At 40.3% G+C, this 70654-nt stretch overlaps 3 protein-coding genes and 1 long non-coding RNA gene across 11 annotated transcripts; 2 read left to right on the forward strand and 2 right to left on the reverse strand.

Moving 5' to 3' along the window:
- The first annotated feature begins 1423 nt into the window (after positions 1–1423).
- On the forward strand, positions 1424–17036 carry E2F5 (E2F transcription factor 5). 4 transcript variants are annotated; one of them, XM_062641587.1, is made up of 9 exons: positions 1510–1758; positions 7646–7755; positions 8991–9152; positions 10388–10431; positions 11886–11950; positions 13313–13580; positions 14298–14498; positions 14949–14990; positions 16310–17036. In XM_062641587.1, the coding sequence occupies exons 1-9, from the start codon at positions 1630–1632 to the stop codon at positions 16417–16419; spliced, it is 1131 nt and encodes a 376-aa protein (XP_062497571.1). In that variant the 5' UTR covers positions 1510–1629; the 3' UTR covers positions 16420–17036. The 4 variants fall into 4 exon arrangements, with proteins under 4 accessions (XP_062497572.1, XP_062497573.1, XP_062497571.1 ...); XM_062641590.1 differs by lacking the exon at positions 1510–1758 and adding an exon at positions 6841–6861 and having other exon boundaries at positions 8991–9153; positions 10389–10431; XM_062641588.1 differs by lacking the exon at positions 14298–14498 and having other exon boundaries at positions 1424–1758.
- Positions 16995–21076, reverse strand: RBIS (ribosomal biogenesis factor). Its single transcript, XM_062641591.1, has 3 exons — positions 20906–21076; positions 18506–18622; positions 16995–17161 (listed from the first exon to the last, which is right to left on the reverse strand). The coding sequence occupies exons 1-3, from the start codon at positions 21032–21034 to the stop codon at positions 17093–17095; spliced, it is 315 nt and encodes a 104-aa protein (XP_062497575.1). The 5' UTR covers positions 21035–21076; the 3' UTR covers positions 16995–17092.
- Positions 21077–21839: 763 nt separating this feature from the next.
- LOC134175530 (carbonic anhydrase 13-like) lies at positions 21840–42081 on the forward strand. Of its 3 annotated transcripts, XM_062641582.1 has the most exons (9): positions 22043–22935; positions 27745–27942; positions 28302–29090; positions 29626–29689; positions 31735–31853; positions 35111–35206; positions 36277–36339; positions 37510–37665; positions 39877–42081. In XM_062641582.1, coding segments are annotated over exons 4-9 (549 nt in total). In that variant the 5' UTR covers positions 22043–22935; positions 27745–27942; positions 28302–29090; positions 29626–29688; the 3' UTR covers positions 39991–42081. The 3 variants fall into 3 exon arrangements, with proteins under 3 accessions (XP_062497565.1, XP_062497566.1, XP_062497567.1); XM_062641581.1 differs by lacking the exons at positions 22043–22935; positions 28302–29090; positions 29626–29689 and adding an exon at positions 21840–21996; XM_062641583.1 differs by lacking the exons at positions 22043–22935; positions 27745–27942; positions 28302–29090 and having other exon boundaries at positions 29117–29689.
- A 10868-nt stretch (positions 42082–52949) lies between these two features.
- LOC134175506 (uncharacterized) lies at positions 52950–59535 on the reverse strand. 3 transcript variants are annotated; one of them, XR_009969033.1, is made up of 3 exons: positions 59067–59535; positions 54444–56836; positions 52950–53061 (listed from the first exon to the last, which is right to left on the reverse strand). It is a non-coding gene; the product is annotated as an uncharacterized LOC134175506 (long non-coding RNA). The 3 variants fall into 3 exon arrangements; XR_009969032.1 differs by lacking the exon at positions 52950–53061 and adding an exon at positions 53193–54026 and having other exon boundaries at positions 56721–56836; positions 59067–59523; XR_009969034.1 differs by lacking the exons at positions 52950–53061; positions 59067–59535 and adding exons at positions 53193–54026; positions 57709–57778 and having other exon boundaries at positions 56721–56836.
- Positions 59536–70654: the final 11119 nt, after the last annotated feature.

A 70654-nucleotide genomic window follows, 5' to 3' on the forward strand; every position in this document is an offset into this window, starting at 1 on the left:
CATTTTTGTGCCCAGTAAGAGCACCGTTGCTAGTAGGAGGTCCTGGCCTTTGTCTAACTGTACAAGGCCTGTTGGGCTTGTTATCAACTTGTTATGAAAGCTTGCTGTGTGAACAAGAGCTTAATACCAGCTCTTCTCATTATGAGGTGCAGCTGAAGCATGGGATGTAACAAAGTCCTTGAAAACATCAGCACAAGCTGAAAGTGGAGTACAGGGTTGCAAAAACAACTCACTGATGATCAGTGACTGGACTTTCATAAAGCACAGCCTTGAGAGCTGGGACCAGGCTGCTTTAGCTCTAAGAAAGGAAGAAGCAAAGCAAAATAAACACTCCAAAAACTGAATAAAGCGCCTCCAGTGGCATGGGAAATCAACAGCCCTTGCCCTGCTGTCCTGGGTTCAGCAGTAGCAGTCATTTTTTCTCCTTCTTAATAGCTGGTGCAGCGCCGTGTTTTGACTTTCAGCCTGGGAGCAGCGCTGATAACACCAATGTTTTTAGTTACTGCTCAAATGTTTAGTCTGACCAAGGACTTTGTGAGTCTCATGCTCTGGCAGGGAGGAGGGGAAGCCAGGAGGAAGCAGAGACAGGACACCTGACCCAAACTAGCCAAAGAGGTATTCCATATCACAGCACATCATGCCCGGCATGTAAACTGAGAGTTACCTGGAAGGGTGAGTTGACTGCCGGGGTCCGGCTGAGTATTACCGGATGGCGGGTGGTGGTATTGTATTCTCTTCCCTTGTTATTTCCATTATTATTATTATTGGTGGTAGCAGTAGTGATTTGTGTTATACTTTAGTTACTGGACTGTTCTTATCTCGACCCGTGGGAGTTACATTCTTTTGACTCTCCTCCCGATCCCTCTGGGAGCTGGGGGAGTGAGAGAGCGACTGCATGATTTATGGCTGAGCTTAAACCATGACACCTGCACTGCACAGTACTGTTTGTGGGGGGGAGGGCAGGGAGATGGCATGGGCTTATAAAGGGTAAAATTTCAGATCAGTGATTCACGGTCCAGAAAGGGAGCCCACCTGCTTTCTGCTATATGTACAGATACGGCCCTGACCGTGCTGTTACCTGTGTGAGTACAGCTGCTGTACAACACGGCGCATTCAGTGTAATGTCCCTTCACTCTATGCTCTGCTGCCACCTGCGATTGGGCATCTAAGGGGTCTTTTCCCTCACCAGCCCACCACCACCTGGCCTCTGGAGATGCGAGAACATAGTTTATAAAGAATCTAAATGGGCTTCTATCAAAAGCAAACGGTGGAGTGACGAAGAACTGCCGTGCAGGGCAGAGGCAGGCCTGAGGGGCACCAGGGCCCTGCCCGGCTCTCCCGGTTGGCGGCCGCGGGCAGGACAGCGCCTGTCTCCCGGGGGGACGGGCCCTGAAGCTGACCCTTCCTGCCCCGCGGCCGCCACCCCGAGGGGCGGGCACGGCCCTTTACCCTCCGGCAGCCCCTCGCCGCCTGCGGCCGAAACATGCCGGTGTCCAGGCAACAGCGGCGCCGTCACTTCCTGCGGCACCGCCCCTCCCGCCGCAGCCGTCGGGCCGCGGCTCCGTTCCGGGCTCGGGCCGTTACAGCGGTCCGGACACGTGGCGCTGCGGTGCGGCCCCGCAGGGCGGCATGGCCGCGGCGGCCGAAGCGGCGGGCGGTGGCAGCAGCAGCCGCCACGAGAAGAGCCTGGGGCTGCTGACCACCAAGTTCGTGTCGCTGCTGCAGGAGGCCAAGGACGGCGTGCTGGACCTCAAAGCGGTGCGAGGGCGGGGCTGGACGGCGCGGGGCCTGCCCGCGGCGGGGGAGCGGTGCACGGCCCCGCCGCGCTGCGGGACGGCGGCGCAGTGGCGGGGCGCCCGAGTTGGGCCGGGCCGGGCTAAACCCAAGCCCAGCCGGGCCGGCCCGGCCCCCTGCGCCTGATCTCTCCTTCCTCTCCTCCCTGAGGCGGTGGGGGTGCCCGGTGATGGCTGACAGCTGCCGCCGTAGGCTAAAACAGGCGTTCCGCCTCTTTTAAAGAGGGTGAAATGGTTACCGTGCATAAAATGTAGCTCGCTGGTTTATTGTTTAATTTATTTTGTACTCTCCTGCGTTGCTGTCTGCACTGACTCAGTGTATGGGCCTTTATTTAAGCCTATTTCTTGTCAGTCCCCCTCGATATCCTTTTAGCAAGGAAGAACAGTGTTGAAAACCAGGCCATCCCCTTTTTTAGTACTTTTAAAATCTATATAAAGCAGATATATATAAAAGATGCATAATTGGCGGGGTGTGTGGCAAATCGTCATCACTCACTTCTGCAGGCGGCCGCCTCTGAGGCGTGAAGGGTTGAGCAGCAGGAGGACTTCCCCGGTGAAATCCTGGGACAACCGCAATCCTGTGCCAGTGATGGAGAGGCTGGGGCTTTGCTCAGGCCCCCGGGGCTGTCGGGGCATGCAGCGCGTCGAGGTGAAAGTGTATTTTGGCTGGTTTAGGCCCACATGGAACTGTGAGGGGTAAGCAAGGTGAAATAAGAGGCTGCTTTGGCACTTTGGCTGCTTGAAGTCGTTTGTGGAAAACTGGCCTTATTTGTTGATTGTTCTCAATGGCTCCATGGAGGTGAATGGTGTTCTCTGGGCTTTTCTGTGCATCCCTGTGGAGAGAGCAAGCTGTTCGGTGATGCTGTTGTGGCTAGTGAAACTTCAGGGTGCACTGGGAAGGTCACTGATAAGTTTTATATTCCTCATCTATTTATGCTGTGGTGTGGGCAGGTAGATTAACTTCTTCGTATTTAACTGCCTCTTTCTTTAGTAAAACAGAGCTAAGCTGCCCACATCTCAGGGACTGTTGTGCAGCTTACTTCTGCTTGCTGCGAGCTGTTCCAGGTCAGTTTGAGAAGCAAACTGTACTCAATTTGTAGGACATGAGGTCAAAAAGCTTAGCCTAAAAAGCTAAAAAAATGGATTTGAACAATGGAGTTGGGCTGTGTAGAGACGTGGGATGACATTTCTCATTTCCTTTTGTGAGGAAGGAATACCCCTAGAGGAAATGGGAAGGTTGGTAGAGTGAGCATTTCAACAAGCCATAGGCATTTCTGCTCAAGACCTATTGGAGACTAGTTTCTGATGCACAGGATACTGTTTGTTAGAAGTAAATACTAACTGAAGTGCAGAAATCGCTTGCAGTTTCATAAACTGTGAGTCAGAATGTACATTTCTGTAGCCAGTATTTCTCATGAATAAGCTGCGTATCTAAGGAAAAATAAAAGCCAACATTCAGGGGAACCGAAGAACAGGACGGTCTTGAAATGGGGCAGTGTTCCAAGAAATGCTTTATGCAGTGAATGTCTTCAGATGTCTCTCTACAGACAGGTATTGTGCTGCTGATGCATATTTCTGCAGCAAAACCAGCAGGGCACTATGAAGGAAATACAAGCTGGAAACATTAAGTGTACTTCTAGCGTTGTGATTTAGCAGTTGAGAAGGAAATGCTGTTCTATAGAACATTTCCTGGACAACTTTGGGTACATCTATAATTACAGTTCTGTAAGAGAATACTGTTGGGCACGTGCTGAGTCACTGTGAAGAAGAAGTGATGTATCCTATACATGGGAGCTGTTCCTCGCTCTAGGTGCAGGGAGCCCTGCGAGTTCTGTGTGATGAATTTCTTTTGGAAATGTTTCAGTTCTGGACACTTCTCTGCTCACCTCTGACAAGTTGTGGGAGCGGGAGTGAGGATTTTCTTTACATTAAATTTTAACTCTACAGTGCTTACTTTAAAATGAAACAGCTATTCTCAAATCGTGGCACAACTGCCACTGGTAACCCTGTATAAAGAAATCTAGTTATGGAAATAAGCTTAAAACATTAAGGGATGATATAGAAGGGAAAGTAATCAAAGGTCCTATATGCAGCAACCCACAAATTGCAGGGAAGAGAGGAAAAAGAACAAGATGAGTGAATAAAGAATGTCACCTGAAATGATGCCCAAGACATTAGGTATTTTTTCAGTGGCATACAATTACTTCTGCCTTGATTTTGTGAGCAGACTTGTTTTTTAGCAGAATGCCATCCCTCCTGTCCTGATTGTGTTCCTGATGAACAGTGCAAAACATCAGGTACTCTGAAATCTACTTGTTTGCTAGTAACTTTAGAAATGCATTGATCAGGTGCAGATAACAACTGCCTTAGATTGCCCTATTCCACAGAAGGAGAAAAAGCCCATCTATTACATGATATGTTCCCTTAACCTTTATGCACATAATGATACTCAATACTTTCACGTACAGTTGCCAAGCATGCCTTTCAGTTTAAATCTCCCACCAAACTGTTGACAGTCCTGTTGGGGAGAAGAAGATGTCACCTACTATGGTACAGTCCAGAAAATGCAGGAGCTCCTTCCTTTGATACATGAAGAGCAAGCAGCCATTGCTGGCCCTTCTGCTTTGTTAAGCTTCTCCATAATGACTGCTGCGGTGCTCTAGCAAATTCCTCTGCTCTTCCAAGCAAATGCATTGAATGTGCAGCCAATGCTTCCCGCTGCCTTTTGTCAGCTCCCAGGGAGCAAAGAAATTGTTGTGTGAGAGTGCAACCAAACTCTCAGTTACCCTTTTTCTGGTTGGGTGTTTTATTTCTGGGCAGGGTTTTGTGTGTGTGCAGGCTTGCAGCTGAAACTGCTGACCAGTGTGTTTTCTGTATTCCAGAAGTTGCATGATGTACGTGCACACAGAACTGAAGCCCTGCACTTAGATGTTTTTCTTCCAGTTCTGAATCTGTCTGTGAGGTGCTTATAGTACTTGTCTTTCTTAGATATGTACTTAATCAAAGGAATGACTAGGGTGGAGCAGCTTTAGGTGGAAAAGATTTTATGAAGGAACTCCAAATACAAATGATTCAGAGGAAGGACTGTGGAAGCTACATCTAATCATATTAGCAGAGCCACTGTGGTAGATGTCCCTTTCTTATGCTGCTGGATCTGCTTCAACCATTTGACATAGGCTGAGAAACTGAGTTTTCAGAAGTGTTTCTGACAACAGATTTGCCTCTGGAGGCTGTTCTAATTGAAGTCATTAGTGTGTGGTTTGTGTGAAGGAACTGAATGCCTGAACTTAATTTCTAGCCATGTACCTACCAGGACGTGTTACACTGGACAGTTTCAAGAAGGAACTTTATTTTTTAAAATATCTGTGAAGCTCCCTATAAAATTTTGGGAAGGTAATTAATTAGGTTAAATGACCAACACCAAAAAGCTAGTGAATGTCTCAATTCAACTTCCCAGCTGGCCCCAGTTTGACTTCTTAGTTGGATTTCTTGTTTTAAGTAGTTGGATTATGCAGCTGTGATTGAATTATATACAAGGTTAGTCAAGCCAAATACATATGTAACTGTGGTGTTCATTTTCTCAGTCAGTAACCTGAGGTTCTGGAGCCTAGTTTGCAGCAATGGTGTATCTCCAGTGCTGCTGTTAGTGGGAGCTGTGCTTTGGGGGTATGAAATGCAGCAGCATTTAGAGTATTGAGATTACTCCAGTGTTGAACTATCTGAAGTTGAGCACTCAAAATTATTGACTTTTTTTTTAAGAAGTCTTTAACTTTTGTATCATAGCTACAAATTTATATACAGTGGTATCTTTTACTGCCAGCACAGTTTGAAAATACATTAAGGGTAGTAAAGCATTTACATATTGTACAGATGGGCCTTTTGTAATATCTCAAGAGGTAATGCAGTCTATCTCCAGAGCAGTTTCTTCATTGTTCAGAATAAGCCCTAGGTCCGTATGTAAAGCAGTGAGAAAAAAGCAGAAAGTTGAGTAGCAGCTGATTAATTGCATGCTGTCTATTCCTTGTACTGAATAATGCAGACAGTTTGTAGGAATCATGCCTCTGAAGACTGTGAGAGATAAGGGACGTTGATTAAACATTGCATAGGTAGCGTCAGTTTTGTCAATTCCTAGAATCTTGAAGGCTTCTCTTGCAGTTATCATAAGCATTATGTATGTATATGCATGCAGCAGAAATAGCAGGTTAGGATAGCAGGCACATACCTGCTGATGCAAGTGACTGAAGAGCCCATTTCCTGGGAGAGAAGTAAAGTGTGTGCCTTATATGAATTTGTATTTGTTTTGTTCTGTTAGATAGGAAAAGATTTTAACGGGCTGCTACAGAAGACTGTACGAAAGCTAACTGTTGATAATGGTATCAGTAGAAACACAGTTTAGTAGGTACATCACTATCAAGGTGAAAAAGCAGAGTTTATACTTCACAGTTATGAGTTGGTTATTGGTTTTTTTTAAAATATTCTTTCTTCTTTAATTTTTGCATTTTAATTTTACTTCACTAGCAAAAATGAAAAATAAGTACTACCAAGTTCTAGTAATTAACTTTCTCACAGGAAAATGTTACTTCTTTGGGAGATTAGCGAGTTTGTTTATAGTTCAGAAAATACTGTAAAAGGAGTTATGTAGACTTTGCTATAAAATGGATTTGGTTTTCCTTCCTAGTTGTGATTGTCTAAGGTTGTACTCTTCATATAATTTACTTTATTAAAAGTATTAATTCAATAGATTGTTAAGACAAACTGAAATAAATCATTATGTGCCTATAGTGGAAATTAGTTGGCTTTACTCACTAGTTCACATTTGGGATGCAGAAGTCTTTGCCAGCTGTCCTTCTCTTCTTGTTGTTATTTTAATCTGTTTAATACATATAATCCCTTGTAATCACTGAATCTGAGTTTCTTGAGTAGGTACAGAATCAGACTCCTCTTTGCTTTTTTCTCTTTTTAGCTAATATTCTCTGAACTTGAGCTGCTTCACAGCGTCAAAGAGCTGAGGGTGTGGAAGGCACAACTAGCTCAAATTTGCTTATTTTATCTTAGGTCTTTGCTTCAGGTACATAAAAGTCACCCTGGAGAGAATTACAGCATGAAACAGACTGTTTCCTCTGCTTAACACTCTGCTTTGCTTTCAGTGAAGAGCTCTGGCAGCATGCAGACACACAGCATAGTTAGCTGTAATGTAAAAGTGAGAGTGTGACATTGGCAAGCATCCCTGTGATCTGTACCAAGGTCCTGGTGGCTGTGAAACAGCTCTTGGCACTCAGTGTGACAGATAAGAGTAAGCCCATGTATGCTGTGAGGTGAATTTGTGCAGTGAAATGTTAGAGGATGATGCTGGCTTGAAGGATTGCAGCCCTCCTTCAGCTGCCATGTGAAACTACAGCCCTGTGGTTTCATATCCCAGAACAGTTTAATTGAAACAAAGGCTGCAGTACCTCCAGTGTCAGCAGAAGGGATGATAAACTCAATACGTTGGCTTCAGAGGTTTGCTTAACTGCAGGGTGCTGCTGTCAGCCTTCCCTACTCTATCCTAGCTTCCAAAAAGAGCAGTGCAGGCTCCTACGTGCCGTTGAATAACATGTGCTCTAAATGCCAGATACGGGTTTTGCAACACATATAAACTCTTCTCAGTGTCGAGGGTAGGCCGTCCAGCCTTCAAAGAGGTGACTCCTCTAGCGTGCTTTGTAACACTACACACAGAACTTCTGAATTCAAGATTGAGCTCTTGAACTGCACCTTCTCCTATCAGAATGACATTAGTGGGCATTTTTCCAAGGGAATGGCTTAACTGTTTTTTTGCCCTCAGCATGCAAGTTGCTGATATTTGTTCTTGACAGGCTGCTGATACCCTTGCTGTGAGGCAGAAGAGAAGGATCTATGATATCACCAACGTTTTGGAGGGGATTGATCTCATTGAGAAGAAGTCAAAAAACAGCATTCAGTGGAAGTAAGCCATGACAATCTTGCAAATTTTCACATGCTCAAGAGCCACAAAAATTGCTTTTTCTTCACTTACCCTAACTAGATATGACACTGTAAAATTAATGTTATGCTCGTCAATCAGCAGTACATTTTAGGATTACAGCAAAGTTGCAAATGAAAGTCTTCCCTTTAACTTGCATCTTCGATACATAAAATCAAGCTTAAAGCATACAGAAGAGAAACTTTCAGAAAAACTTGCAGTGCTGCTTTATAACTGGCACTTGTAATTGAGTAAATTTACTCTAGGTGAATCTGGGAGGGGTATTGGGACACACTGTCTCCACATACCCACCTTCCTGTAGCCCATGCCTATTTTTCTTTGGGTCATGGAATGTGAAAGCTTAAGCTAAGAGTTAAAGGGGAAGGAGAAACGGCCTGCAAGCCAGCTCCAGTGCAGAGAAAGCCTACATTCCATGAGAAAATAAATTTCAGTTAAGGGAAATTCTAAATTTGACCCGATTTTTTTTTTCTGTTAAAGCACTGCTGCAAGGGTAAACACACATTTCCTTCTGTCCTGGGTTCAGCGGTAACAGTCATTTTTCTCCATCTTAGTACCTGGTGCAGTGCTGTGTTTTTGACTTTCAGTCTGGGAGCAACACTGATAACACCAATGTTTTTAGTTGTTGCCAGTAATGTTTACTCCAACCAAGGACTTTCTTGGTCTCATGTTCTACCAGGGAGGAGGGGCACAGGAAGTGGGAGAAAGCAAAGACAGGACACCTGACCCAAACCAGCCAAAGGGGTATTCCATACCACAGCACATCATGCCTAGTCTATAAACTGGGGGGGAGTTACCTGGAAGGCCCAGATTGCTGGTCGGGTCGGGCTGGGTGTCAGTCGGTGGGTGGTGAGCGGTTGTATTCTCTTCCCTTTTTATTTCCCTTATCATTATTATCATTGGTGGCAGCAGTAGTGGTTTGTGTTATACCTTAGTTACTGGATTGTTCTTATCTTAACCCGTGGGAGTTACATTCTTTTGATTCTCCTCCCAGTCCCTCTGGGAGCAGGGGGAGGAAGAAGGGGAGGGAGTGAGCGAGCGGCTGTGTGGTTCTGAGTTACCAGTTGAGCTTAAACCACGACACCTTCATATTGAATATTAGTGGATTTTCAAAATGTTGAAAGTAGTCTGAAAGAATTGCCTTTGCCTGTTTGGTTTAGATTTTTGACTTGTGGTTTCATGAACCCTTATACCTTTTTAAGAGGAGTAGGTGCTGGCTGCAACACAAAAGAAGTCATAGACAGGCTGAGGTATCTGGAAGCTGAAATTGAAGATCTAGAGCTAAAAGAAAAAGAATTGGATCAGCAGAAACTGTGGCTTCAGCAAAGTATCAAGAATGTCATGGATGATTCTACAAACAACCAATATCCTTTTAAATTAATTCTCTGCATTGTGGAGCCTAGAGTTAAAGCAATAGTTAAAGTGTAGGTAATTGATAAGGTATCATGTAGTCCATTTTATCTAGAAGCCAGGAAAGGTAAATACATTTTTCAGGGTGTTATTCAAAAAGAAAGAAAAATCCAAATCTTATTTACATGACCTTTTATCTTCTGTGACTGTATGATTGGTAACCTGAATAAAATTTAGCACATACATACGTGTGTGTGTATATATATGTATATGGCAGTATTTTTTAAGTCCATAGCATAATCCCAGTGTTTTATTTAAAATTAATTGTATTGGGTTTTGGCACGTGAATTTATACTTTCATACCAGTGCTTTACATAACTTTTATTTGTGTTGCTTTCTTCTTGTGAAAAGATTACTCTATCAACCAAAGATAAAGTGAGTTGAAAAAGGCCTGAAGCTTGCTGGGTTTCAAACAAGAAAAAATCCTGCATGTCAGTACCCCATGAGCAGGGAGTTCCAGCTTCATTGCTTGTAACCATGTGTTTAGCTATCTTGCAAGATACTGAATAAAATAGGCACCTGAGATTGGAAGCAGGAAAGTGCCCTTCTTAACTATAGCATAGTGAAGAGTGCTTAAAAATTATTTGAGTTGCTCTACAGAAACTGTTCCTGTAAAATGGATCTTGTAGCAGAAGAGGTGGAAGTTAGATGTTAGGAGAAACTTTCATTTGGGAGAGCTAGCACTGGAATTGACCCCCCAGGGAGGTGGTGGAATATCCACCTCTGGAGGTTTTCCATAAGAGGGGAGGCAAATATCTGTTTGGAATGTCTTTAACAGTTGATCCTACCTTGAGGCAGGGAAATGAGATGGCAAATTCTCTCTCAAGTCCTTCTGGCAGTATTTTTGTGTAATTCTGGGAAGTCCTGTTATGTACTCGAATTCTGTAGTGTCAGAATTCACTGAGGTAAATGGTATTTTTCCAAACAAGATTTTACATGTTCTCCTTCTTATTTTTTTCTTTTTGTATTTTCTTCACAGATACTGATTTTTTTTTTTTTTTCCCTTAAAAGGGAGAACTCTGTCATTTTTAACTAGCCATTCTGAAAGCAAAATATCATGTCTTGATTGCACCTCTGAGTAACAGCAGTAAGTTTATAGGTTAGGCTCAGCTTGGACAAATGTCTTTTAAGTGGCAACAAATACTAGTTTTATGTAGCTTTAAAAAAAATGTTCCTTGACATAAATTACGTTCTCATATGTCACCCATGAAGATATCTGCAACTGCTTCAATGGTAAGTTGCTGCTGTTTCTTAAAATGAGGGCCTAACTTTCCTCCTGAAAACTTGCTAATTAGCCTGCTTTTTCCCTTCAAGTACTGTGAATTTAGAAGTACTTAATAGTGATAAGTACTAAGCAGATGTCTCTCATGATGTTCATGACTAGCAAGTTCTAGCATTTTCTAGTTGTAGTCACAGACTGTATGGAATGCAAGTTCATCTGGTTTTGGAGTACTGGTTTCAGAAGAATTTTCTGTATTCATGCTTCTCAGCAGCTTGTCTCAGGCCATTAATGGAGCCAGGGACAGGACATGCTGGTCCAGCACACCAGAAAGACGAGGCAGGTCCAAATGTCATAACATTTTCTGATGGCTGTTGTGGACAAAGGGAGCTCCTGGTGATGCTATAGATGAATGCTATAAATGGAGCCACATGAAGTTCAGTGATGGGGCATTGCTACTAAATGAAAAGGATTCCTTCTGAACAGGAAGTTTGAAGAAGTTGCCAAGAATTTCTAACAGAAGTTACTTGAAATCCTCTCTGGATCCTGGGCCACCCAGGGGAAGATTGCTGTTCAGCCTCCAGCTAGGCTCAGAACATCTCTTCTTTGTCACAGGGAAGAAGGGTTTGGTTTTGAATAGAAATGCAATATCAGACAACTACTGCAGAGTTTAGCAAAAATGAGCTGTTACTAAAACGAGTTAGTCATTGCAAAATGTGGAGGCACTTAGTACACCAGTCACATAGTACTTCGTGTCTTAGGAAGCAGAGAAAGAAAAGTGTTATCCCAAGTTCTGGACAAAGGGGAAATGATGTGCAAGTAGGCGAGTGACCTGCAGTGTAAGGCAGGTTGTGCCAGTGTTGTTGATGTAATTGTGATCTACTGACTTTAACCACCATGTTTCAGTGTACATAGTAAGCCACAGATGAGTTTGGTAGCCAGCTGATACATTCCAGTTGTATGTGCTGCAGAAACATTCCAGTTGTATGTGCTGCAGAAGCTGTGAGATTAGACACTTGGAAGTGCTGGCATTGAAGACAATCATTAATAACTTTTCTTCCTCCTATTCAATTTCTCTGTACTACCACTACTCTTCAAAGCCATGAAGTGAGCTGGACCAGAGAGTTGGTTTAGCTGAAAAAGGAGCTCATTAAATATTTTCACCTCACTTTGTATATACAACTAGGAGATCTGGGGACAGTAACAAACAGATAAAGGAAGCGGTAAATATTGTACTGCTATGAGAAAAGATTCTTGCAACTATGGTTTAAGTACTAGAACTTTATGATTTATACTGTGCAAAGTACTTACATCTAACAGGGACTATGCAGCCCCCACCACAAGTTTATTTATGCTGTAATTATGCAGTATTACAAGTGGCCTTGTAATATCATTTGAGTGGATAGCATGCCAGACTTAAGGAAAATATGCACACTTAACCCTTTGTTAAACATTGCTATTTAACCAGGAGACACACTTCTAGCAATTCAAGCACCTTGTGGTACACAGTTAGAAGTACCTATACCCGAAATGGTATGTACTGGTTTCTTGTTTACCTAAGCGTTCCACAGGGACAGTGGAAAAGAAGAGCTACATGAGGCATAATTATCATGAATTGCCTTGAGAACTTTTTTAGCAGTGACTTTACGTGTCAAATTTCTCTGCTATATTGTACTCTTAGGAAAAAGCCATTTAGATTTAGCAGCAGGTTTAGTTCGATTTGTTTAGTCTCATGGTACTAGACTGGATAAACTACAGTCTCACTTTAGCTTAAAGGCTTAAATGGGTGAGGTTGGGAGGTCAGATTACTTACCTCTGTCCATCTTTACTTTTTTTTGTTGTATAACTGGGAGACAGCATTGTATGAGGCATGATAGCCACTATGCTTGTAGAGGGCTAAAATTCACCTGAGAAGTTTGACAAGCATTTTTAGTGAGGCTAAGTACAGTCTAGTGTGGTAAAATCGTCCAAAGCTAGAACAATTACACTAATCAGTGCTACTGTCTTGGTCTGTCTCTGCTGAAATCAGTTCAGGCAATGGTAAGGTTCTCTGTGGGACCAAAGTTATCAGCTGTGATGTTTTATCTTCAGGGGTTTTTTGGCTTTTTCTTGAGGACTAAACCAGCTGATCTTAGTCTCTGTCATCATATTCATGCTGGATGTTTTTTGCTTTGGTTCTTTTCCAAGGCTCCCGTCCCACTTTTCTCATGCTCATTTTTCCTAGAATGTATGTGCAGAAAAAGAGTTTGCTGAATGAGCCACTGTGTAGTCGGTGGTCTCACTGAGGCTGTGCTAGAGGAAGCTAGTCCTAGCTGTGTTGCTTCAGTAACTTGCCCAAAAGAAAGCCTGGCAAATCAGTTAAGAAATTGTTTCTACTGACTTAGGATCCTGTGTTCTCTCAGTCTGGGTGAGATAACCAGCTGTTTTAGCATGCTTGGTACTAACCAGCATCATTCTGAAGCTCCATTTAAAAGGAAGAAACATAAATGCACAGAAATCATTGTTCATCATTGCTGTTACTAGCAAGATGTAGCCTTGCTGTAAGTCTCATGTAAATACAATTCAGTATTTCATTAAGCACTTAGTAGAATTTTATGTTTGTGTTCTCTGCAGCTGTGTTTTGTCAGGTAAATACATTACAGGACAGATAACATGTATTAGTTTTAAATACTTTTTTTTTTTTCCTGAGCATGACTTGATATGTCTGTGCCAATTCTGAGCTCTTCCTGGTGATGTAACTAAAAGAATATGTGTTTATGTTCTGTATCACTTTGAGAATTCTGTTCAAACATCTTCATGATTTTCTGTGGGAAGTAACTATGCAGTTACTGTTATATTTTGTAAAGTTAAGAGTTCTCAAGGAATGGTAACTTTTGCAATATACCACCATTACAGGGACAGAATGGACAGAAGAAATACCAGATCAATCTTAAAAGTAGTTCAGGACCTATCCATGTGCTGCTTATAAATAAAGAATCAAGCTTCTCCAAGCCCATGGTGTTTCCAGTTCCTCCACCTGATGACCTTGCACAGCCCTCATCACCACCTGCAGCAACAGCAACTCCGCTTAAACCTGCTGCAGCTCCTGAGAATCCACCAGAACAACATGACCTGAGCCAAGCACAAGAGTTACCAGAAACATCAGTTGTGGACACGCCATCAGGTGGGTCCACGGTTTTTCCTGCCTCACATAGGTGGTGGGAGGGGAGGGAACTGGAGGGGAAGAAGGAAAAGGTGCTAAATGAAAGAAAGATCAAGAATTTGCATAGCTTAGCAGCTGTCTGTTAAGAAACTACCCCAAGGGCTTACTAAGAGCTCTGAAGAGGTTACAGAGAAACCTCTTCCTCTTCTGTCTGGTGAAATAGATTCTTCCCTCGTAGCTTATCATCTTGTACCAAACAGGTTTTGAATGTGATCCAGTTAATTATTCTGAGGTGCTTCTCCAGAATGCAGTATGGAAGGAAATTGCCAGCCTCTGATGGAGAATATGATTTGAACATGTACCTTTTAATGAGGCAGATAATACAGGCACCAGTTCCAGCTTTTGTGCCACAAGGTCACTTCACTTCTTCCACATAGCCACAGTGAGAGACTGTCTGAATATCAGGTATATTTTTCATAATAATAGGAGGGTAATAGGAAAAGATTTAAGAAAATGCTGTCAGTGTCACAGCCTGCATTTCTGATAGGTCCTGATTAACCTTTATTTATTAACCTTCAATTAATAGTTAGTTAAACTATGCCTTTGATTTTGGAAGGGCGAGACTCCTCCTGCCTCATCCCAGACATTAGCCATGTTTGCCTCAAAAGACAAAGCCATGTGCAGGCGGTCTGTGTTCCCTTTTACCATAACAGATTCATAATGTGCCTGTCTTTGCAGACGGCAGCACAGAGCAGAACAGTGCAACCCCAGCAGCTGCTTACTCCAGCCTTCCAGAATCGGTGTTGTACTCCAGCCTTTCAGGCGATGTTGCCCAAGCTACAGCTAGTTCAAACGACTACCAGGGCTTGCTGCCCCTGGATGTTAACTGTATTCTCAAGGCAAACTCATTCGACTTGGCAAAGATGGAGGAGCCCACAGGTAGGAAGCAGTAGTTCCTGTTCAAATATTTTTGTTAGTTTCCTAAGCCCTTCTTTGTGACCAAGTTACCAACCAGTTACACAGTGGAAATAACAGGCCCATTTATCTCCTAGTGAAGCCACTGAGCCAGCTCTGAGTATCAGACTCATTTTGAGCAAAATACCTTGCTCTGCTACCAAATAAGCTTCATGTTGTACACAGCTCTAGGGCTGTAAGCCATTTGTTTAAAGTGGCTACTATTGAAATGCAGCCTTCAAGGCAGGGTTTGTGAATACTGCCTAAGACATTCAGAAAATTGGGGAAAAAATGAGGGATACAAAGGTGAATACATTTTACATATTGCCACGGCTCCTACACAGCACATGAGCCATACTTGTACTTTGCAGTTCAGTGTTTTAATGCAGGGAATATGTATTGACTTCCATAAACACACACTTCTGTCCTTCACAGGGATTGGTGGGGATCTTATTGATGAACTCATGTCTTCTGACGGTAAGTATTTAGCATCTTCTCTAATAATCACAAGTAGCAGCATGGGTTTTGTGTGAAGAGCACTCTTAGCTGTTAAATCTGATGCCGAGTCAGTATGATACTACTTCTCTCCCCTATAAAGCCTCCTCTGTCTTTTGTCATTCTTGTCTTTGCTCCCCTTTCCTTTCCCTGCAACAGTGTTTTTTTTAACAAGCAAAATAGTTGGGTTTTAACAATCAAAATATGAAAGTCTTAATCCAGCAAGCACTTACATGCATGAGTAACCCACCAGGCATTAATTCAGGAACAAGGAAAAAACAAGCTGATGACTAGAGTGCTGCCATAAAAAAAAATAGATCTGGTTTAATTCTCTTCTGCTTCAGGCTTCCTGCATGTGCTTTGAGTAAACATTTTGGAACATACTGACATGCATGCATGCAGACTGGTAGATGGCACCTTGGTGGCCATACGAGTGCAGAACTGAGCCACAGCTAGTGAGTTCATGTGTTCTCTGCCTCTCTGCTCTATCTCACTGAGGTGCCAGGCAAAGAGGTGAACTCGGCTGGTATTGTTCCTCTTGTCCTCTGCTCTGTAAGCAGCCTCTGCTTACCTGCCTTTCAAGCAGACAACCTCAGGGCTTATCCAGAAAGAACCATGTAATTATAAGATCTGAGGGGCAAAATGGGATTATGTGAATGTGCCAATATATGGCTGAAATGGAAATAGTCTTTGCTTTTAAAGCAGGTACAGCATGCCCAGCTCCTCTGCACTAGGTTAGTGCTCCCTGAGGTACAGCATGAGGGCTGGGCCTTCTCTTCTTGCATTCCCTCCCCAAAGATGTATTGAAGTCCATGCTTGAAATGCAGTGCATGGAAAAACTGCTAGTCTCCATTTATTTTTTTGATTCCTGTAAAACAGGGATAATTGCAACTTCCTTACTTAAAATGATAAATACTTGAAGGCTGATATAGGCAATACTGTAAGAAGGTGAAGAAGTATAGATATGAATGATGGCTTTCAGGTGGAAGTTTCAAAACCTACTCAGGAACTCCTTTGCTGCAGAAGGAGAAATTAAGTCCTCATTCCACAGGTATCACTCCATTCCAGGAAATTCACTTAAAATACTAAGCAAAACGTGTAGACATGTCACTGACCTAGTCTGAATGAAGGCAGTAGAGGTATTCACGGTATGTGTCTTAGCATGCTTGTCAGATTATCAAGACTATTTTAATTATTAAGACTAACCCTGATACTGGTGATGACAAACATACTGAATTATGAGATAGGGCTGATTTTCCAAAGGTGTTTTTAACTTAAACTAAACTATTCCTGCTTTACAGTTTTTCCTCTCTTACGACTCTCTCCTACTCCCGGAGATGACTACAACTTTAACCTGGATGATAATGAAGGAGTCTGTGATCTCTTTGATGTGCAGATACTAAATTATTAGATATTGTGTCAACCAGACTACTTATCTACCTCTAACTATAACATTCTAGACTTCTTCATAACCTAAGTATTTGAATAATGAATGTATAACTTCTTAGTTCACTGACTCTGGGAGTTTATTTCCTTTTGCTTCCTTTAACTACTTCACAAAACAAATTTAACAATGAGGAAAAAGGGGCTTTTATCAAAAATTCTGGCACATTTTTTCACCCGTGTGTCCTCTGTGTAATCCAGTTATTTGGAGTTTTCTTTAGTAAGAAAAGTGAACATATTCTATAGTCTTCTGAGCATTTTTCAAAAATGATTAGGCTTCTTGCTCACAGTTGACAGCATTTTCTTTGAAGCTTTACTGCCTAGAAGCTTTCTGTATTTTAACCTTTCAAACAATTTTGAAGCTTTCACTGCCAAGCTGAAAAGGACATCACCTCAAGTTATGCTAAATTGTTTCAGTGAACCAATTTTGTGAAGTGCCTTCTGTTTTAGCACTTTAAGTTTCTCACACTGACTTCTGACATTCCTCTTTCCTAGATGATAGGAAAGGTCTGTTTGTAGTTTGTATTAAAAGTGTGCCAATACTTGTATATTAACAAGATTTTTTAATAAAATTGTACAAACAAAGCCTGTTGGTATTTCTTATCTTCATTTCTTGCAATCTCTTCTTTGTTCATTATGCATCACAACTGAGATAATAAGCTTGTGGCAGCATCCACGTTTACTGGTTCCTTTTCCACAATTGCAGAAACCTGAAAAAAAAAAAAAGTTTGGGTTTAAAGTACAAAGCAGTTTACACCATTTGGGGAAAAAATGCCACTAATACCTGTTGTCTAGAAGATTAGTCTGTCTTTATGGGTTTAATTTAGGCTAGTATTGCAGTCATAATTCAATAATTTGGAGGAAACCAGGATTCACTACACTTGACAGAGCAGCAGCCAGTACTTTATGCTGCAGGAGAAAGACAAAGCATTATGCCAGTAAGGGCCAAATGGAAATAGGCTCAGCTTATAGTTCTGAAGTGCTCTTGACAACACTCTTGCAACTTTGGAAGAAATACTATTACAGCCCAAGCGATCAAATTGAGTGTTAGGTCACGGTCAGCCCTACAGGCGCAGGAGCAATGGTGTAGTCTGAATTCCTGCCTGCATGCAGCAACAAGTGAGCAGGGACAGGGCTGGTGGCACCAACTGCCTTGAAACACTTGCTTGGCCTCATCTGTGCTGGCAGCACTGTTACCTATATTTACTTTTACTCAGCCTCTCCTTAAGGTATCTGACACTAGTTTTGTCGCTCCCAGCCATATAGAAACTTGATCACCCCAGGCACAGTAATACTCAACTCATGTCTACTTCTCACAACAGCTGGGGTGGATTCATCTGTACCTCATCCTGGTCCACTGCTTCCTCTCTCCCCCAACCCGGACCATCAGACTCACATACAGAGGAGTTTGTCAGCAGAACTTAAGTTCTGTGAATTACTTCTTGCACAAGACTGCACATAGCCCTGTTTAAGGGACTAGATGAAGACAAGTGAAACACTGTCTTGAACCCTAAGTGCCGCAGGCAAGAGCTTGTCAGGGTTTAAGCCCAGCCGGTAACTCAGAACCACACAGAAATGCCTCTTTCAGGTGTTGCTACTTCTGATGACAGAATATGAAGGCTTAGGAATTGGGAACAGAGAGAGGCAGAGCTGGTTCAGAGCACTGTCAGGTGCTTCAGGTAGGGAATGACAAGGTTTATCCTTACTTTCTCTGTCTAGTCATGTTGCAAAGTAAGTCTCAGAACAAGGAGCTGGAGCTGAAGTTAACTTAAAAAAAAAAAAAAATCAAAAAAAACATAATTTAAAAATATGGTTTTGGAGCCATGCTCCAGCTTGGCTACCCATCCTTTTCTCTCTTTACTTTGGTATTTATAAAGCACTTGAAAATGCTAATGAGATTTCAAAATTACCACACCACTGAAATTAATAAAACTGAGTTTATAGTTTTAAAGCAACTGCATGAATTGCCTACAGTCTTAAGAGCCAGGATATAGTGCTTTGAATATATACATTCCTTTCATTTCCTTCCTCAGATTTTTACAAAGGGAAATTACCTGATGACTCTTCTCAGGTTCTGCTGCTGTGCCTTTTGGTATCTGCTGTATTTCTTTCTGGACTTCCGCAAATGCTTTATTTATTGTGTTAACTTTCTCAGCATTCTTAATGTTTATCTGGGAAGAAAAAAAAACCCTCACATTGGTATTTTTAACAAGAATTCCATTGACATGTGAAACTGCATCATTTTTGTACAACTATTACACAGCAAGTCTTATATGTGTATCTTCCAAATTTACTTTTTAGTAGGCTTTTCTGTTATGCAATTATATCATCCAGTCATGTACTACTAACATTCTAATAAGCTGAAAATTATGAAAGCAGTCAAACTTGTTCTATTGGAAATGGAGCCCACAGTGATCCAGAAACAGAACATAGAGAAAACAAAGGCCACAGTGTAGACAGGCCCTGTGACACCATCCTTGGCTCCTCTTAGCTGGACTGGAGTTCCAGGAAAGGTTCCTTCCTTCATTCGTGTGGTGCACTGACCCTGGCTGGATGCCAGATGCCCACCAAAGCCACGCTATCACTCCCCTCCTCAGCTGGACATGAGAGAACATATAATGAAAGGCTCTTGGGTCAAGATAAGGATAGGGAGAGATCACTCACCAGTTACCTTCACAGGCAAAACAGACTCGATTTGGGGAAAAAGTAATTCTATTTATTAAATTTATTACATTTCAAATGTTCTAGAAGCATACTCATACATCTTCAGGCAACCCCATATTTCGGGATACTACTGCTGTTCCATAGGCTATGCCTGTAATTCACCTCTCAGCAATTTACACAGAAGCAAACTGTGAATGGTGACACATATTCATTTTGCTTTCAAAGCTTTTGTAATTTCAGAGCACCTATTCCATTCCACTAATTCCATTTATTCTGAGTCATCAAGAGAACCAGTGGTAAGAAAGCAGTGGCAAGAGGCTGATAAAAAAAGCCTGCTCAGGTTAGCACTTCAATTCATAATAAACTGGAGTCTGACCCCAGAAATACAGACTCAGTTCCTAGCTCAGACCAGTGGATGGGACTGTGGGCAACATGATTTACAAAGATCTCAGCTTGCCCATCAGGGCTTGCTACCGTTTTCCTGCTTCACAGAGGTGTTGGAACAATCCAGTCAGTTTTAGTACCTGATAGTGGCAGGACCCCTTCACAGAAAGAGGCCCTATAGCTAGCATGTGTGTATCAAAAGTTGTCTGAGCTTTTATCTATTAAAGAAGAAACCTATTATAACAAATTTTTCTGAACATCTTCCTATACCGGTTAATGGCAAGTAAATCCCCAAAGGCTTAATGAATTAAAGAATACAGCTTCAAACATACAGAATAAAATTTTACTCCTAATAAGCTGAGTTTTCATGCATATGTTTTTTAAACCTGTTTCTCCCTTTATTATACAGAACCCTCTAGACTAAGTGGGGATGTGATGCCATCAACATGAAATTGTTTACTTCTGAAGTTTGTTACGTTCCAGTCCATCTACCACATGAATTTGTCAAGAGGCTTTAGCTTGCAGGAGAAAATCTGAAAGGGTGTTTCTTTAGAGTTCCTGTTTAACTTGGTTTGCCCAACACACTGCCACTAAATCTAATGGGAACAATAAGCCACTAAGTTTCCACTTATATTATCACATGCCTTTCCAGAAACACCAGCTGAACTCTCAGCAGATTACACAGCCCTGGCTGGAGGCATTTTCTGAGAAGCAGATGCTGTATAATGACTTACTGGCTACCAAGAGGAAAATTCTTGCTTAGATCATCCCCCATCCCTTTTCCCCTGCATTGCTCCCAGCCACACGGCCCACTCATTCCTCTTTATTCCTCTCCATAATAAAAAATTACAAAGTATTATTTTTGCATGCTTTCGCTTCAGAAAGGAGCAGGAAGGCCTTGCCTTAGCTGTATCTGTGCCTGGTGGTTTGGGTCAAGCCATTTTGGTGATGTGTGCCCTGAATTACACCATCAGTGACGGTGCAAGTAAACATAACCTCACTGAACTACTGACGTTGTCTTTAGCATCCCACTCCCTCAGGCACACCGAGGTGCTAACGGGTACTTTATAAATGACACCCCCCCCAAGGAGAACAGCTTTAAGTCTCCTATGGCAGAAGCTCGCAGGACATGAGTCAAATGAACTGCGCTTCTCTGAAGACTAGATGATCTTAAAGGTGCTTTCCAAAGCTAACCATTCCATGATTCTATGACAGCATCCACAAATAAACCCCACTTTCGGGTGGAAACGGTGTACTCCGCCACTCTGTGGCCCAGAGGAGCTCTGTCCATGAACCACCTCAGTCAGCCACGAGAGCTCCGCAGGACAGGCCCCAGAGGAGGAAGGCCCTCACCCGCCCGGCCCGACCCGGCGGGAGCCCCGCGGCAAACCCCCTGCGCGGCTCACCTGCTTCAGCCCGGAGGTGACGGGCCGCGCCCTGCCCTTGCCTTTGCCCTTGGCCTTGGCGGCGGCGGCGCTACGAGCGATGCGGAACACGTTTGCCGCCTTGGCCGCCCGCGACCGGCTCTTCCCCATAGCGGAGGCACCGCGAGGGCGGACGGACGGTGACGTCACTCCCGCGCGCCAGGGAAGCCGCGAATCCCTCACCCCCACCTCCGCAGCGCCGTCATTGCGCGGCAATCCCGCGCGGAGCCGCCAGGTGACGCTGCGCCACCCCGCTCCCAACCTGCTGTGCCTCTGACCCACGGCTGCGACGCGTCCCCGTCCCTGTTCCCTCCCTGGTCCGTCCCGTGCGCTCCCCGCTCTCCGCGTGTGTTCCCCCGTTGCCCCGCAGGTCCTCGCCCCTGTGACTGCTGCCCGCCGAGCTACACCCGCGATCCCAAAGTAGTGCCTTAAGGTCCCCCAGCGCGAGGTTTAAAAAGAAATAGTAAAAAATTCGGGTGGGTTGTGGGAAACCTTCTGTCTTACGGGTCCCGTCTGCAAAACGTGAACCTTCCTACGGTTAATTCCAAATTGAACTGGCTTCGCTGCTCTCGGGGTAAGGCGGGAGGTGAGCTCAGGGGCTGCCTGGCAGCTGTGCGCGCTTTGCTATACTCTTGGGTCTGGGGGGTGACCCCAGAAACAGGCACTGATGTCCCCGTCACTCTCCGACGCACAACTCGAGGCAGTGACGGAGGAGCAGCACTTCTCTATTGAAGCGGTCCCCCCCTGCCCGCTTAGACGGCACAGCGCTACGCTGAGGGGCGGCGAAGTGCCTGAGGCGAGAGCCGGCGCGGTGGAGCCAGGGGGCCCGGGGCTGGGGCTGGGGCTGGGGCCGGGGCCGGGGCCGGGGCCGGGGCCGGGGCCGGGCTAGGCGGGCGCGAAGCGCTGCAGGCTTCTTATCGGCTCCCCATCGGGGCGTCGCCGCCCGTCGCCTTCAAAGCGGGCGGCGGTGACGGGGCGGCAGCATCTCGCGTTCCAGCCCGTCCTGGCCCGTCCCAGTCCGCAGCTGCCGGCGAGCAGAGCTATGCTGCACTGGGGATACGATGAGCACAACGGTAAGGCAGCGGAAGGGCGGCGCGGTGGGGACCGGGAGTGGCCGCAGTGCTTTCCCCGGTGCCGTCGGGGCGGCCGGTGCGGCAGGGGGCAGTGGGACCGCCCCAGGGCACCTCCCGAGCCCGTGAGAGTGATGAATGAGCTGAAATGAAATGCTGCTTGGGCTTCCAAGCGTGAGACCGGGCAGGTTTTTGTCTCGGAGTGATGCACGGCAGGCTGCTGCGAGGGGCGTCGGGGCGTGCAGCGTCGCTCACGGGAGTCGGGTCGGGCGCCGGCGCTGCCTCATCCGCTGCACGGATTTCGTTTGCTCCCGTAGTTACCAGTTTCCTGTACATACTGAGTATTTATTGAACAGTCACACTGGTTGGAGGTGCTCTATTATCGGCATTGCCTCTCTGATTCAGGGTACGGTCTGCTTCTGTTACACGGTGGGAAACACTAAGGACTAGGATCGGTCATTTGCGTAACTACGCACCTAAGAGGAGATGCTTTTGGATTTTAGTTGTTTCATGGTTTCCTTAATCTTGTTGGTCTTTGAAGTCCCAAGATGTACTCATCAACAGGTTTAAAGACTTTGCTCTGTTTTGCATTGTAAGTCATGCAAATGTTGCTCTGGTGTGCAGACCAGCTCACAAGCCATGCGAGTAGAAATGAAAGTGCTTTTGTAAATTCGAGACTCAGCTTTGATAAAATGAATAACTTATACTGTCTGTTATAATACACAGACAAATAAACTACCATGGTACTAAGAGGAGAAAGCTATATATTTGCATATACTAATGCCAATAGGAGTATGCTTTCTGTATATTATTACTTAAGAGTTTGGAATACTGTTTGTACTACCTTTCCTGCCTGGCCCCTTTGTTCCATCTTTTCTGGATGGATGCACTTTTCCTGAAAAACTGGGTGGTGGTTGATCACAGCGATGTTGCAATGATTAGGTGTGTTATCTGCTTTTGTGCAGTGTACTCTACCCCTCCCCTGAAGACGTAAATGGGTCTTGTTTTTCAAATTTGTTTGTCCATATGTTTTCCAAGAGTGCTGTAAACTTCACCTGCACTGTCCAGATAAGAAGCCCATTTTCCCTCCCTTTATACTACCCCTGCTCCTTTGCTATTCTCAAATTCTAGGAAGGGGAGGGCACAACAATTTCTATCAGGGTAGCCCTGGACCTTGCTTGAGGCCCCATTTGTTCTATAAAACTCTGTTTACTGGCTGATAACATATTTGGGGTGGAGTTTGGCTTTCTCTCTCCCCTTTTTTGGAGCCCCCAGCAGCTGGGGGGTGGGTAGTTCCTCATCAGTCCATCCCATTCCCACCACCTCTCACAAGGGACTAAAGGAGAGAGGCATGAATAGCCAACACTTAACTGCTCTTCCCCAGGATCAGTTTTATTTCTCATATTTTTCTTTTTTTATGCATTTATTTTATTGCTTTTGCTTGTTTCTTGTTTGGCTGAATAGCAGATGCAGGACATTGCTCTGATTCCTGAAAAATTGTATTGTCCTGCATGGCCCTGAAAAATAGTTTCCCTGAAACAAAGATTACATTTTGAAACTAATGAGTCAGAAACCGAGTGAAATTAATTACATGTGTTGCAGTCAGATATTAAAGTTGACTTCCTGAAGAGTTGGAAAGACGTCTGCATTCACTCTGAGTTGTGCATTTGCAGTGATAAAAGTGCTGCTTTTTTTAAACTGGGGGAAAACTCATTTGACCCTAATAACTGCAACATAAATCATTATGTGCATAAACTGTCAAATATTACACATACATGTCTGCATATATGGTATATCTATGTATAAGGATATGGGCTGACTGTTACACAGAATGAAGTGTTGTGGTGGGCTGAGGATGACTGGACATCAGATGCCCACCAAAGCTGCTCTGTCACTCCCTAGGGACAGATCACTCACCAGTTACCATCATGGGCAAAACAGTCTGAACTTGGGAAAAAAAAGTAATTTAATATATTACCTATCAAATCAGAGTAGGGTAATGAGAAATAAAACCAAATCTTAGAACATCTTCTCCCCACCCCTCCCTTCTTCCTGGGCTCAACTTGAATACCAATTTTCTTTAATATCTCTCTACACTGGGAGCTGTCTGGTGTTACTTCATTGGACATAGGGGAAGTTTCTGGCACCTTCTTACAGCCCCTCCGCTACCAAAACCTTGCCCCATAAACCCAGTATAAATGTTCTCCCTTTCTTTGGGCACATATTTCTGTATTTCCTTGGCCTTTGCTTTCTTGCCACTGTCCTTATGTCACAGTTTTGATGGTGCTTCTGTATGGAGGCTTAATATTGAGGTCTTGAAATACGTCTTTTGTGAGGCATTATGCATGCTTTTCTTTGCTGCCCAAGGTTCCTGTAAAAAGGGGAATGTTATCCCCCCTTCACACAAACAGTCCTTTTAGTTAACTGGAGAATTGGCGTAGTTAAAAGACAAATCACGAATCAATTGCTTTCAGTTTAATATTTGTTTAATAAAACATATGTATGTAAAATACATATATTGTTGTTTACTGCAAAATATCTCTGGATCTAATTACTACTATATCACTGAGACACTTTATAAATAAAAAGGGATATGAATTCATAGAACCATTCAGGTTGGAAAAGACCTTTAAAAGCATTGAGGCCAACTGTAATTCCTTATACTATTTTTTCTCCCTGAGAATAATTACATGGTCCTGATGTCTGCTTTTGAAACAGCACTTAATTATTACCTATTATGAATTGTCAATTGTTTTTATTTGAGCTAATCCTAATATGCATCTAAATTACTTGCAAACGTAACTTTGTAAGTTTAAATATTTTGTATATGACAATGTCAGCAATGCATTCCCTTTAGGAATAAACAAGGATGTGATCCTGCCATGGTCAGACCATGCCAAACTAATGAACTTTGTGCATATAATAGCAAACTAAAAAAAGAATCCACTTTTTCACCTGTAAGTGCTCTATTATGCAAGTATAGAGGCTCACTGCAACTGAACCGTATCCTGTGATGTCTCTGATAGGCTTGTTTCGAGTAAATCTATCCCTTTGGTGAAACTTGTAATCTTTTAACTCCAGATGGATAAAAAAGCACTGCTGTTAAATGCTATAGTGAGTTCAATTTCCTGACAAGTTCATAGCTGCCTTCATTATGAGATCTGTTTCATTAACTGAGTGTGTGCAGTGCTGTTGGGAATCATAAATATGATCATCTGATCTAAAAGTGACCAGGGTGTTCATTGCATTTGGTTAATTCTGTGTCCAAAATAAAGGCATGCAGTCTTCAGTGCAGATGGTTTGGGTTTTTTTTGTCCTAAATGTTGGTCACAATGGCTTTGATTCTTAAGAGCTATGAGGTGATGTCCAGCAACAGAGCACTTTCCATAAATTCAAAAATTGACATTTATTAAGCAGATTCCTTTGGTAAATTAAATAATTAAGGGAGCTGAATTGGTGAGTACTTTCCTAGGTATGTCTTAAAGTACATATCTAGAACATTAAAGTGTACATTATGTTGAGATGGAGGAATGTAACTCATGTCCAAACTCAGAAGACATTTTCACCCTGGATTCCCTATCGGCTTAAACTTGATTGTGTGATATGCAAAATATGATTTTGGTCATCCAAGCTAAGGACAAGTAAAAAAGCAGGTACAATGTCTTTTTAGAACTTTTTTAGAACTTTGTAGAAGTTTGTTGTCAAATAACTAGTTAATGACAGAATCACAGCCTTGGGTCCTCTTTTTGGCACATTCATATTATTTCTGCATGCAAATCATTCATATTATTTAATGTACAATAACTAGTTATTTCTGGGGTGGAGCAATAGAATCATCGAATCATAGAATAGTTAGGGTTGCCTTTCTTCAGTTAAGGAAAACCTGAAACATTAAAATAAGGTAGCAATAAGCTTTTTCTAAGTGTCCCAGATCACAGTAGTTAGGTATAAACAATGGAGTGGTGCTGATTGTAAATGAAATTGTGCATTGCATCTCAAACTACAGGGTACTAGGACATAAACACAATCAAAATTATATCCTATGCTAAACTGTACATAATTAAAACATTGAATAGCTTTGACCATTGTGAAGTGAGAAGAATTAAGTTTAAACAGCTTTATATTATATATATGTATCTTCAAACCAGTAGGATTTATATATTCTGCTATAGAAGCAGCTTCCTTCATGATTTTAGTTAATGAAGGCATTAACAAAAGGACTTTTTAACAACGTTATGACAGAAGACCCTTGCCTTTGTTCTACCTGAGGTTTAAGTCTTAGGCTGGTCTTTACAAGCTTCTTCTTTTTTCCATTTTTCAGTGCTGCTTGGAGGAGAATCAGTCTCTCTCTGCCCAGGTGGCTGCTGCCGTGGGGCACTTCCCTTCATGATTTACTGCCGGGGTGCTTGTGTTATTTTAGCACCTGTGAATTTCTGAGCTATATTCTCTTCTATTGAAGTCAAAGAGAGAAAGCTATCTATCAACTTTTGATGTTAGGATATTAATCACCGTGTGACACATTTTAATCCCTTTTTTTATCATGTTTATTTAAGCGCTGAGCCATCCAGAAAGACCCAAGCCAGAGATCAGTCACCTTCAATGTAGGGAGTTATGAGGATTTCCAGTGAGGCAGATTTTACAAGATCAGCTTCTGATGCTCATAATTAAGTGTTTATTATATCCAGTCTTTCTTAGTTGATTTATTATGCTTCTTACCCATGACAAGCCTGGAGGAAAAAAAAGTGCTATGCTCTTTATAATACTGAAAGATCATCAGCCATGCAGACTTTCCACTTTTCCCTTACCTTACCCTCTTTCCTCTTTCCTTGTCTGATGTCTTTAGTTTATAGAATATGTTTCACAAGCAACTCATTGTTCCCGTTTTTCTTCTATGGCCCCTTTCCCCACTGTTTATTATTCAAATATGATTCAACAGCGGCACATATATTTTTATTGAGAACTCTCTGATGTTTAGTAGATAAGGACACCTCACACATCTCATCAATGAAGCTTTTGTTACTGTTTTAGAATGCCATTTGCCATTTTTCTTATCTACATGTTGCTTATCTACAGAGACAAAGCTTTTCAGCTGACTTGTGGCTTAGCTTGCATGGAGGGAGGACAGGTAACTCAGAGCTAATGGGTTGGGAGGTCTGTGCAGCAATGCTTAGGGTACAGGCACAACTATCAGGCTTCAGGATGCCATGCACCACTTGGCCTTTTTATCAACATCTCCCGATCCCGGTCTGCATAGTCAGTGGAAGATGTGTTCTCAGGTCTTTTGCATCCAATGACTAACGTATTAAAAAAAAACCCTTAATGCAGAGATTTTGGATAGGTAAGAGGTAAATCCTTGAAGACATCATGAGCCATGATACTAGGCAAAAATAGCATGTCAGAAATTTATTGGGGCGCAGTGCCTGTTGGATACAGGATGCTTGATTTGAATAAGAATTTGTTGGATATGTCTTGTGAGTCTTAATTGTGAATAATTAAGTATCTACCTACTGCATCTGGCCTTGTTCAAAGGCCAAATGTAGTTAGATACACCATGTAAGGTAGATAAAGGGATCCTGAGAGCTGCTGCTGTGGTGTGGTGCAGCAAAAATAGCTGAATATTTTGATCCGTGTTTTTCTGGTGTGCCCTTTTTGCATGTAAGAGATGCAAACAAGAACAATTCAAACTGAGTTTTCTTTCACATGAAGAAGGGCACTGCCATCAATTTAGACTTCTCCTCCAATGCATTGCAGGGCCTGCCCACTGGAAGGAGGTTTTTCCTGTTGCCAATGGAGACCGTCAGTCACCCATCGACATCAAAACTGAGGAAACCAAGTATGATCCCTCACTCCGTTCTCTAAATCCCAATTACGATCCGGCTTCTGCTAAAATCATCCTTAACAATGGGCACTCCACCAGTGTCGAGTTTGATGACAGCGTCAACAAATCAGGTTAGTTCTTTTCCTGTTGCACTGTGTCTTCTTCCACTGTTTCCTGAATAGAGTACATACAGCCTGGGCATGTCTCACAGCTGAATATAAACTCCTCATTAACAGTAAATCATTGCTCCTCCAGATGATAGTTTCCCTTTTTTTCCCTGGCTTTCAGCATGATGCAATGTAGGAACATATTTGGACATGAGTTTGAAGTTGTATTTCTCAGAAAGTGCTAGGTTTCCCTTTTCACAGGGCTGGTTTGATCCACCTCAACCAACTAGATAGTGCCAGCCCCCTGTTTGAACAGTGTTATGTGAAATTTTTCAAATGCTGCTCTCTCTCACTGCAGATGAATCCTTTGTGTCTCATTACAGGTTCATTCCAACCGAATCGCTCATATCTCTTATCTGACTTTAGCTGAAAGTTTGGTTATATATTTTTTTCATTTTTGCAATCCACACCTCGACTTTTTGTGTCAGGAAAGAGCTAATACAGAACAAATTAAATATATTCCAAGTGATCCCCTTTCTTCTCTGTAAAGTTTTATTGCACCAGTCTTTTCTAGGAGTATGTAGCTTCCCTTTCTGAAAGCAATAATTCTTATTTAGAAGTTCTATGATTTAACATAGTCTTTTAAATCAGTTAGTGCCTTCATCTTTAAAGCCTTCTCCTCAATGGTAGGCAAGCTAGCACACCTCCCCTAGAAACTGTAGGAGTGCAGATTCTTCAAGCAATAAAATCCTCTTATGGTTGTGTGAGGCTTAGCTGAGGACCCAAGCTCATGTGATGCTTTCACAAGGGTCAATGCCAGAAGACGACTTATTTGTGATCACCCTGTCCATTAGTCTGAGAACCTATTAACTTGTAGCGGCAACAGGGAGAGACCTAGATTGAGACACCATCATACTTTGCTTTCATGGACAGTCTAAGGCTAATTCTTGAATTTTCTGTTGATACAAGCAACATTGGATGTTGCCTGAAAGCCATCAGCTGACCATCAGTGATCTGGTCTGACCTCCTGTGTGTCAGATGCCACAGTACTTCCCAGAATTAATCTCTGCTTCAAGCCTAGTAGGCATGGGTGAACTAAAGCACATCTGTTAGAAAAACATACAATCTTGATTTCAAAATTGACAGCGATGAAGAACCTACCACAGCCTTTGGTAAGTTGTTCTATTTGTTAATTACCCTCACAATGGAAATCACACTTTATTTTAGTGTAAGTTGGACCAACTCAGCCTTTAAGCTACTTTTCTTTTGTTGGTTTTTGTTTGTTTATTTAATAAAAAGTAACAAATATGAATATGAATACACCAAGAACCTCTTCCACCTTCTAACTCCATCTTTGAAGTGATAGGGCCTTAACACAGTATTTCTCTAGGCTTACACAGGTAATGTGATCCTCTTCTTACTGGTTTCCTCAGGCCTTAGCTCCATGGATATAGTTGGTGTCATGGCAAAGCACTGACAGATGTTGATCAGATAATTAGTAAATGTAATCCCCAGTCTCCTGTCTGTTTCTTCTGTGTAGGGACTAGATTGTTCAGTCCACACAAATGCCTATACCTTTTGGCCGTTGTCATGCTTTACTTATCAAAGACTTCAAATTCTTCTGTATTCATAAACTGAGTTATTCACTATTTTCCCTAATATTTGTCACTGACAAACTTTATCAGTAATGTTTTTGTTTTCTTTCAGGTCATTGATCAAAAATACTGAATTTTCTAGGGCCAAAATTTGGCCTCTGGGGCACTCCTGTGAAGTAAGAACACCTAACATATGTTGGTTTAATTAAAAAAAAAAAAAAGAAATCAAATTAATTGGTAATATTTTTCATGTTAAATGCATTGGCATCTTTTAATGCATCATTAACTGGGCTCCATATGAACTATTTCTTCATTTTGGCCAGCACTGAAACTAGGCTGTCAAGTCTGTGACTGTATAATTCTTTTTATCCTCTTTGGTGCCACATGCTCTGAAATTGGTCTATTGGTATTTCAAAGACTCTTCTTCCAGCCCTTTTCAAACTTTGAAATCTTGGTATTTGCCTTAAATAGCTTCTGACTAACCTCTTCCTTAATTACTGTTGTAATGGAAGGGCTTTACCATTGATAGTGATGTGGCACAAATACATCATCAGGCCATTTTCCATCTTTTTCAGCAGTAATTCATTGAATGCTGATTAATTGCTATGTAATTGTTTTCCCTCAACCAATTAGAACACCAGTCTTTACACATTTCTAGGATCATTTGTCTGCAAGTTTTCAGTCCTAGAAAGAAGGAATTTGTTTTAGGACTGCCACTTCCCCATCCCCTTTGTTCACTGGGTTTATAGGCTCTGTAAAAGCATGGTTCTGAGTTGAAGTTTTAAGGAGGTCATATACTTTTCTCCACAGATAAACAGTTCCAGTTCCTTTTAATTAGCCAGGCTACTTGTGTTAGCAGAGAGGCAACAAAGTTTAGGCTTTTAGAAGAGAGGAAAACTGTTGTCCCTCCCATCGCTCTTAATTTAAAATCTATCTAGTTAAAGCTCCCCTCCTTTTCCCTTAAGTTCTCTATAATGAGCCAGTAAACCCACCCAGAATAATTCCCAAACCCTCAGAGGAAATGTGGAGCCAGGAGAGTGGGGTGCTTTGATTTGCAGTGAATAAGGAATCTTTCTGAATGTGATTCACATTCGAGTCTCTGTGCAGAGATGGTTTGGTTCCAACTGTGATTAGCAAAAGACAAATACTTCCAAAAGCAAAACAATGAAAAGCCCACCCATATGCCTGTTAGGTAGAACAGAAGGGAACAGAATAGAATTAATATTTCAGTTGGAAGGGACCTATAACAGTCATCTAGTCCAACTGCCTGACCAATTCAGGGCTGACCATGTTAAAGCATGTTGTTAAGGGCATTGTCCAAATGCCTCTTAAACATTGACAGGCTAGGGACATCAACCACCTCTACAGGCCTGTTCTAGTGTTTGACCGCCCTCTTAGCAAAGAAATGCCCCATCTAAATCTCCCCTGGCACAGCTTTGAACCATTCCCATGTGTCCCATCACTGGATGTCAGGGAGAAGAGATCAGCACGTCCCTCTCCACTTCTACTCCTCAGGGAGGTGTAGAGATCAGTGAGGTTGCTCCTCAGCCTCCTTTTCTCAAAACTAGACAAGCCCAAAGTCCTTAGCTGCTACTTGTAGGCCATTCCTTCCAGCCATGGCTAATTAAATGTTTGTAATATTAAAGTTGTACAATGCTACAATGCATATGTAGTGTTGGCTTCATGTTATGTATGCTAATAAATGCTCCTTTTCCTCGGACTTAAATCTGACATAACTGGATCTATTTGCAAATGAAGGAAAGAGCCTTGAAATTCTTTTGCTTTCCTCCAAAATTTCAAAGAGGAGAAGAAATTATGTTCACACTGTATTTTTCTGATCCTCCCCTTTATTCATAAAACCTATATTTTAAGCGTAGTTTCTTCGTGATTCTTTTAAGTACTTTCAAGAGAGGAAACCACTTGAAAAATAGACATATTGTCCCATCTTCGGAGAAGTATCCAACCCTGGATAAGTAAGATAAACCTGGTGACAACAGTATTCCCTTTAGTGGGCAATAACCCACTAATCTTCTACACATAAGTGCACTTTTGAAAGTCATATCCTGGACAAATAAGAGTTTCTGTAGTACTTCAAAGAAATGGGAAGCCATTGAGAAGGAGTAGGGAGTTGTCCAAAGACTGAAGTCTGTGTCAGGCTAGAGGATGTGGGTAGCAGCTTCCGTTCCTGCAATGAAGCCTCTTCATCTGCTTGGGTTTCCAGTGCTGACTGGGGGACCACTCAGCGGGACCTACAGGCTGCGCCAGATTCACTTCCACTGGGGATCCAATGATGAAGCCGGCTCTGAGCACACAGTGGATGGGATGAAGTATGCGGCAGAGGTAAGGCTTTAAATGGCATCATCTGTACCTCTAAGCTAGTGACTAGTTTTCCATTGTAAATAGAATGTTGCCCCTCCTCGTCCTGCTTTTTATTCTCCCCCCATTTTATTGAAAGACAAGTGGTCTTCCTGAAGTGTTGCATGTTTGGTCCTTTCTCAAAGGAGAACCCATTTGAAAGCTTTGGAGAGCATTAAAAAAGGAGTACAGAAGACAAGAGCTTGATAAAAGCAAGATTTAATGTTCAAGAGTTAGTTTAAACATTGTCTTTCACTGTGTCTTCCTTGAAGAATCTTTTCAAAGTCAGCTTCCATTACAAACCACAGAATTATTTGATTTGGGGTCTGTGCCATGTAAAGTTTATGCAAGACTTAGGAGTGTTGCATTTTCTGATGCATATAGCAATGTCATGGTTATGACTTTGAGAACCACGCGTTAGTATCTGTGGGGTGCTGCCTGTGTAGGTACCGCATTTCAGTGGCGGCAGTGTGTCACAGGGAGAAATGACATGGAGAGTTTGCTCCTGCTCTGTCTCTTTTGGTGCCCTTGAATAGAATACAGTAGGAAGTATTCTGTATCCCATTCCTCTTTGCAAATGGAAGTAACATGGAGTGTTTTCAATGAGACTGAGATCTTTAACACAGTGGAAGAGCTTTCTGGGGTTAAAAGGAAGTAAAATGTGTAAAAGTAAATGTTAATGGAAAAATAAATAACATAATATTAAAGAAGAAAAAATGAAATGTATGCACAGTGGTGTGATCAGATTTTACTGGAAATGCTATAAGAGACAGTGGTCAGAAAAAAAAATCAGTTTCTAATGGGGAAAAGTGACGTTTGCAGTGTTTAAAGACTTATGTTTTCCACAGGAACCAGGTGAGATGGAATATAAAGAATTAATAGAGGTGCTTTAAAACCATTAAGTGCCAAAACCAAATTTCTAGCTGAGAAAATATATATGTTTCCCATCTAAGAAACCAAATGGAAGGAGAAAATATCTGAATTTCTAGCCAGTCTAAAAACCTTTCTGTTACCTGTTGGTTGAGTAACCCTCCACAAGAAGCTTTCTAGATGTCACTTTGGCTTTGGGATAAGAAATCCAGAATTAAGATCAAGGCTTCTGAGCACTGTTCACATAAAAAGAAAACACCTCAGAAGGAGACATGAAGATGGTTTCAGTGCTCACATTCTTAAGAAAGTTGTGCAAGATTTCAAGAAAAAGCATTGACCCGGTCGAAGGAAGAATTAATGTGCAGGTAAAGAAGACTGCAAAGTTCAGTCCCCTAAGCCTACCGGGAAGCAGAAGGCATCCATGGCTTCATTCTTTGTGACAACGTATGGTCTGATCAAGGTCTCTTCACAAGCTGCAATGACAGAGCGGTGGTAAGACGGGATATATTCCTTAAAAAGAAGTTACGAGCCGTAAGAATGGAGCTGTACCCAAAAGTGTTTTACAGCTCTGTTTATATGGGGGTATTGGTTTTTAGGGAGGTTGGTTTGGGGGTTTTTTGCAAAGCTATGAGGGAGTGGAGATGGGCTATATTCAGTTCTGGGAATTTTCCTTTTTGTCATTTGTTGTTTTTTTGTTTTTTTTTTTTTTCTTTAAATCCACAATAAAAGTAAATTCCGACTGAGAGTATCTGTTTTCTTTTTATGTATGCAAAAGTGTAATTGTTTAAATGTTGTTTAATGTAGCTTCTGTGAACTTATACTAGTGAGTGGTGCAGGCACTATGAGCTCCAGGATACTAATGCACCTGAGAATGGTTTAGTGGACTATGTTCTCTTCCTGGTTTAATTTAGAATATTCTTAGCAACATTCCTTCGAGGATCTCTGAAGCTGGGAGCCAACGTGTGTTTCATCATAAGCATATATATATTATTACTGGTTTCAGTGGGATTCCTTACTTGCTGGAAGTAATGTTTCAGCACTTTAGAGCCCAAGTGCTCGACAAACATACCTTTTAAGATCTCCATTTTACAGATATGGAAAATTTAAACGAATAGAGGTTAGGTAAGGTCTGAGATTAGAGTCAAAATCTTCACACTCCTAGATCCCTATTTCAACCATGCAGCTATGTCTTTTCCCATAGAAAACCTTTAAAGTAAGTTCCAGCTTTCCTAAACTGCTGTTACTTTAGAGGTCTTGAGATGCTGTATTCCAAAAGGAAGTTTTTGTTTTTTTTTTCCTCCAAGGGTTCATCCCAGTTTTTGTCACTCAGTGGAGTTGCTTTTCAGCACTCCTAAAGAGTAGAGTTTAAAGTCTGGGAAAACCAGTGCCATGTTCTACTTCTGAGCCTCTCTTTCTTTATCTGAAAACTATGGGTAATAAGATTTACTAATCCACTGAGGATCTGTGAGAGTTTAATGTTTGTGAAGTACTTAGTCGTAATACTGTGTGAGTGTTTGTGCTCTCTCCAATTTGGCAGTTGGACCATTTCCCAAGGCTGGAACATCCGGGTGCTTCCCGGGAACCAGGAGCTCCTGCTGTGGAGCATGGCCAGGATTTAGGAAACCTGGTTTAACAGAAGGGATTGAGGTGGTATGTGGGCAGACATCACAGGCTTTTCCTCTCCCCATCTGGCTGGTGGTGTCTGTAAGCTACTTAAGCAACTACCACTGGGCAGTTCCAGAATAATGCATGTTGGAAATGCAAATGCTCAAACCTGAGATAATCAAGCTTCTCGTAAGTGCCAAACTACTGGTAATCATAGATGACATTTGGGAGGTATCAAAAAGGAAATTTCAGTGTTCAGCTTAAACTAAACGTGGGAAAAGGGGTTGGTGCATGTTTAATGTGTGTTCCCCTGGCTGTTTTCTAGCTATTTACGTGGTTGATTAATGTTACTGAAAGCTTGATTAAAAGAAAAAGAGGAGCAAAATAATAATGACTTCCTCATGATTCTCAGTTACTTTTTAAAATCATCTATGCTAAAAACAGATTTAAAAGCTTTAGTTATATAACCATGGGACATCTTGTCTTAGCCTCTCTGTTCAAAATCTGGGGACCCAACAGCAGTTTGCCAGGCACTGTGGCATTCTGATTGCTGCTAAATTTTGAATAATCCCAGCCACTGAAATGCTTTTGCCATTTCTGTAAACTACATATTTACAAAATTCATGAAATATTTACATTTAGAAAACCAAACGGCTCTGAATACAAAAGAGCAAAGTAAAGTATCAAAACCAGAAAAGTTGCAGTATTAATTTGTGACTATTTGAGTTCAGCGGGAGTTGATGCTGTCTGTGTCTCTTGCTTTTCAGCTTCATGTGGTCCATTGGAACTCAGAGAAGTATTCCAGTTTTGTTGAGGCAGCTCGTCAGTCAGATGGATTAGCAGTCATGGCAGTATTTCTGAAGGTAAAAAAAGAATGCCTGATCCCTCCTAGTAAATCTGCATAATAAACCCAAAGGGATAATGAGATGATTGGTATAATTATTGCTAAAGGCATACTTGTTTTATATGGGCATTAAATGATACTGTTTCCTTCACACTGTTTCCTTGACAATATGAAAAATTGTGCTTTCTTGAAGGTGAAAAATATCAGATTAATAGATTTTCAAGACAGTGAGACTCTTCGGTTTGCCTAGTGGAACTTTAATTCAGCTGCCCCTAAATGGATCTTGACTAACAGGTTTTTTTAGGAGAGCAATCTGATTTGATTCAAATGCTTCTCTAAGGGTTTGTTTCTGAGCTGGTAGTTTCTTCTGAAAAACAATAATAAGAAAGCCCCCAAACCCAGAAGCTGGGGAATTTCCTCATATTTGTCATATACCTGTTTGCCTTCTGTACCTGTTCTAAAATGAAATTAAACTCTTGCAACATCTTAACTGACTTCTGTATGAAGAAGCAGACGGAGAATTCACACAATCCATGACAAAGGATGGTGCTGGCCCCGGCGTAGTCAGGGAGTAGTTGTACGCAGCAGTTGCAAAGAACTGTTTCAGTAATTCTGTCTTTCCAATTTACATTACAGTGATTCAAGGACAGTTTCACACGATTTCTTAGCGCATAAATTCTGCTTGGGATGCATAAGAATGATGTTTTCACTGTTTTAAGAATTCAAATTTCAGATGTAAGCCTACCACTTTTAATATATTGCATATAAAACATTAAAAATAAATTGCTTTTGTTCTCCTGCAGTATAAAGTTTGTGGGTCTTTTGTAGCTGAAATAATTACTATGAGTAGCCAGAATAAATACTGTCTATAAATAATAAATAAAAAAAAAAAAGGAAAGAGTAGATCTTCTTTACGACCAGTACTGTTTCTAAGGACCAGCTAGTCAGACTTGTACTCACAAAATCCATCAAATCTCACAGTCATTTAAGTTCTTTGAAACATTTTTGTTCTGCATTTGCTATTTTATTATTTAATTTTGCTACTTTTCCCTTGAGCTCAAATATTTCTTTTTTGTCTGGTCTGAACAGATTGGTGAATGCAACCCTCAGCTGAAGAAGATTACTGACCGCTTGGACACCATCAGAATCAAGGTGAACAAATACTTCTAAGAGAATACCAGTATTGGTGGTTGCTTTTGTTGCTTTGGGGTTGTTTTTTTTGGTAGCCTGTCTGCTACTGCCTTCACTTTCATGTTCCTTAGTCCCTAATTTCATAGCTATCCTTATCTGATTTGGGACAAAATTAGGTGAAGTGAAAAACTAAGTTTAGGTGAAGTTGAAAACTAAGCACTAAAACTAATTTTTATAAGGTAAGGGATCAGAGGAAAAGGCTAATTCTTCACAGAACCTAGTCTCTGACAAATCTGTTGCTATGATTATTAAGAGGAGAAGAACATATTTTATGGAAAACTGTGAAAAAGATGAGGAAAAGGTTTCCTTCCCTGTTTTGCTGAGGTACAGGTTGAGAAATAAGCTATTGTTTGTATGAGAGAAATTAGGCAGACTTATAACATCATGCATCCTACAGGCATTTCTGGCCTGGTAGCTGCAAAAGGGGGAAGAAGTTGTAAGCTGTGGGCCTGGACAAAAAGAATGGGGAGGGAAGCAGATGGCAGTAAGCTGTGGGATTGCTCTGCCAGCCCCATACAGACCACATTGAAAGTCTAACATCTTCTCACCTCTCCCTTCAACTTCCATCTTATGGTCATTTGTAATTCTAAGCTCTACCTCCTTTGGCATGATTTATCTCAGCCTCTTGCTTTTAAATACTGCACTGTTTTTTCCTCTCTTTTTTTTTAAATACAAAAAATAATTTTCTAAATGTCATAGAATCACAGAATGGTTTAGGTTGGAAGGGACCTTTAAAGCTCATCTGGTTCCAAACCCCCTCCCACAGTAGAGGTCCAGGTTTTCCTGGGCCAGGTTGCTCCAAGCCTCATCCAACTTGGCCTTGAGCACTGCCAGGGATGGGGCAGCCACAGCTTTTCTGGGCAACCTGTGCCAGGGTCTCACCGCCCTCAGAGTAAAGAATTTATTCTTACTATCTAATCTAATCTACCCTCTTCCAGGCTACAACCATTCCCCCTTGTCCTATCTATACATGCCCTTGTGAAAGGTCCCTCTGCAGCTTTCGTGCTGGCCTGTTTAGGTACTGGAAGCTGCTCTAAGGTCTCCCGGAGCCTTCTCTTCTCTAGGCGGAACAAACCCAGGTCTCATATATTTAATCTAGAATCACAACAAGCTATTTTGTTTTCTTTCCAGGGTAAAAGAGCACTATTCACCAACTTTGATCCTAGCTGTCTGCTTCCCAAATCCCTGGACTACTGGACTTACTTTGGCTCTCTCACTGTTCCTCCTCTTCTTGAGAGTGTCATCTGGATTGTTCTGAGAGAGCCCATAAGTGTTTGTTCTGAACAGGTATTTTTGAATTTTTCACTGCTATAGAAACATTGCTTTTGTAAGACTTGAAATTGTAAATACCACCGAAAAATATATTTATTTCAGACCTTGGCATTGCATACCTCATCAAATTTTCAAAGGACAAAATATGTCTATCAAATTTATACTAACTTCTTTTTGCCATTCTTTGTGAACAGCTACTTCTTTTCTTTTTTTTTTTTTTTTTTCCCTAAGAATCTGCATACTCTGATAATTAACAGTAAAAATAACCCACAAGGAACTTACAAAAGAAAAGTGTTTTGGTGATGCTTAGAAATCCTAGAATTCCATTATTAGCATATCCTGCTAAACCTCTGTTCTGGGATTTTTATTTGTCACATCAATAGTAAATGTCTTCTTGCATTCCAGATATGTAAAACCTAGTAAATTTACTAGAATAATGAAATTCAGATGTAATTATAATAAGTGAGGTTTTATGTTAGGCTATCTTAGCAAAAGTGTGATAAAAGAATCTACTTAAATGTTTTGTGAAATTAAGCTTAATGCTGTATATTAATGTTGCAACAGTGACACCCAGTGGGCTGATCACCTTAGGTATAAAGAGCTTTTTGCATTTGTGTCACTGTCAGATTATAGTTTCTAATATGGGGTGTTGATATATTATTAATATTCTGAGCACATGTAACCCTCAAGATTTTGGTGCCACAGCTTTTGTCTCATTCATGGTAAATATTACAAATACCTCAGAAAATTCAGTACCTGAGGCCACATGAAATGGTGACTGCAGACTGTGCAAAATGGTAAAACAGTTCCTTGAATAGGATGCTTGTTAGTCAGGAGACTAAAATCCTGTTTGTCAGTGTGTGCATTTTTCTCATCCGTATCTCTTCCCCACTCCCCTCAATCTGGCTTCATAAGACTCGCTGTAATACATATCAATCTAGAACTGAAAATGCTTGTGAAGATATCAACTCCCAAAAGACAAGCCATTGTTAAGGTTAAAAGGTTCTTATTTGGGCTAATCTATAATGAATACATTCTCAAATGTGAAATACAGTCTGCAAACACCCATGTGTAACAGATTCAGAGGACATGGTGTTAGAAACAGTGTCAAATACAGTGATTCTTTAAGAGTCATTTTTCACAGACTGTACCTATATCTTAAGTATTTAAGTATGCTATATTCATATAAATATAAGCGTGCATGTAGCTAGTAATGTCCACCATTGTGATTGATCAATAATCACCATCACTGGTACTGTGCCATTTAAATTTATTCCTCATGTTTGTATTTGTTCTGGGGTTTACGGTTTACGACATGCTTTTGGGGCACTTTTCAGGTTGAAAAAATAAAAAATAGATTTTAAGACTGTAGAAACTCACAGGGAGCCTGAATTACAGATGTTAGCTTTAGAGTGGGGTGAAGTAAGGTAACATTGATTTTTTTTGCTCTTACTGTGATTAAGGTGCAGTGTACCATACAACTAAATGCTCTATTCTAATAAAATGATTGTCATGCTGTCCTACCTTTGGTAACTTAGAAGGGAACTAAGGTGATTTATAAAAATAGTAAATATTGGAAATATTAGCAATTAGAAAAAATACTAAACTTCAGGTCAGAAATCAGACTCAGCCTTTCTGAGGTTTAGACATGGAGCTCTGATGCGGGTTTCTTCTGAGATCACCTTAAGCAGAGAAGCTTATACTGAAAGTATGAATAACTGCTTGTTCTGTGTCTTCACAAGAGAAAATTTTGAATTCTCTCCTGGTTTGAGTACATGTTTAATACGTGAAAAGTGCTAATTGCAGAAGCTTTCATAGCACCGCACCTCCTATTCCAGGTTAATTGTGAATATACAGTTTGAACAAGATGTACACAGGTGCATATAATATAGCTAATTATTGGCATGAAACATTCTAGAATCTCCATACTATAAAATTAAACTAAAATATATAAAACCCCCTGGTTTAAATCAGGTTATGGAAGACAAAGTGTGAATACAGGAAACAAATAATCCTTATGCACAGTTTCATTCCAACACACGCTTTGGGAGGGTTTTCTCAGTAGTCATTGCTTTTCATTTGCAAGAACATGATATAGAAAAATAGAGTTCCATTCTTCCTTGCAGCAAAAAAAGGTGACAAATATCTTTAATATTTACTACATGATTTTTCATTAGTATAAGCATGAGGGTTTTGTGCTGAACCTTATGTCTCTCTTGATTGCAGCTAGCCAAGTTCCGCAGCCTCCTGAGCACAGCTGAGGATGAAGTTGCCTGCTGCTTGCTGAGAAACTACCGCCCTCCCCAGCCTTTAAAGGGACGAGAAGTCAGGAGGAATTAAAGGAGTAAAGACAGAATAGTCTCCCTCTGAAACCAAAGGCTGAATTCATTTTAATAGTTAATATTCTTAATGATTTTTTTTTTTGTGAGTTGTTTTAACAAATAGGTGTTGTTTTGTTAGTGGTTACCATGCAATCATTTCTAACAGACAAGTATGTCCTGAGCTGTTGCAGGTTCATCAATGTTAACAGATCTGACTGTGTTTGAGTGCATTGGTTTGAGAGTGTCTAGGCATTAGCATGCACAGAAGGCAGTGCTAATTATAAAGTTCAAGACATGGTGAAGGAGTTGTCCAGAATTTGCCACCATATTACTGAACAGGATCTCTGATATTAATGGCATCAAAGGATGCTGTGGGATTATTATTTTGGTCTCTAGCATAACATTTAGCTTCTAAATAAGACTTCACACCGTAATTCTCAAGAAAAAGATGTTTCAAAGTTGATGCATTATCATTGCTGACTTCTGCAATACCACGCTTACCTTCCTACAAAAAAGCAGTAATGACTGCTTTTAAGTAAAACAGATATATGCATATGATCCTGTTATTCTGACTGCTTCATGGCAGTAAAGATGTCATGATTTTTAATTTTTTTTAAGCAAATAGTAAGGATTTTGTATATTCTAGGATCATATCAGATGGATTAGGTATTCCTGAATTCCACCACATGTAGTGATGCAATTGTCCTGAAAACTTAAAGGCAGAAAGGCACAGAGGGAATTGTTCCTAAATCTAGTCTGTTGGATTTGATAAACAGTAAGGGACTGTAACACTATATCTATGTAGCATCAGACTCCTACTACTTAAAAACAGGAGGCAGGGGTAGCTGTTGCTCCAGACTGTTTCCTGCTAGACACATTGCACACTGCAGTGTGAAGCACATGCTGCATACCTCACGTCTTGCAGTGGAACACAGCACTACTCAGGTATGTAATGTATCCTAGGTACTGGCTAATGTTCTGCTATAATAGCTGAACTTGGGTGGGTTGCACTTACATTCCAAGACCAAAGATAGCAGATAGACCAAGCCAAAGAAATCAGAATCAATTCAATATCTAATAAAAGATCAGCTCTCAGCAGCAATTGTTGAAATGTCTGTCTTGAATGAATTTATTTGAACCTGTGTTTCTCTCAGGAGCTTTTGTTATCTGAATATAATTGTTTGGTTTGTGCCAAATTGATTTTCATTATTTTTAATGAATTTGCCATAGGATATAGCTTAGTATAGGATTAGGTTTACCCTCAGACTGTGAGTACTAAATAGTGAAAACCAGTGATACCTAAAAGAGGCAGCTAAAGGTTTCATGGGCAGCAACTACCACCAGTCTCTGCAGTAACTTGTGACCAACTCACCTTCTGTGACTGCTCTGCATGAGCTTGTGTTTTTATAGGTTTTATATGCTGTGCCTTGTACCTCAACAAGTCTTTTAATCTTAGATGGATAAATATGAGGGAGATCAGAATCAGGATTGACTTTATATACCTTTTTAAAACTGAATAAATTAGACATAGAGACATAAATATTTTAGCTTAGATTAAGATAGGTGGATTTGTTTGTTTGTTTTCTCTTCCCCAGTATATAGCTACTATTACTGCACAGCCTCTCAATACCTGCTGAATGTTTTCTGAATAAAGAGCGCAAATAGACCATGGGAGAAATAAAAGGCATTTGGCAGTGGCAGCAGGCGTAAAGATTAGCCAAAGAGGAAAAACCTGCAGATACTTTTTGTTTTCTGGCATAGGGAGAAGAATGCAGCTGAAAAGACCTCACGTTGGTTCTTTATGAATGAGGATGTCTGGAAAATGTGCATGGAGAATGCAGGGGCGTATGCGTGGTTTCATACTCTTTTTTAGTCTTAGTGTTGAATCTGATATGTTTCCTTGTCATGTGAATAGCTGCAGAACATGAATAAAATGTTTACAAATGCTCAAAGGTTATAAGGTTTGTTTGCCTCAAGAGAGAAAGTGATAAGACTACTGCTTCATATCAGAAACAAAAGTTTTACATGTTTTTTACGTATTGAAAACAGTGGAGTTAATCCAGTGCTTTCATATTTATAAGGATTTTATCAAAATAAAAAATTGATTGTAGGAATGTGTCTTGTATTTTTTATTGAAGAGATTCAAGTTTTACAGAGAAGGCTGCGATTTTATGAATACTGCCTGCAGCTCCAGTTTTGGAAAAAATTGTCACCCCCTCATTTGAAGTCTGTCTTTGGGCAGTGCAGTATTAGGTATTTCTTTAGTGTTCCAAGTAATATGTCTTTGGGAATGGTAAGACATGCAATCAATTGTTCATAAAGTTTCTGATAGTGCTTGTTTGAACTATTGACTATTTTTATAGAGTTATGCAAATAAGTTCTAGAAGAAGACATCATTTACAGTAATTCTCCTAATGTGGAGATGCTGTGGTCATGTTAGATTGAGCTAGCATAGTACTGCATCTGTGCTGACACCTAGTGGTGCCATCTGAAAAAGACTAGAAATGCTCAGTTTCCTCAAATCCTGTGGGAGCAGCTTTCCATGTTATCCATCTGCTGGAACTGTAAAGTGAGAGCATGGACCCAGTCTGAGCACCGAGCACTTGGTTGCATCCTCAGTCACTAACTTACTCTATGTCCAAGCTGTGCTGAGTCTCAACCAGACTACATGACATGGTCCCAGGGAATTAAATCTCCGGTGTGGGCTCTGTGCTGTACTAAGATGACTGTAGAGCAAACAAGGCTATAATATATCATCAGCCCCCCAGCTGCAGGTCGCTTTGATCAACTCTTTACCCCTTGATACACTTGAAGCCTTTGTACTAAGAAGAATTAAATGCTCAGTGACCAAAAAACATATAGAGTATTTGCTGAAAATAGTAGCTGTCAGGAATTGTATACAGCTGGATGGTTGGTCACCCATAAACTTATTCTCAGAATTAAATGCACTCCCAAGGGCTCTGCTGGTTTTGGCAGGGAAGGGAAGCAATGCGCTCTGTTGTGTTGACAGCTTTTGACAGTCATGCTCATGATGGTTTTCATGTTGCAAAGACAGAGTTCAATGTCAGCTGGGAATTTTCTTTATGTGAAGAAAAAACCTGGGAAGTAGATGTCTTGCCTTCTGGAGTATATTGGGCTGAAGATGAGGCAAACAACTATTTGCTGCCATACACCCCCTTGATACATACTTGTGCTTTGTCTGTCCCTTCAGAGATTTGTCCCTCTGTTGCTTCAGCAAGCAGGACTTTGCTGTACTTCCAGGCATAAACTAGGACCTAAAGGAATTTGAAGAATCAGTTCCAGGAAAACAAAAACAAACAGAAGTCTTCCAAATAATCAATTTCAAAATAAGTTTACTGAAAAAAAAAGGTGGAATATGTCATATGAATAAAGTAACAGAAAGAAATATGCAAGACATTTTTAATGAACTTATTGGAAAGGAAATTAGGGATTTAGATTCTTGTAGCTTTAGGTAGGCAAGGAGCAGATTGGTAGAGATTAATCTTGCCTAGCCTTCAGATGTTAAAAGTTGCAAATAATGGAGAGACTTAGAGCACCTCTAGACTGCAGTCTCAGCATGAAGGTACAAATGCTAAAGGAATGCTGCTGCAGACACTGGGTTTCTTTTTTCGTTTATGAACTAGTATAAAAAAGCATCGTGACAATCTCCTTCATCACTCTGCTGATAGTTAGACTACATCTAACTTATGACCTAACTACATTTTGTTTCTGACACTGTCTCATCTTCCTTTGTAGTTTAAGCTGTGGAGTAAAAAGTTTGTTCCATTTTTCTTTTTAATTAGCATTGTTTGCCTATGCTTATTTTTCTTTGATTCTTCTTCCGTGGCATCTCTTTGGGACTTAGGATAGCCTGCTTATTTTTCATATTAAGTCTTGCTATATTGTTTGTACAGATCTGGCCTAATAGAGATGTGGTCATTGACTTAATCTCCTAGTGATCTCTCATACCTTTTATTCATTAAATACTTTATGGACAGACAGCCTTCTGAGTTTCTGCTGTCTTTGTGAAACAGGAGGTAATGCTGAAGTGCTTAAACAAAAATGTTTCTAAATTAGTGTTTTGCTTCCTATTTCTGTCAACCTCTCCATCATTCATGCCAAGTACAAGTTTTCAATGTGGTGAACCAATTACATGTGTGATCTGTGTTGGCTTTTCTGTGCAGCAGAATTTGAGGACAGGGAACGAATGTCAGGAGAGTACTGGATTGTCATGTGAAAACAAAAATTCTCTGCCTCCACTTCACAGAACTGATGTGCTGCACAGTCAGTTCCTGCGTCACTTCTATTTTACCAACTTTCACCCACATACTTGGGTACATAAATCTGAATAATCTGCAGTTGCTCCTGACAGTTTCACTTTTCAGATGTAAATTATACAGGTTGCATGCAACAGATAAATGTGGTTTTATGGAGATCTGATTTTTTTTTTCTGAGTCTGATTTGAAAGTATTTTGAATAAAGCATCAGCTGTTTAAATATCATCAGTTTGCTTCCAGTTCTTCTCTTTTGAACAGTTGGAATAACAGCAGACAGAAATATACCTTCAATAAAATAAATTGTTAAAAAAAACCCTAGCACTTCAGCATTTTTGAGGAAAAAAAGGGCCTCAGTCACCCATGGTGTTTTTCAATTTGTTCTTGATTTGTTTTCCCTTTGTCTTGCTTAAACTCCAGCTTAAGTAGTTTGTGATTTCATGAATAGTTTATTTGGAACTCACTAAAAATTTCAGCATCCAAATTTATATTTCAAAATTGTTTTAAAATTCTTGTGGTTATGTAGAAAGCATAGGTACCTATGTATGAATAGTTGAAAGAATGCTGTGTCCCCAGGTCTGCAGATGGCAGCGGCAATCAAAAAATTGCTGAAGGTTAAATATTTGTTGCCTATTTCATTGCAAATAGTTATAAATAAGAGCAATATCTTATTGTTGCACCAAACTAGATAATACAAAAGGCATGGTACCAAGCTATTCAAAAACATGATGACTTATAGCACAACAGATTCTGGTGAGTACTGTGGACTTGAGCTGACAGTGGACTCCACCAGCCTCCTGAAGTCTGCAGACAAGGTCCTGTGTGCAGAGATGCTTCAGTTTTGCTGTGTAGACGGTGTCAGTGATAGCTACATTCAATAGGTAGGTATGTGGGTATGCTAAATATATGATGTTGAGCCAATGATACCTCAGCAGAAACTGTCTCCTGAATGTTGGAGATGCCCAGCACTCTTACATGCACCAGTAAATGGTACTGATGATACAAAATATTCTGTTTTGATGCATACTCTGGATATAGATAGATGGATGATTGATTGAGAACAGGGATATTGGGTTTGAAAAAATGACAGACTGAAAGATATTCAATAAACTAAAACGTTGAACTGACTGTGAACAACTGCATGATGAGATGTGAAGAAGATGAAGAAAAATGCCAGAGATAGGTGAGAATGAACACTGAAAAAAAACAGTAGTGAAAAAGGGCCTTTACAGATTGCTTTTGCTGGTACATGTCACTGTAAATAACTCCATAGTCTGGATGTCACCTTCACTCAGACAGTACAGCCCCAGTAATACCCATGGTGTTCCACAATCTGAAGTCTCAGCTTGTGGAAGAAGAGTGTGAATATAACTCACGTATTAAGCATGTGCTGTTGATTGTGACCTACTCCCTTTCTTAAAAGTGAAACAAGAATCATGAAAAAAAAGGGATTACTTGCAGGTACATAACAAATGATGTTCAAATTCAAAAGATCCTATTTAGGTGAATCTATGCATTTAAATGCTCCTGTTTTCTGTAAGCAATTACCAACACATAGTTGCCTAAAAGTCGTATGGCAGAAACAACCACTACAGGATGAAATAAGTTTTTCCATGTTTTCTTCTAGCTGGCAGTTTCCCCAGGCATTAAAAATAAAGAAAGAGTATCTAAGTCATTTCTGTACAGGGAGCTTGGGCTGCGCACGGTCACATCAGTGCACCACGCAGGATCTGTAGATCCAGCGTGGTCTGCACTTCCCTAAGCATATTGAAAGCCTTTGGGCAGAGCATGAACAGCAGATCAGACTGTGCTGATGCCTGAAAGTTCTGGGAGCAAGCTTCCTGCAAGGACAAATTCATATATGCAGTAAATACTAACAAGTTTAGGTGATCATCACTGAGCTTTTTTTTTTTGAAAGGGAACAGTAAAGATTCAGAGAGAAAATCTGACCAGTTCTTTGAAACCAGATTCTGCTTCAGTTTTCTGACTGATCCAGATGAATGGTGGTGCTTGCTTCAGCTGTGGCACCACTCCAGCCTCACTTTCTGTGTGAGGTTCTAGAAAGCTTTTGCCTTCTTTTCTCTCAGTTATGAGATACCTAAATACCACTGCTGGGATTCAAGGCAGGCATCTTGGTTCAGTCACTGTAAATGTGTTAACTGGAAAAAAGATCTTTGTGATTACAGAAAAGATGGGAATTGTAACTATGGACAGGAAAATGCACTACCAAAATGTTCTTTTCTGTCTGGCCTGCTCTTTTTTTGCTCTTTTTTTTTTTATTTATTGGATGGCTGTCATTTTTACTGGATTTCACCTTCTGTGTCAGCTTAGAGGATACATACAACCTACATTGCCCCCACCTCTGGGTTATGACAATCAGGAAATAATCTAGTAATCTAACCCTGCAGCATGGCCATCTAATAGCAGAGTGGGAACACCCAGGATATCAGAGCTGAACAGCACGTGGGTATACACACTCCTTAGGTGTGATATTGCTTAAATAATGCAGAAGTTCTCATGACTGTGCTTCATTCTTCCTTAGTGACTGTCATGGGTGTGTTTCATCATGACATTGTGTTCAGGGGTGTTCACAGAGACACTTGCACTAAGTTCCTACTAAAGTGGGTTGAGATTTAAAAAAGAAAGATTGAAATAAAGAATATTCTCTTGCATCTTGCATCCAGTAGTTCATGCAAATGGAAAACGTAACTGAGTGAACTGCTTTGTATTGTAATAGTGAAAGCTCTATTTTGTTTTCTGAAAAGTATGTGTTGCTGGTTAGATGTGCTTTACATGTTTATATATCTGTACTGGACTTCTTTTCTCTTGTATCTTAAAGCTAGATTCAGCCTTTTCAGAGTCAGTAGTCATCCCAGTCTGGATACTGGGTGAAGTATTAAGCATGCAGGCCTTTGAATGCTAAGATGTGCTTCACTTGCAGTACTTAGTATTCTTGCGGTGATAGGCACTGTACAAACATTAGCTAATGCTTCCTACTGGCACTAGGAGCTACCTTTCTCATTTGGCAAGGAAAACACTACCCATCCAAGGTATAAAACCACTAACCAAATCAATGGCTAGATAGTTAAAAAGAAATAGTGTAGCTACATACCATTTTATTTTCTGAGTTTATGGAGAGGCATGATATCACACCACAATGTAAGCACTACCCAGTTATAGCAGTGAAGAGTTCATGTCAAAAAACAGTGTAGCTGCTTCAAAGCCTGCCCATCAAGGCACTTGGAGAGGTAACAGGGCACCCTCAGGCTGAGTGGGAAAAAGTCACCTACTTCTTGAACGAGTGTATTAACTCACAATGGTGGGAGCTTCCACCTGAACATGGCCGAGTCCTGTCCCTCTCTGGCTGCTGGTATGGGCACAGCATGTGTGTGCCAGAAGTGCCAGAAGTGTCATGTGCAGCAAAGGGACCCAGGGCTTCACCAGCACCACTCTCTTTTCTGAATTCCACTGGAGTGGCTGTGTGACACCTTGTCCCCAGTCTGGTCACTTAAGTCTCCATAAACTGGCTGCTGTGTGGGCATCACTGCACGTGGGATTCCTGAACAACAGTGGTATTTAAATGTCTTATAAATGAGAAAGCCAGGCTGTCATCTGCTTTCTGGAGTTCTCTACTGAATTTAGCCACTGGCGTTCATCCTAAGTTTCATTATAGGTGCCAAAATGCATCTTCTGTATCCTATTCTGTATCTTGTCCCTCTCCTCATTTGCAAACCAGGTGCATTAATGCTTATTCTATTCATTAACCTGTTGTCTTTCAGCAGAAGTTGAAGATGTGACTTTTGTGTCACAGAAACCAGCACATAAGCAAATGCTGATTTAATTAAAGGAGCAGCCACTGTCTTTGTTAGGTATGTGGTCAAACTAGAACTAACTCATCTTGCGGTCAAAGCCAGGAGTATGCAAGTAAGATTAAGAAGGATAGGAGCAATTAGAAATTGAGCTCCTTCTTTCTCTATGAAGAAAGAGGGTGCTTCTGTTTTGCAGCCTGGAAAACTGGATGTGTAGGAGTTGACTTTAGGCCTTGAATGGGTAACGTCTGTCTCAGGGAGAGCAGTGGAAGGTGGTTTTGGAAAGCTGTGTTTTAATGGCAGGGTTTGCTCTGGGGGACTGAGCCACCTCTAGCATAGGAGCCCTGCACAGAAACTGTTCTCTTCCCAGCTTAGCCCACCTTTCTTTGTGGCTTTGCAGTTGTCATGACACAAAACTATGTCCCTGTATGCTTACAGATCTACAGAAGAACATGAATACGAATGTTTGTCATAGTCTTGAACACAATTAGGTTTAATATATACTCCTTTATACTTGCAGTATGGTTCTGTTGAACCAATTATTTGAATTCAGTCTATGCTTTTTCCACAACTTGCCTAACTTGCTGTAGTATCACAGAAATGAGATTTCAGAAACAGGTCTAGAGCTGATCTCCTGTATGTAAGTGTCTGGTCTTGTGAGTGCTTGAGCCAAATACCTGTTCTCTGACTCCCTCTCATCAATTAGATATGCTCAAATGAGTTAAAATATCACTTGAAGAAAGAAATATGCATACAACAAATACTTGGAAGCAAGGCTAAATGATAACAGGATAGGTCAGCAATGTTCATACTAGGGAAACCTAGGAGTCCAGAAGCAGAATACAATGACTGAAATAGGAAATAATTCCATAGGTCTTGGCAGAGCTTTCCTTTGCAATAATTATCTAAAACTGTCTGGAGGCTTTCCCTGGAGCCTTTCTCTCCTTTGACCCAATGACAAAAGAACCTGTGTTACAAACTTTGCTGTGGGATATGTCACAGAAATGCAAACTGAAGCATTGTTAGCTCACAGCCTTGTAAAATCCTGCCCAATGTTAATCCTACAATACTTGTTCATGGGCTGAAAGCACTCTGAATAGTTGAAGTGTGACCATTTAAGACATTCCTCTGCCATATGTGCCTTTTCAGACAGAAACAATGGCTCCATTGGACCATGCCTCCAAAGTATGTTGCCATTGCAGAAACGACCACGCTTCACAACCGTGTGAATCAATGGAAGACCACACATTCTGGTGAGGGAAGGAGGGGGATGTGCAGATCTGGCGTCCCTCAGAGGAAGTCCAATCGCTTGTACAGAAGCACTGTGGATGTCCCCCTCCTTGCTCTTCCTCACAGGGGACCGCCAGATAAACAGGGGTGGCCTAGTGTCAGTTGCTGACAGCTTTTTGTGTCACTGCTACCAAATCTGTCCTAACACATTTTTCAAGGGTAAATCTAAATGTTTCCTGACAGCACATTGTTGGTGTGCCAAGGGCTAGTGTCTCCTTATCGTGAGGAAGCAGTTCAGCTTTCAAGGTGCAGCCCAGATGACCAGATTGCTCTGTCCCTCAGCTCTCTCCTGATTAACACCCCTCCAGCCAAAGGAGCACGTTTACAGCAGGGTAGGAGAGGGAATGTTCAGAGGTACCATTCATAAAAGTATTTGCAGGGCATGACTTGGTCTTTTATATTGATTCATGTTTCTGCATTGCTCTGGTAATCAAATTTCCCAGGTAGAGATGAGGTTTTATTGCATTAGATTTTGTTATTCCAAACTATTTTTTCAATCTCATTCAGCTTCATTCAGTCTTTCAGCCTCATTCATTGCTTTATCCTGTCCAACTTCAGTCAGCAGACAGTTTGCTAAAGACTTCAGTCACAATAAGAGCAGGCCAGATCACCACCACATATCAAATCTGTGGCGTCTCAAAAAAACACGTCCTCGTGCCTCCAGGATTCCTGTGCACAGCTGGTGAGTTTGGACAAAAAGGTCAAAAATGCTGCTTAGGACAGTCTTACCTGATGCTGACAAGGTCAGTGCTCATCTATGCAGGGGTAAACCTGGCTCAGCCGGGCCCTGGTGCAGGGGCCCGTCCCCTGGCCATGCTGTGCAGCAGCATTCTGTCAGACACACGCTTTGCCCCTGCCCTGCTGTATCTGGTTACTGAGGCGTCACCCCAGCAGCTGTCATCCCACATGCCAAGAGCCACCAGGCATGCGACATTCTTGGTGACCCTCAGCCACCCTCGGGCTTCTTTTGTTTGGGTGGCATAGATTTAAGCTCCTGAGGAGTGGTAAGCGTTGTTCCAAGGGTATGTGAAGAATAAAGCCAATTCCCCCTGAGGGTGGGAAGTGAGAGGAAAGCTTGGGGCTTTCCACAGCTCACAAATTTCCACCCGGGATTGTATGTGTGTATATTTATGAGAAAATTAAGCAGAGGCTACACATTGCCCAATACAACGAACATCAGGGATAAGATATTCCAGCCTCTCGATTTCACAGATTCATGCAAATGCAAGCAGTATCTCTCCACAGACAAAACAGGAAGTGAACGTAATGGCTATCTAGAAGGGGTCATCAGGTGTCGATAGCTTGGTGGCGAGGCAAGTGCTCGTTTCAGGCTGCAGGATCAGAAGGTGCTGCTGCTGTCACTGCTTCCAAAACAGCACATTCGGGCACCATGGCCTCAGCAGGCCAGCACCCTGCAGTAGCACCACCCTTTGCTTGTCGGCTGGAAGCCACCGGGACTCCTTAGGGACGAAGGGCACTCAGTCTCTTGTGGGAGCAGGAGCCTCATTGTCACCCAGGCTCACTTAGCACCCTTCTGAGAGGAACTTTACGCCTTTGGCTGACATAGTGCTGCAATGCACTTAAAGACATTAGTCACAGTACACAGATGTCTTTTTCTTATACTGATTAAACTGACTTGGCTCCATCTACACTAAGGTGAAATGTGTGGCACAATATAGCTTTTTTATTTAAATGCTTTTATGGTGTGATCTCTTTGTTACCTCAGAGCATTGCAAAGGACTTAATGGCTTCAGCAGTCAAAAAATAAATGCATTTTATTTAAGCTCTGTGCTAGTGCAGAAAATCTTGAGTAAGGCATGCAAGGAAGGAACAATGCATTACTGTGCAGCAGTACACCATTAATCCTTGTGCCTGTTTTTCAGCAACCTTTTCCTTTTCCTTGGTTGTCATAATCAGGTCCATTTGATTTCCACAGTTGTTCCAACTTGATGTTTTCACTTGTATTTTACTGAAGTAATTTTCTGAAGGAGTTGCACAAAAAAGCAGCAGGTGAAATAATTTATGTTGGAGAAAAACTTGAAAAAAACGGTAGATCCAGGTGCCCACTCTCTGTCACCCTTATGCACATCTGCAAAAGCCTCCAACTGGTTGAACCCACAGCTGGGCAGCTCAGTCCCACCCTCAATCTGAGAAATTACAAGATATAGCTCAGGACACTTGTTACAAAGCTCTGTAAAGAGACTTTGAATGAAACAGCTCTGTATAGGAAGCTGTTGTTCTGCCTAACAGATTTGTTCCTATTTCTTAAATGTGTGCCTGTTGTGATCTCTTTGTGAAGTTAAATTTTTTCACTGCCATCACAAGGAAGATGCCTCTTCTGAAACCTGTCAAACTGATACAGCAGTGTCTGTTCTCACTTTTCCCATGAGCACCATCAGATTTTGTTTCTGGAGAACCAAGAGGAGTGAAAATTATTATTTTCCTGATCACAGCTGCATCCATGATGCAGCTGTTGCACCAAGACAGAGACAAGCGGTGTGGTTTCAGGATCACTCATTAAGAAGGTATCAGTTACCTGAGAGAATTATTTGCCCCTTTGTAATCCTTTTTGTGAATTTATGAAGAGAAGGAAGCATTTTGCTAGCTTGGCTTAATACAGTAATAGGAATAGGTATTGCTGATGAGGATGGCAGGAGTTTCTGACTAAATGTTGATTTGTCTGCTTTTTGATTATCACAGAAGTGGAGACTGATTTTGAGTACTGAGCTCCTCATTCCTATGTTCATGGGTTAACTCCCATTTTGTTTATGATTTTGCATCAGGAAATGATATTAAGAAAAGAAGCTTTTCTGACAAAAGGAAGACTCTTGTTCATAAAGGTGGAAGTCTCAAACTAAGCTGAAGTATTACATTTTAGCTGCAGTTTATGCTCACTCTTCTGCACTTTCAATTAACAATTTTTCCTTTAGTTCCAAGCTAGTAGAATAAGACCAAATGACCTCCCCTTTTTTCCCCCGGTACACTGCTTGTGATATCTCAAAACCTATTAAATACAGAAAGCTAGTTATAAATGTGACACCTGTATGGAACAGAGTCAATAAAGGTCTTGGAATGATTTTATTGTGTTTCTTACAAAGGCATTGCATAGAGTTAAGTTAGAGTCTTGACTTCTGTCATTGTGTTTAACAGGCTAATGGCACAAGGCAGCAAAAGTGCACTAGCCAACGAGGTATAAGATGATTTGATTTGGGCAAGTAATTAGTTATTCATTTCACATGTTGCTGGATACACACACTGGTTAGCTAAAAAGGAGGACTGACTGCAGCAGAGGTGGTATTCTGCATTTAAAGCAGTTTGGCTTTTGGATATGTTGGGAACATGGATTTGAAAATTTATAGGAAATGTGAGGAACTGTGAATGTTTACAGTGCTTCTTTTACTGGAAAGTCCCAGGCATGCAAATGTTAAAGGAGAAACTATATCTGTAGAAACAAATACTGCAAGCACCAAACAGATAATGGCCACATAATTTAATGAAGGTACTTCATAATTTCAGTCAAATAACATTTAAATTACATAATGAGGTCAACTAGAATCCTAATTCCTGCTCTAATGCTTTATGTTTTTTATATAGAAGCTGGTTATCTTCTTCAGACCTTTGCCACTGCTCTATGAAATAATTCAGTTGCCACTGCTGTCATTTGCAGAGTATTCCTCTGCTTGAGAAATAGTGAGATTGGTGCCATAAGTATTATGGCTAGACCAAGGTGCTTTATTTTTTCATGGACATATGTCTAAGAATTCCTTATTAGATCTACAGATGAAATAAAACAGCAATTATCACACAATTTCTTATAAAACACTGGTAGCATAGCTCTAATACAAGTGTTTCTTTTCAAAGTGTTTTCTTTATTAATTTAATTGGGAATATATCAGCTAAACTAGAAAAAGAAACCGTTTTTATTAGCCACATCAACAATAACCCATTAGTAATTGCTATTAGCAGCAGAAATTTAATTGAAAAAAAAAAACAACAGACATCTCATAGAGTTGCATAAACTCCTTGTGGAAAGCTGAATACTGATTAATTTCACTCTGAACAATTACTTTGCTTCTTATGAACACAATTTACTTAGTACATCAGAAGGAATGAGAAGACTAATTAAAAACTTTAAAGTACATTTCATTGTTAAAATTCACTGTTAAAATGAATTTGCCTACCACAAAATGAATATAGATTAATTCTGGTAAAAGCACTAGCCAAATACCATAGTGAATTACAATGGCTTCTGGCAGGACAGGAAAATTGCAGCTAAGAACACATAGAAACATAGAGTTATAGAATGGTTTGGGTTGGAAGCGACCTTAAAAATCATCTTGTTCCAAACCCCCTGCCATAGGCAGGGATACGTTCCACTAGACTGTGATGAAGACCCCATCCAAAGAGCTGATAGCTGTCTACATGGTGGAGCACCAACAATACAAATATCTTATGGGATCCCACTAGCTTATGCCCAGGATCATGCTTTCAGCTCCCACACCCCAACAGCCTCCTTCAGCTGCATTCTTCTGAGGTGTTCAAAAGGCAGATGAGAGACTGCTTATAATTCAATTTAGCTACCTTATATATTATCATGATTAGGCTGTGATGATGTTTATCTTAGTCTTTACTGAATCCAAGGCCTTCAAAACAGCCTTCATGTTTTCCTTGCATAAGCCAATCTGTAAATAAGAAAATCCTAAGTATGTAGCAATAGTTTTTTTCTAACAGAATTGAGAATAACAATATGCTTTATAAATGCTGATTACTTTAGCTTTGCAAACCCTCTGAGACAAAATTTAGGACTTTTGAGGAAATAACAGGAAGTTTTGCTTCTGCTTGGCAGACTAATGCCATCAGCAGTGCAAAACCAGTCTGTCGTTCAGAAGTACATGGTTGCCTTGATCATATGTTCTTATCCTTAAAATTCACTTTGAAAGCATTCAAAGAGATGGTTTTGCTGTTTTGGGGGTTTTGCTTTGTTGTTTTGTTTTCTTTTTCCTGTCTCAGTTGATTTTGACAGATACGTGCATGGGTTCTAGATTTCTTGGCTTTCTGATTTAGAATTTTCTTTTCTGATTATCAGACAATAGTAGCACATCCAATTCAAAACTACTTTCTGTGAAAGTTCACGTTGCTCTAAGTGGACTGAGAAGCAAACACAAAAGGTGGGAGCTCATGAAATGGGTATTCGGGTAAAAATATCAGTGTAGAAGCATGGGAAAAGTTGTCAATATGGGCTAAATCAGGATAAGAGACAGTAATGTCCACTGATTTAACTGAAAGGCCTGGTTTTCCTAGTCCTCATCACTGACTGCAGTATTGCTAAGGAAAGGGAAGAGCAATGTGTTTTCAGTATGTCAGTAACTGACCTTCAGGACAAGTGACAACTGCCAAGCCATTCAGCTTGCTTGAAACCTCAGCTACATTCGAATACTTGTCAGCATTCCAGAGAGTGAAATAAAGCTAAAAGGCAATTTACAGGATCATTTTTGCTGGTCCTATTACCCAGAAATGCCACAATTAGAGTAAAACAGAAACACGACTCTGCACTCTTAGGGTCAGACTGTGAAACCGAGACCATGCTTGTGAACGAACGCCTGCAGATTTATGGTGTTTAGTTGAATTGCCCTGGCATTGTCAGGACTCGCATCCAGGCTTCACCTTGGGGTAGGCAGAACTGCATGTATTCCTGAAAGCAATTCAGGGGTAAGAACACAGAGATGTGGAAAAACACAGCTTCAAAGGGACATGTATTTTTCTCAACTTTATTGTTAACAGTTTCCTGTGCATGCCTTTAATTCCATGTCTTTAAAAATGTAATGCATTAAACAGCATTTAATGTAGTTTTGCACTTTGTTACACATGGTGCAATATTTGTTCACAATAGTCCCATTCACTGAAAAAGATCGATGGTATGGCAATGAACACCATGGCTGTGGATGGTTTGTATTCAAAATAGATCTTTCAATAAGTATTTAAGAGTATTTGCTTTTATAGCGTTTTAAGGAACTTTGTTCAGCCTAGTATGTTGCATATTATGTCTTGAACTATTTTTTTGTGTGTGTGAAATATAAAATTCCAAAACTTACAGAACATGGAAATCATAATAATTTCTTTAAATGCCTTCTCATCTATGAATATGCTTGGCAGTTCCTTACTGACTATGTAATTCTATGGCAATAGTCTAGTCCTGGATTATTTGTATAATGTTACAGCAATATGGCCACAAAAAATATCAATACATCTTAAAATACAGGCAGAAGATTCTAAAATACAGAAACAGAACACGGAAATAATCATGTAATGCACATAATCTTAAAATTCTGATTTAAATCGGGGGGGTTAATTTCTGCTATTTTTTTTAAAGCTGAATTGCTTTTCAACTCAATATCTGTACTGTTTCAATATATTTTAAACTATTGATTCAAAGCAAACTAATAAACAATCATGTGCTGCTTAAACACAACTTAAGTGCACTATCTCTTTACAGCAGAAAGCAATTCTAAAGGGACACCCCTTCCTTATCTTGGCTGCATCAAATGAGATAGCTTTAGCACTCTCAATAGCGGAAAATTTCTTATTAGGAACACACTTCTGTCTCTGTTTCTAATGCCTAAATTAAAAATCCATCTCATTAGTTTGTCATGTTGTAATGTTCCTAAAATCTAGAAAGCTGCCAAAGATAACAGTACATGGATTGAACATGAATTGGTTTTTGGCGTGTTGATCACTATTAGCAGGACACTAAGCCACAGGAAAGCAAATAAAAGCTGTTACTTTGGAGGCGGGTTTTAATTTTTGTAAACCAGACCTTGCTTCGTTATCTGAAGCCATTTAATGTACTTGACAGCTGTTGATGCCCTCGCTATTTATATTTTTACCTCTTTTTCTTTGTGAATTTCTTCTGGGTTCCTTTCTTATTTGCTGATTTTGAAAATCCAGGGAAAAAAAAACACCTTACAATAATCATCATGCCTGTAGCTTGTAGCTCCAGCTACAAATACAGTGTGCTAGGTGATGAAACTCTCTAAAAAGCAGCTGATTTAGTTTTAAGCTGAATGTACTTTTGCAGCTGACATTTTAACATCTAGCAGGTGCTACTTACTTTTATACCTGCACATTCCAGATCTATTTCATTATTTAAGTACTATTTCAAGTATCTCAATTCAGAATAATAAGTACTGATTACAAACCCTAATTTGTTTCTTCAACTTTGCACATGCATAAATGGTATTGCTTTTGCACAATAAAATAATTATCAATCAATCAAAGCTATCTACATATGCTTTTTTAATTTTTTTTTCCTTTTTGCCTGGGGTGATGTATGTGACCAGACTGAAAACTTGGCTTTGACATTTTTCCATTGACTGTACCTCTCAGGCATATATCCTTCCATCCACTGTGTGCTCTGATCCTTGCTCTTCAGTTTGGCCTTTGGAATGAAACTGCCTCAATCTCCATATTTCAATGAGAGGTCCACCACTCAGCTCTGCAAATACATGATGTATGGTACAAAAAATCAATCAATAATGTCTTCCTGACAAGCAAGGTATAGATTTTAAAGATTTTTTAACTTGCAAGCCATTTTCTCCATGTTCACATGTTAACATATCTTGATATTAGATTATTTTTGAACATCTGGAAGAAAAAGAAAACAAAACAAAACATAACAAAAAAAAACCTCAACACAACAGTTTATGCAGTTAAGCCAAAGTTATTGAAAGTTTTAATTCTAGGTATGTATATAAGTGCATTAATATTAGTGAATCTGCATGTCTCCTTGATACAGTTCCAAAATTTAGGTGAAATACCTGTGAATACACCTACTTCAGAGAGAAAACAAAAGGAAAAATAATGCAGAAAACCAGCAGTTTGCCAAAAACAGTAATTGGATTTTAATTACTGCAGAACAAACAGTCCTACCTCATGGAATTCACTTCTCACTAAAATTTATTTCTGACAGTATTTTAAGGTCTCTTTCTTCACAGAAGTAACAGCTACAGGTACTTGATGCTTTCTGAATTTAGATTATGAGATACCACAGGTGTACTCGGATGTTATTGGCACTGTTTGTTGTCCATTATCATTATTTCCTTGCTTACAAGAACACAAATAGGTATTGTTTCCCGCCTGTAACTATTCACAATGCTTAGAAATACATTCCTGAAGTTCTTGCAGCACGTGCAGTATTACACACCAAGAAATCTCTTCTTTTGCTGTCAAGGTAATAAAGAAAAAAAACGAGTCCAGAATGATTTCATATGGGGTTATACTTTTACAGATGTATAAATCTCCCACCACACGTTGATAACAAAATAAAAAGCGCAATTGAGTAACTGTGCTTAGAAACCTTCCTCTTACCTTCTACTCCCCAAATCAGTGATTATCCTGATGATTTCCTACTGGGAAACTGGCAGTCCTTTTGCTGATAGTCCTAATTTTAAAGAACATAATCTCCTGTGACACTTAATGTGTATTGCCAACTAGTATAACAAAGTTAGCAAGCATATCCTAATCTATGTAAATACTGCTTAAAGGCAGTTAGTAGTTTTCTATATAAATTGGAGAAAAAGAGAATGAAAAAAAAGAATTTCTCACATCCCCTCTCCAGATCCACTTTTTACTAACCTGATTGATTGTCCTTATCCTCAAAATCCAGATGGAATGAATGTCCAACATCTACAATCTTTTAGCATGTGGAAAGTTTCCAAGTGATCCAGAAGAGCCCCAGAGATACACATTTTTTTACTTCCTTGGGTTTTATATGAGATTGATGGTCTCTGCTGGCAATAGGGTATAACTTGTGCCAGTGGTCAGGTCCCAGGCAAATAAATAAATGATCAAAGTTTCCTACTTCTAATTCTGTACCAATACTGAATTCATGACAGTTTCCCTTAGAACCAATTGTATACATAATACAGATACTTGATATGCTAATAATCCATGTAATTCTGGAGAATTTTTATAAGGAAAGGAAATAAATATTCAATATATGTAAATAAATCTGATCTATTAAAGATAGCTTTTGCTATTGTTCCTTCAATAACTCCAGTTCAAATTTAACACCTTTTTTTCTCCTTGCAAGGTACTGTCTTCTTTTAAAGAAAATGATAGTCCTGATAAAAGCTGTTAAGATGTCTGCTTTGATTTTCTTCTGAATGTCTAACTTACTTATGCCTGGGCTTTCATACGCCTGCTTAAACAGTAATATTTTCTAACCAACCTTTATTGATTTCATATGATTTCAGAATGGTATGAGTAACTGTGATAAGAGAAAGGATTGTAATAAGGAAACAGTGTGGCTTGCAATGTATTTACTTTTTGTTTCAGTACGTATATTGACACAGATATGATTTAGATGCCAAGTTAAAATATACATCATTATAACTATTCAAATGCTATCGAAAGACGTTTACATTAAATCTTCACAATCCAAAGGATAATTACAGTATGAAAGTGCAGACCACAGAGAAAACAATGAATGCTCAGCCTTTTTGAAAATCCATGTCAATGATTAAAGACATCTACATATGGATTTTATAATGTTAACTTTTGATATCTCTAATAAATATTTGGTCTCAGTAGCTTTTATTGGGGGAAAACAAATAACAATGTCCGTGTGCAACAAAATGGTCAATATATTATTAAATAATTACATTAATATGACTAACAATGCTCTCATTAATAAAAGAGAACATTTGAGGCCTACTAAGTACTACCAGCTTCAGATGTTTTGGAAATGATCTCAAGCCATTCTTGTACTGCTGGGAATCTTCAAGGCAATCTTCTTGGGGACTGATACCTGATTAAGTGCATGACTGAAGTCCAACTTCCAAAGCAAGTCCTATCTCGTACTTCAAGAATACACACAATCAGCTGTTTCTTCAGTAATAAGACACCATGCCCTGACTCTCTGTTTTAAAGCTAAATTCTACTAACACATATGGGATTTTGCTTGGCTTAAACTCTGTCTCAGATGTGCTGAAAAGCAGGGTTTTATTTTTAGGACCTTATGATTGACAAGTACTGTAGCACAGTTAAATAGTTGTGGTATTATCTATATTTGTAACCATTTGAACAGAGTGCATGGAGTAATTATTTCTATATAAAATAAGGTTTATCATAGACTATGTAGGCATTGCCTTGTCATCCTGAGTTGCAAAAATGGAACCTGTTGACATTTTCCTGTTTTTCTTGCAGACTATTCTCAGTAATAGGAAACTACTGATATCTGCTCTTGCAGATGTCCGCAGCCGACGTCAGGAATTTCAGATACCATTGTGCAAGTAATGGTATAATCTGTAAAATATGATGCCTGGGAGTATGACAGCTTTTAGGTGTGTCTCAGTTATAGGTGGATTGCAATATTCTGTTGATTTTTTTGTTGTTCAGAAATTATGTTTTATCAGAATTGAAAAGTTCAAGGGAAAATTACCACCACCAACTTCTGTTGAAAGAAAGACAGCTTCACCTGCTTAGTCCCTGATCAATTTACTAGTCAGATTACTAAAATGGTATCAGTGTTTCACTACATCATGAAATTTCTCCTGGAAGTGAAGGGTGCACAATTTATGGTCCTTGGGCAAATTTCCTGTGCAAATTACGTGAGAAATTAAGATCGAAAAACAAGTAGATCAGCTGGAAATACTAGGTTTGCTGGACCTGCCCTGCTGTTAACTTCCAGTTCTTCAGCAGGGAGTCTGAAGATCTCAGGAACCCTTCCAGGATCTTCCAGCAACCCTTCAGCACCTTGTTGGGGTAAGGGGAACTGCGAGCCTGACGCTGTCCTGGCTGCTACGGTCTGGAATTGCTGCGATAAATTACTCCCATGTTTAGACTTGCAACAGACTTGGGTTGGTATCAGTGACTGTGTTTTGAGGCTTCAGAAAGCAAACCTGACACCAGACACTAAATAAATTCAATCCACTGCTCTGGAGAACTGCGTCATAGAGCAGGCAACCCAGGAGCACCCAAAAATGCTACTTTCATCCCAGGCACTCAGGACTTGCAGACTCTCTCCTGCTGCATGAGAAGATTTGGGATTTAAGTCCAAGCTACAAGGTTATTAGGGACACGTAAACCTCCCAACCTCCTGCCTGTCCCCTAGGACAGTTAGGAGTCCTGGAGGGACAGGTAGGCCTCATACATTGGGAAAAAGATATTCATGGCTCAAAAGTTTTTCACTTTAAGGATCAGAACACTTTCAAACATATTTGGGAAGGGATTTAGCAAGCATCAGTAAAATGTATAAATTCTTTAAAGAACTGTCCTGAAACAGATTGTGTTTCTTCCAGAAGAGAAACTTTTGACCAGATTTGATGTCAATTATTATCATTGCTTTGGAATAATGTAGGATAAATTCCTTCATTCCTATGAGAGTCACAGCACCAAATCCTCTGCAGTTGTTCACAATCACAGCAGAGTGAAAGAGCCAGAGATTCCTCAGTTCCTTGTCTGATCAGTCATCTGTAGGCAGTGTTGGTCACTGTGAGTTATATAGATAATATCAAAAACCTTCTGTCAGGTGTTAAGAACTATTGGCTGGACCACTAAAAAAACCCCAAGTGACTAGTTAGGAGTAATCCACAGAGATCTGAAATTGTGTTTATGGTCTGAGTGAAACAGAGGGTGCATTCCAGCATGATACGGGGACAAAATAATATGAAGAAAGTCAGTGACAAAAAATACAGAAGAGTGGGACAAGATAATTTTGAATGTTCTAACAAAGAACGGAATCAAATTTTAGGAATAACAGCCAAAGGAAATATAAATCTTAACTTGTTATACAGATGCAATGGGAATATAATGTGGAAAAATGTCCACAGTATCTTTTGCTTGATCAGATAATCAATGTCAATTTTCTGACTATGAAAGATACTCTTTCTGCACAAGGTGAGCATGGCAGAGAGTCAGGAAAATGATCTCTTGGAAGAGGAGCCAAGATTTTAGAATTGTGACCTTTTTACTGTCTCATCAACCAGGCTTTAGAGTAATTCTAGACCTCCAACTAAAATGCAGCAGTGTGTGACTGACACAACAACTGGTTTGCTTCTTGAAACCCAACACAACTGGCTTATGATTTCTCCCATTACACCCTTTTATACCTCCTGAAGTTTCAGCTTTTAACTATGACCCTATTACTATTGCTAAAATACTTAATTACTAGTATTTCTTAATTAAAGTACAAGCTGTTCTTACAATTTTAAATTAAAGCCTGTCAAAAACAATTTTTTTTTTCTGTGTGAATGTAGAGAGTAAGATTAATGTTACAAAGGAGCTCTTGAGCTCACGAAGAGATCATGAATCAGGATTCAAAGGAAAAGAATCCAGTATTTCTTTCAATAGATTTACCACACATTTTAATTCTTGAAGTTACAATGTGGCTGTATTATCAGCTTTTCTGCAGATGACACAGAAATTAGCTTTGACTTTAAACAAAGTCCCAGGAACTAAGGTGATGCAACTTAGGAATTGTGGCTCATACCTTACCAATTGTTGCACAGCACTTGCCATTTGGGTGACTTCTTTCAGTTCCTTCTCCTATCCAACAATATGATAGACAATATGATTCAAAGCACTTTATTTCTATGGCTGTCGTGCATTCCTCCAGTGTACTTGTAGTCCAGCCATTGTTATGTTATACAAATGCACTAGAATTGTGGGACTAAATTACAAGACAGCAACCACAAAAAATGTCCCAGCAGCACAGGCAGCTGAAGATCATGGATGGTTAATAAGCTGTATTCCATCAACCGCTAACTACTGCATCCACACTTTAGGCTATCCACACTCTGCAGGGAAAATGTTAGCACCTTTCCAGGAAACGGGGATGAAAGAAATGTGATATCCTTGGCAAAACCTTCAAAGTATAAATAGAAGTGGATCCCTGGCTTTGCAGATGAGTGTGGGCAAAGTTTTGATGTCTGTAGCTCTACACCTGTAAACCACTATAGATGTTTCTAACTTTCTGCATAGCAGGACACCTAATGATCTTATTTGCAAGTATGAAATTAAAAGTGAACACCGTATAGGAATGAATGTGAAAAGTCTTATTTTAAGGACACTGGACAGAAAGAAACCAGACCAAAACAAAACAAAACAAAGCAGAACACAAAAAAACTCTTTCGAAAAATGTTAAATTACAAGAATATTCAGAGGACTTTTTTTGCATTTTTAACTGCCAAATACTATGTACCTTGATGATTAATTGATTTGTGAAAAAATCCTACAAAAAGTTTATAAAATATTTCACTAGGTCTCATAGTGATCCTACTTAGGTGATGTTTACAAAGAATTAAGATATTGTTATTTGTAATGCTCTGGTCAAAATTAAATAAACTGTATTACATAATCTTCCCTTATAGCTATTGTAAATAAATTAGTGGAAGGAAATTGCAAAGTTATGAAAGTTTTGGATTGAGCTAGAAGGAGGATGCTTCCATGCTACCAGGCATTGCTTGGTCTGAGGAAGCTCTGTCTATTCTTGTGAAAAGTATTGCATAGCATGCAAGAGATAAGGATTTAAAAATAAAATAAGACATAGTAAATATTGGCCTGTGGCATAAAGGTGGGAGATAACAGGACCCCAATGGTTGTGAACAAGGTATTTTCTCGTGTTACCTTTATCCTGCTTCCTGCACCAGGCTTTGCTAATGGGCAAGATACAGTTTACTTTTGTCTATGAACGGCTGGTTATTGTGGATAAGATAAAACCTGACCTCTCTTTGTGAGGGAAAAAGTGTTAGCTTAACTGTGGAGTTTTATCTGCTACAGGATATAGTTTTAGTTTTTAATACTAACTAGGCATTTATTTTAAGTAGTGAAAGATAAAAGATTTCTTTACTCCTATTTGTTGACAGACCTATAAATTATGAAACTGTCCTGTAACTCCCTATCCCAGTCATGAGGACAGCCAAAGTCTGAAGCAAGGAAAAAAAATGCGTCCAGCTAATGAAGTATGCATAATCTTTTCCTGTATCAAGTGTTAAGTGAGCTTATGTAATCCATATTTTCTAGTAAATTTCATCAAAACTTTATAAATGTCATTATGCAACTCGGATTCAGGGAATATATTGAATGGCAACTGATACATACAGATATCAGAACAGATTTATAGGTGGACATTGCATGGTGATAAATAAAAAATTGATTATTTGCAGTTATATTGGCACAGCATTAAACAAGCTGTGTCAGAAGGGATGGGTAGTCCTATGTTTGATTCTTTCATTTTAATTCTGTACCTTAATATGTAAGAAGCATACCTAGCTGCAACAGACTTAATGGGTTTTTCAGATACAACATATGAAAGAGAAAGACAGACTGTTATAATGGTATATTTTACTTGCTCTACATTAGGGGGTTTCAGTTCTTTGATTTCCAGATGCTTAAACATTTACCAACAAAGAGAAAATCAAAGCCTACTGAAAGCAAGTTTGCTGTTAATTGTCTTTCACCTTGAAAAGAATCCACAGACTCCAGAGTTTGGGGCCAGAAGTTGAAAATCATATTTGTGTGCCATAAGACTGCTGAAAATTGTTACCTGAATGAGGTAACAACCTGAGGATTTGGTTGGACCCTTTAAGTGAAGCTGCTAATCAGTTTGAATACAGCTTTGCCAAGTATTACTCCTAGTGCTTCTGAATAAATTCAGACTGTACGTAAGGAGCAGATGTTTGCCAAAGGTAACCAAACATACACAATTTTTGGAGTTGTGTACAAAACAGTATGTAAATACTTAAAGTGGTCTGCGGTAACAGCTGTATTCTGGAAGTTGCATCAGGCATTAACTAAACCTTATGATTTTGTACAGAGTTAACTGCTGGCTAAAGAGAAGCACCTTCTGTCAGGGGTATTACTGGCTGTGGAAACTGCAGTGTTTTAATCAAGCATCTCTTTTGGTACATTTTAGAAACGTTTCAGAAAAGGTTTTAAGCAGAATAAGGCAGTCACACAACCTCCAGCTTGGGAGGCTTTCAGCAGGGAGCTGCGCCCTCTGCTGCTTGCTTGAGCACAGTGAAGAAATAGCAGGAAGAAATAGTTTGCATGCCTTTGACCCGAACCCTGGATGAAATAGGACAATTCAAAGACATCTCCTAACATAAGTATTTTTATAGGATATGGTTGTTGTCCAAAAGCAATTTCTGTTATTAGGATTTTTGTCAAAATGGTACAGAAAATTTGTGTTTGATTGTAAGCTGCATTGGGTGGCTGAGAATATTTTGTTGCCAATCTCCCAAAAGACAAGTGAAAAACAGCAGTGAAAAAACAGGAGCAGCAGAACTCTGAGAAGTTTGGTTTTTATTTTCTTTTTTTTTCAGTGACAAAGCATTAAAAGTCGTGCTTTCTTCAGAAAGTAAAGTAAAAAACTGTTAGCTCTTCTGTGTTTGAAACCTGCTGCAACTAACAATTGCAATCTAAGAATCATATTTGTTAAGAAACAGGAATAGTTTCAGGAATGCCACAGATTTCATGAGTACCCCAGAGCCGTTAGACCATCTCTGCCACCTACAGCCATGCCAGTTCCATATTTTGCACTTAAAAAACCCACCTTAGCCCTGTGTAGAGTTTTGCAGAAGTGAAACTAGCAGGCATCCCAACCGAACAATCCCAGCATGTAAACCAGAAGTACAGGAATGCAATGAATGCTTAAGATTCATGCTCTTACCTCTTCAGAGAAGTTAAGAAGAAACCCTGAAAAAATCTCCCTATCCCTTACCATCTCCCTGGTCATTGCCTATCCTATTCCATGCTGACAGAACAGGGATGTGGGTAACCATAAGGCTCACAGCTGCTTCACTGCAACTCTGAAAAACATCCGTACCTGTCAGGACAGATGATAGCAAAAAAATCAGAATTATTCGTTTTGTGAAGAATTCACATTCTGTGTGTTTCTTTGCAGTTTCCTCCAATTTCACACTTCCCACTAGCAGTGTCTTAAGAAATTCCTGCTCTTATTTGAAATGACTATACCCTTGTGTTTCTTTAGTGGAAGATTAAAACCACTCAGATGATCTCAATAACAGCACTCTTTGACAGCTTTCTGAAGTGATAAGAAAACAGTTCTAAATAAAGATATTTTGGGTTCTGTGTTTCAGAAACTGACCATGAACTTTTGAAGAGTCTGCGGGGAGGCTGTAAGATGTCAACAGAAAATGGAGGACCTGCAAAAGTATTAGGGAATGAAGAAAAAAATTTAAGGGGTGCAGAATAACATGAATCTGGACTGGAAATGAAGATGTGGGAAGATAAAAAGGAAACATATGTGTGGGAGAACCTGGTGAGATAAGAGTGCTAACTTACATACCTTGAGTACCTCTAATGCAGATATATAGAACAAAGCTATTTTAGTGCTTCTTGATGTTAGCAAACGTTCAGACAAAGGATTCCTAGGCAAAAAATGAGGACACGGGATTAGACAGTTTCTGTAATATTCATGGCAGTCAGGTGAAGTTCCCGATGACTGGAAAAAGGGAAATATAACCCCATTTTCAAGAAGGGGAAAATGGATGACCTGGGGAATTACAGACCAGTCAGTCTCACCTCTGTGCCTGACAAAATCTTGGAGCAGATTCTCCTGGAAGGCATGCTAAGGCGCATGAAAAACAACAAGGTGCTTGGTGACAGCCAGCATGGCTTCACTAAGGGGAAATCCTGCATGACCAATTTGGTGGCCTTCTATGATGGGGCTACAGAACTGATGGACAGGGGTAGAGCAGTTGATGTCATCTACCTGGACTTGTGTAAAGCGTTCGACACTTTCCCACATGACATCCTTGTCTCTAATTTGATAGATGGACCACTTGGTGGATAAAGAACTAGGTGGATGGCCACACACAAAGAGTTGTGGTCAATGGCTCAATGTCCAGCTGGAGAATAGTAACGAGTGGCGTCCCTCAGGGATCAGTGTTGGGACCGGTCTTGTTCAACATCTTTGACTCTGACATGGACAGTGGGATTGTGTGCCCTCAGCAAGTCTGCCAATGACACCAAGATGTGTGGTTCGGTTGATACGCTGGAGGGAAGGAATGCCATCCACAGGGACATTGACACACTTGTGAGGTGGGCTGATGCCAACCTCATGAAGTTTAACCATGCCAAGTGCAAGGTCCTACACCTGGGTCAGAGCAATCCCAGGCACAGCCACAGGTTGGGCAGAGAAAAGATTCAGAGCAGCCCTGCGGAGAAGGACTTGGGGATGTTGGTCGATGAGAAAATGAACATGGGGCAGCAGTGTGCGCTCGCAGCCCAGAAAGCCAACCGTATCCTGGGCTGCATCAAAAGGAGTGTGACCAGCAGGTCGAAGGAGGTAATCCTGCCCTTTTACTCTGCTCTTGTGAGACCTCACCTGGAGTATTGCGTGCAGTTCTGGTGTCCTCAACATAAAAAGGACATGGAACTGTTGGAACAAGTCCAGAGAAGGGCCACAAGGATGATCAGGGGACTGGAGCACCTCCCATATGAAGACAGGCTGAGGAAGTTGGGGCTGTTCAGCCTGGAGAAGAGAAGGCTGCATGGATACCTCATAGCAGCCTTCCAGTATCTGAAGGGGGCCTATAGGGATGCTGGGGAGGGACTCTTCATTAGAGACTGTAGTGATAGGACAAGGGGTAACGGGTTAAAACTTAAACAGGGGAAGTTTAGGTTGGATATAAGAAGGAAATTCTTTCCTGTTAGGGTGGTGAGGCACTGGAATAGGTTGCCCAGGGAGGTTGTGAATGCTCCATCCCTGGCAGTGCTCAAGACCAGGTTGGACGAGGCCTTGGGTGATATGATTTAGCGCAAGGTGTCTCTGCCCATGGCAGGCGGTTTGGAACTTGATGATCTTAAGGTCCTTTCCAACCCTAACTATTCTATGATTCTATGATTCTATGAAATATTTCTGTCCTTTATAATAACCATGCTGCACTTTGCTGGAGTTACTAACGTTAAGTGAAGGCTGGTCCTTTTACTCATCTTTGTCTTGTTGTCTGCCAAAGACAACCACCATAGAATTTCTGTTTGCTATTTTTCTTGCAGAAGTAGTGCTCTGGATGCTTTCTTATTTGTCCATGTGATGCTATTGTTGCTTTTCTGCTAAAACCTGCTGTCCTTTTATGAAGGTTAACCTCATCTAATGAGAGACTTTGGACTTTAGATATATTATTTTTGCTTATTGTTTCACTATTCTCTTATTGAACATCAGCATATGGTGTACCTGGGTGGTTCTTTTACATTAACCCTACACATTTCTTTTTACATGGCCATCCATTCTGGAAGTATATATTTCATCCAGAGACTACTGAGACCACTAGTTCTTCTATTTCTGTCCAAAATTTATCTCAGTAACTGAAATAAAATTTTAGTAACCATTTTAAGAATAAATTTTTCAAGCAGGTCAAATATGTCATTTTAGTATATTTTCTGAGATGTGAGATATTTTAAGGTTGTTATTTGTGCAGGAGGTTGGACTAGATGGCTGCCTGAGGTCCCTTCCAATCTGAGTGTTTTCAGGGTTCTGTGAGTGAAGTTTCATCTGGAATATTAAAACATTTCTCTGTCACTATGAAAAATATTGGAACACTAGATAAAAATTATACTGAGTTTCAGCAAAGCTGGTTTCTTTTCTGTTTATTTTCTATGATCAGGTATAGGATTCAAAGAACGTGTTGCATAGAGAATATGTCCAGAGTTAAAGATAAGAAGAATGAGTCAGAGACGTGGGCATGAGCTCTGGAATTCTGAACATTGTTGTGCAATGTTTTTTATACTTCATGACATTTAGATTAAGACATAGAGATAATGGCTGATTTTTTATCTTTAGTTAAATCAATCATGTGAATAAGGTAAAACAGCAAATAGTCCAGAATCTATCACTAAGTTAAGATAGACTAATAGAATTGAGAGTTCAGAAATGGATATTTGTAGGAAAAACAGGATATCCAGCAAATGACCGTGTAGGATGTTGCAAGATGGGGATGAACTCAACTGTTACAAACTGGAGACTAGTTCTAAATGAAGGGGATTAAAAAAGCTATAATTAGCTAATGCTTCCTAAAAGCCTAACTAAACTGTTGGGTTTTTTCCATTCCAGAGTGCAAAAGCACAGTGAGATCAAGTATCATGTAGTAAGTGTAGTCAGAGAAACAAATCTTTTAAAGACAATATTGTCTGTCATTATCCCAGGACCTTGTAACCTCTCTGAAACAGGTGCTTTTCCTTTAATGATGCTGTGATTGTTGAAGGACTGTTTACTTATTATATTGGAATATAATGAACACATCACAATTAACTGCCACCAATTTATGTTAATTTTATTTACAGGCGATGCTTCTTTAATCTCTAAATGTGCTGTAAATTCTGAAGACAACAGAATCCCTTGTCTCATAAAAGCATGCTTACTTTTCTCAGAAATGGTTTCATTACTGGTTTATTTACTCTTTACAGGTATTTGTGGTATTAACATAATAACCTGATGAAGGACGACTGTGTCTGCTCTGCATGAATATTATTCTCTGTCCCTAGGCAGTTTTCAAAGTACACAAATATGCCATAGTTCAACTCCTGATGGAGAATAAAGGGGCATGGATATCCTTCCTCTCACAGAGGACCAACAAATGTGTCTTGGCCTTTGTTGTCAACATGTGGGTACAGAGGGAAGCACCAGAAAAGCAGGACAACTAGCATTGCAAAGGCTTTTCTGTATTGCAGTTAATACTGTCTTACAAAGGGCGGGCAGTTTGTACCATCTGCTAGAGATGCAGGAGAACACAAAGTGTTTTGCTGTGGCAAGCACTGACTAAACAGGAAAGCACAGGCTGGGCTCACCCAAGTCCACCCCAGCACAACCAAAGAACATCTAGTAAGCTAATTCCATAACAAGAATCAAGTTGCATTATTTTTTGAAACAAATTCATAGTTTTTTCAAAACTGTAAATTTATGTGACTTTAAAAACAGACCACTGTTTTTTAAAATGAAACTCCAATATCTGGAACAAAAACACGTTACTCATGAACTGTGTCTATAAAGTGTGCAAGCATCCTTAAAGCATGAGCACTCCAACTGAAATCAAAAGAATTGGTTATAAACTTAAGATTCGGCATGTGCTTAAATTCTCTGTTAGGATGGGCTTGTGTGCTAGATGGCTTAGCTGGTCAGCAGCAGTCCTTTTCTCTAATTTTGGGGGCAGGAGAAGATCTGAGACTATTTTGCAGACATCTCGTCCTCCATAGCACTAATCTGTCCCTGTGAAAGTGTTTCAGTGCCCCACTGAACTCCTGTTCTCTTCATTTTATTAAATAAATAAAAGCTTTAGTTATTAGGACATAGAAGCAAATGACTTACAGAGGATCTAAGTAACTGTCTGGTAACACCAAATCTTAGTCTTTACCTGAGTCAGTGCTAACAGTTATGATCTGTTTGGATGACAGATGATAAATACATCTTATGTAACCCATAAGGAGGTTTTCCCTCCATGGAGTGTGATTTGCCATCACTGAGGAACTGGAGCTACAATGCTGACTGTGAATGGAGAGACATCAGTTTTTTAAGAAACCGTTAGCAGCACTCCATGAAAGTGTGTGCAAGGATTGCTCACAGTTGCAGCAGCTTGCAGTTGTACCAGCTGTACTGTTGCCTTTCAGCTGATATAAGCACTGGATCAGAAAGTCTTCTTTTTGGCTGATCTTTAAGAGAGACAAATCTCTGTTAAAAAGCATTAAGTTGCTGAAGTAAGCACAGTTTGGCTGATAGATGAAAACCATTACTTGCCTTTCCTTTTGAGATTATCACAGGCATATGAAAACACGTCACTGGACTTTTCAATTAAGAAAGGCAGTTATCTGTAGGTGACAGGATGATTTGAGTAAAAAAATAACAGCCTCAACACTGAAATCTTGCCTTTGATAGTAGGTATTTGAGTTTACAGATCCTCATTCATTTGCTGCACCTAGAATGATAAGTCTATTTGGAATCCCACAAAGTTCTCTGTGTTTTGTAGTAATACAACTGAGAGAAGAGCTGAACAAATTGTTTTGGGCAGAAAGGTTATGCAGTTTCTCGTCACGGTGCTAAGATGAACCTGGTCATAGGGATTGTTCAAAGATATTAAAGAAATGCTAGAAAATAAAACTTTTCGGTTTGACACTTTATATTGTTAAGTAACATTTTCAAGTTAAATTAATTAAAAAAAAAATCAAAATAAACCAAATGATGAAAATAACGTCAGTAATAGAAGTTTACTTAAAAATCAGTTTAACACAAAACAGCTTTTTTCTTACCTTGTTATTGTGTTTAATTTTCTGTTTAGCAACTGACATCTGGCATGAATTC

Source organism: Pezoporus occidentalis, unplaced genomic scaffold (assembly GCF_034315485.1).
Source record: "Pezoporus occidentalis ecotype Australia unplaced genomic scaffold, CSIRO_AGI_Poc_V1 ctg69, whole genome shotgun sequence".
Classification (NCBI taxonomy): domain Eukaryota; kingdom Metazoa; phylum Chordata; class Aves; order Psittaciformes; family Psittacidae; genus Pezoporus; species Pezoporus occidentalis.

Bases quoted from the DNA above. Each gene is read 5' to 3' on its own strand.
- E2F5 (XM_062641587.1), top strand. From the start codon at position 1,630: ATGGCCGCGGCGGCCGAAGCGGCGGGCGGTGGCAGCAGCAGCCGCCAC. The intron at 10,432-11,885 runs GTAAGTTGCTGC...CTATTTAACCAG, and splicing joins TATCTGCAACTGCTTCAATG to GAGACACACTTCTAGCAATT. The intron at 11,951-13,312 runs GTATGTACTGGT...CCACCATTACAG, and splicing joins AAGTACCTATACCCGAAATG to GGACAGAATGGACAGAAGAA.
- LOC134175530 (XM_062641581.1), top strand. From the start codon at position 21,966: ATGCTGCACTGGGGATACGATGAGCACAACG. The intron at 31,854-35,110 runs GTAAGGCTTTAA...CTTGCTTTTCAG, and splicing joins GGATGAAGTATGCGGCAGAG to CTTCATGTGGTCCATTGGAA. The intron at 36,340-37,509 runs GTGAACAAATAC...TTTTCTTTCCAG, and splicing joins TGGACACCATCAGAATCAAG to GGTAAAAGAGCACTATTCAC.
- RBIS (XM_062641591.1), bottom strand. From the start codon at position 21,034: ATGGGGAAGAGCCGGTCGCGGGCGGCCAAGGCGGCAAACGTGTTCCGC. The intron at 18,623-20,905 runs GTGAGCCGCGCA...TTTTCTTCCCAG, and splicing joins TCACCTCCGGGCTGAAGCAG to ATAAACATTAAGAATGCTGA. The intron at 17,162-18,505 runs GTAATTTCCCTT...TTTTTTTTTCAG, and splicing joins AACCTGAGAAGAGTCATCAG to GTTTCTGCAATTGTGGAAAA.